Below are 72,089 nucleotides of genomic sequence, written 5' to 3' on the forward strand. Positions count from 1 at the left end.
GTCCAAGTACGATGAAGCATAAGCCCCACTCTCTATGCATCTACAAGGAACTCCCCTATGTGCTCAACTAAGCACATGGTGACCAAGAAGCCCTCGTCCGCAACTACTCGCAAGCAAGATCCATGCAACCCCTTACCAAACCCAATGAGAATGTATTCCACTTGGGAATAGCCATGCCCTCTAAAAAATCAAAATGTCAATAGGACAAGTTACTTTCTCTCTACCCTTTAAAATAACAAAATTTTACTTACCCCAAGGGATAGGACAAAGGGCGTCCACCAATAAACCCGTGGGAAAATCTGTAAATATCAATTGAGCTACCTCTCGACATGGCACTCCATCTTTGCTTTGAAGATGCATCTTTTGAGTGGCAAAAAACTTGTTGATGCTATTTAAAAAACATTTCATAGTCATATATTGAAAAACATACTAAATTGTGTGTTTCATGTACGTTGCATTTACCTAATTAGAGAAAATCTATCAGTTTGGGTCACATCAACAAGTAGAGCATCAACAAAAGTTTGGTACTGGGATCCTGCAACCATTATCTATAGTGGTAACTTTCTAACAATCTTTACATGCTAGTAACTTTAAATTCAAATTCATTTAGCTTACCAACAGAATCCATTAGAGACCAGGAGACAAATCAAATATGCGTGTGTGTGTCCTCCCATCTATCAAGAAAGAACAAAAGTACAAAGCAACCCTCTAGTAGGGGGGGAGGGGGTGATCCATGGGATGCTAGGATACAAGATACATGGTATATGAGAAGAGAGGGAAGGGAGGGGGTGATCCATGGGATGCTAGGATACAAGATACATGGTATATGAGAAGAGAGGGGGCAAGGGGGATTCACTTGACTCGCAAAACTCAGCAAGATCACCCTTCCAAACTATTCAAGATGTGATTTGATGAATTGACTTAGCTAGAGTGCAAAGAACATAGCCTCTAAGATTAGTAATGGTCAGCCTTAAACCCTGCAAGCCTGCGTAACCATCCCAAATGATTTTCTCATATTAGACTGATGATTTAGTGTGGGAGAATAAACGGGAACAAGGGTTACGATATAAACATATGCTTATAGACCTATCTCAAAATGGGGCCAATGGTAAAGGGGCCCAAATGAGAGATGGTCTATCAAAGAGAAAGGATAACCAATGGGGCATAAAGACCTTAGGGTTAGCTTCATTAAAGACCTCCAATAGTTAGTCTTAAAATTCCTTTCACCTTAGGTAAGCAAGGGCTGTGCTTGAGGTGGGAACCCGGCCCAAGCTTGAGGTGCTTGTCATGCATGATGACTGAGATGCTTGAGATTCTTGAAGTGCTTGATGATTGAGATGCTTGAGGTGCTTGTCATGCTTGAGATGCTAGGGCTGTACTTGAGGTGGGAACCCAACCCAAGCTTGAGGGGACGATGGCCCTCTTTTTCTCATCGTTTTTCAAGGTTTTCGTGAAGCTGACTAGCAAGCACACTGCAACGAAATCAATTCACACTCATTGATTCAATAAGGATCAGCAATCGAGCTAAGAAAAATTGAAACACGATAAAATATTCTAGGAAGTCTTTCCTCGCTCAAAATTTGCAGATTTTCCACTATTGTTTATAACAAGGTATGATAATGATTTTATCAAAATACATCTAAAAGAGCATTGCTGATTTTGCTTGTAACTAAGTGATTTAAGTTATACTCTTCTCAAATAAAGCTCACCACAAAAGCTACAAAAAATTGGAACGATGTGCAATGTGCTGCATGTCCTTACTTGGACTTACCTAAATTTTGGTTTTAAAATGGTAGCAGCTTCTTTTTGTACCTCATACCATGCATAGTCCATTGGTCACATATGCACAGATTCGCCAGTTTAGGCAGCGTAGATATCTTATCATAGTGTTGATCCGTTGCTTTAAGCAACATCAACTTGTGGGCGACTTAAATTGTGCAAGGCATAAGGCAAACTAAATTGTTCATGTTTATAATATTTTATTGTGATGTTTGTAATACATAATTTTAACCACTATTTTTGACAAGTTATGTTTTACATATTACTCACATAACAGCTGAGTGTCGTTGCTTTATTAATGGAAAGGTATGATGGTCTTTAATCATGATGCATATTTGTTATATACATGTGGCAAGCAGGCTAACACATGGCAAGCATTATGCAAAGATAGTTTATGGACACTTTATTAGTTGAGATCTCTTTACGAGCAATAGTTGCTGTATGTCTAAGCGGACATCTGTAATCATTATTGAGCATTGATTGGGAAATGACCACTCTTGCTTGGAGGGAGATTGTACTCAATACTGTGGTTTTGTCTTTCTCCTGTCCTCTCTCGCGGTATGCATAGCACTTCACTCTAGGAGGCGCGGATGCATGCGCTCCCACCCTCTCGCTTGATCTCTTAGCTCTCTCTCATTGCATACATCTCTCGATCATGTGTATGTGTAATTCATGAGGTATGCAACATTGTCAATTTTGTTGCACATGTATGCTATGCTATTTTGTATATTTGGAGGGACTCCTTACATACTAGAAAAGGGAGGTGAGGATTCCCTCAAAATATAGAAGAAATACACACAAGTGAAGGGAATCTTGTAGAGTTATGGGAGAAGGAAAGGTATGTAAATACTAGTTCCCATTTGAATCACACTATGATACAACTCTATTGACCCCTGCAAACGAGAAGACCGCGTGCCCTCTTTGCCAATCACCTATCCTACAGTCTGATCTTGTGTGCATGTACAATGCACATGTATAGATCAAAGTTGATTGAATTTGGTGGTCGACACTCAACCTCCCAACACTAGGGGAAAGAGTAATTCAAAAAAGCACATGAACTTCACAAAAAGGGTTTTCAATGTTGGCAAGATGTTTGGAATTAGAATAGTATGAGATTTTACTTAAAGTTGGAATTATTCAATAAATTGGATCAATGATTTCTTTTTTCAACAACAGCCAATCTGCAATGAGTGGTTTCTATTAAAGCGTTCCTGCATGCCACAAAAGTGAAGGTTGCGCTTAGAAATTAGACCCTCACTTGGATACATCATATAAAAAAGATATTTTAAGATGGCAGAAGAAGGGTGCAATGAAGAGTTAGTCGACCATGTGGATGCTTTCTTGAAACATTTTGCATGATCACGAGGACAAGTTACTGTGGAAGCCACAGTCTCCTTGTTACAAGTGCAACTTAACATCTACCATGAACACATCCAAAAAAAATTAAAGCTTATGCTAAATTGTTTGCAAGCATTTGGGAGGACCAAAATTAAGTTTGTAACTATTTTTATGATAGATTTTCTATCTAAGGTAGTCCGTCTCTATGGCAAAACAAATTGCATATGTAAAAAGCTACACCAACTCCATCTCACGAACATGCCAAAAAGTAGGCAATGATTGTTTAGAACCCATCGTTTAAAAGATGCGAGTGTTGTGAAGTCTTGGACGTTCAATCCGCTTTGAGTCAATGGCCACGATTAGGCGAAGTAGCCAAGTTCAGAAGTCCCATTTGATAAAAATTCCTATTTCAAAATGCATTCTATATTAAGAAATTCATCGAAGGTTTGAAGTAGAAAATTTTACCAATATTTTAAATTGTTTTCTCAAGAAGATCATGAAAGACCTATAATTTCTTTAAAAATTTGTATTTCACATATTTAGAAATCTTTTCCAATGAGTAATGACATTCTAGAAAGGGAGAAAATTTCCCGAAAAATCCTAGTTTTCATTCCTACCATAAGCAGTCAGCAAAAGTCTTTATATTCAAAATATTGATTGGGGGAAAATTTTTGGTCTTCTAAAGCACATATTAGAGAATTGATGTCCTTTTAGTAGCTATGAGCCAAAGTGATTTCAAGGGTTAAAACATGGGAAATACATATGTTGTGGGGATTCATCCTTTGCATAATGTCGATAGACTAGGTTGTATTTTGGAATTTTGTCATGCATAATGTGCCAAAACTAGAACTTGTCGCCAAACAAGCATGTAAATGAGGTTATAAATGTTTCAATTATCTTTTTGTTGAGGAATTGGCGATGATTTAGCGATTATCACAAAAAGTCATTGGAGCTATGCATGTTCTAATAGCTTATGTCTCTCATGTGAAAATGATTTATTTTTTTACAAAATGCAATTCTGTAATACAACAAAATCTCCTACTTGTAGGTTACATAAGCATCAATAACTATCATCTTAAGTATTTTTTAAGATAGCATACATGTCTATGTAACAAGATGCAATTGAACATTATATAAATAGCATGTCTTACTTCACGTAGAAGCCCATGCATGAAATGGAACTTGTGAACTGAACGTACATAATGAAACATAATTTTATATTCTACCTCAAGACCATGGAGTTCCATCCCGTGGCACTTGTATGTGCATCGCCTTGAAGGTGACCCAGCAAATTATTATGCATGCACAAACAATAAGCCTTCAATACTCTTGGAAGTTTACTTTCAAGAAGAAGACGTGAAAATCATGCTGGTGAACACGTTACTTTGCAGCATCTATCAATCCCCAGCTCTCTCTCATGTGGTGCTACCTATCCCACCCCCCCATAGTGACATAATTACATTGTGATGCCTTAATGTTGGCTTAGGCTATGAAGGGTCTCGCAGGCTCTCACCTCCAATTGGTCGTACAACCCGTCTGGAGTTCTCATAGGGCCTCCAAATCTATGCACACATAAATCCAAGATAAAGATAATGGCTGAACATAGTGGCAATTCCAGAAGGGCTGACCACAGCTGTGGTAACTTTCTCAAATTTGGGTTCGAAATTGGGACATGAAAGGCAAAGGGGAGAGATGGTGCACACTTCGATACTCATGACAGGACAAACTTAAGAACAACTTTTACCTTGGAAAGTGAAGCACGCTTCACAATTGTGCATTACCATAAATAAAGTTTGTTGATCATCTTATTTCTTGCAGAGACCAAACTATGTCTGCGGAGAGTGTCAAAACAGCACTCTCTCTTGTGAAACCCATGCAGTGCTTTTGCAAGAAACTGTTGCACCACTGCCCGAAAAAAACCATTTTCTTGGCCTCAATTTTAAGCTCATGATACACTCAGCATTTCTGCCAAATCTGAAGTGCTAAAATGACAATATTTTTACCTTGGAAATCGGGATTTACACTACAAACTGGGATATGTGAGCACTGTGTCAACGCATTAATATGTCTTGCCGTTCAGCTCTTTACATCAAGATTTTCCCCAGGTCATTTTCCTGCAAAACAGGGATCTAAATCTTTCTAACCTACCACACAAATAATCATAGTTTGCATAAGGCCAAAATTTACGTACACATTGGATCAGACGAAACAAATTGTAATAAATATTCGCCAAAAAAACAGTTCAGAAATGCGAAAACAGAAACGTAACATGATACACTAAGACACTTCTGATGATACATTTCAGCACAAACAAAATGATTCCTAAGTAACGCCATTTACTAACGGTTCATCATTGTTTGAAATTCATGCCCATCCTTGCAGTGGACTCCTCAAGCAAGTAAATGAATGGAACCAACAAGACAAGTACATGAGTGCAACTTAATCCATGAACAAAATCAGTGACATGGTATAGCCTTCAGATGTCCACCTCTCAATACATCTCACAATTTAACGCTTCGTCTGTACATATGCTTGGGTGCAAGCGACACATATATTTTGACTAAGAGATCAAAACAAGAAGTCAAGAACTTCTTTCCAGCCTTTTGTTCCTTTCCAAAAGCACTACAACAAGGTAAAGTTTAAGGTCTTCACCAAAACATTGCTCGTCTGAGACAACTGCTGCAGACCCAAAACTCTTTTTGGCAATGCAAACTCAGAGCTATCTAGATAGTCAGAATGTGGAATAACATTCACGTGCAAAGGCGGAGGTTGCCCCTAGGAAAGACAATGTACAAAACTACCTATACATCCGCATTGTACATGCACACAAGATCGGATTGTAGCATAGGCGACCGGCAAAGAGGGCACTCGGTCTTCTCATTGCACCAATCTATTATACAATTCCTGCAACAGACATCAAATTAAGTTGGTTGAAGTGTGTAAAAAACATGGGTAAAAACAACCTAATTTGCTGCTTCTGAGTATACCAGCAGAAGACATGACCACAGGGAGTTGCTGTAGGACTTTGTCTTGGACTCAAGCAAAGCGAACATTTACTAGAGCCATTAGAAGCCTGTAGGCAGCACAAGAAACAGAATTATATCTCAAATCAATGCAGCAGCTGCAAACGCATGAAACACGTACGAACCATGTTCTCTGAAGCTCCTTTGCCAAGCTCTGAAGAGTCCAGCAACTGATTTCCTTCTTCGTCTAAAACCAAAATACCTTTTTGGCCTGTGACATTCCAAAACACATAAGAAGACCCCATCAATGGTGCACTTCCAGGTTTACTTACTAAAAGACCCTAGATCCTACTACGTTGCACTTTCAAATTCCTTACCAACGGTAAAGTTCTGATCCATTGCTTGTGCTCTCATGGAGTCTGCTAGGTTTGGAAGAGCAGTCCGTCTCAGCCAGTCTCCTCCCACAATGCTTAGTTGAATTAATAAGAACATGCCCAACATATGGTACCTGCTAACATAAAATTGCCATCACACAAAAGCGGAAGAGTAAGCCCCATCGCATTACATATAGTGAGCCTCATCACGACCCCTGCACACGCACACGCATAGGCAGAGAGAGAGAGGGGACTTTTCTACTAGCAACGCCTTATATTATATCCTTCTCAAACTTGTAAGCGAAGACTTTTGAGATGAGAGACGTGACTCTGAATTTAAGGAGGTCCACATTCAGCTTTGTATATAGCATTGTAGAGGCAAAAGTTTGGAGAAATGAAGGACGCTTCTTGATATTATGTGCAATGGAAGTGATTTATGGTGATAACTCAGGATGAATGCTAATGCGTACTCAATGTTCCTTTTACTCCATGAGAGAGGGGTGTGTGTGTGTGTGTGTGTGTGTGAGAGAGAGAGAGAGAGAGAGAGAGAGGTATTTAATTTAGATTGCACACATGCTGATTTAGATGTTGAGATGCTAATGGGATCTTGCTCTAGATGCTTGGATCTGCGAAACTGAAGGCTGAAAATGCAAAACGCTAGGGATGTTGATGGAGATCTGCACATCCGACGAAGCTATGGCTGATGTCAAGGATGGGCTGAAAACTGAAAACGCTAATGATGGGGGCTGAGATCTACAATCTTTGAGACTAATGGATGCTGGACAATTGTGAGGTTGCTCTGTTGCAGCAGCACTAGGCTGATCTGCAAGAGGATGTTGGATATCTGACACAAGTAGCTTACGAAAGCAGAATTTTGCAAGGGGCAGAAAAGACGGTGCAAATCTATGAGAAAGAGCTATTGGCCGTGACTCATGGACTCTCTAGATGGAAGCACTACTAGGTGCTGATTTTGTTGTCTAGATAGATCATCAGACCTTGCGATACTTCTTGACACTGTCAAAGTTAATTGAAAAGCATATGCAATGGAAAGACATACTTTCTATGTTCCACTTTCAAATCTTGCATGTGGAAGGCAAGAAGAATGTTGTGGCTGATGTGTTATCCAAAAAGCCACAAATTTCAGCTGTGTCAATTCCTTATCATAATGAGCTTGATGACATGGAAGAAACAATATGCTACTAATGAAGATTTTGCAAGGATCTTTGAACAGTTGCAAGATGGGCAACGCCATGAGCACTACCTCCTCAAGGATGGTTTTATGATGATGCATGGCAGATTATGTGTCACTAGGCCATTGCGACATAACGTTATGGTAGAAAGCCATGTCCCACCATATGCAGGGCATCATGGAATAGATGCGACAGTAAAAGCGGCCGAAACATTCTTTTATTGGCTTGCTTTGAGGAGAGATGTGGATGCCTTTGTTCGAGCATGCATGCGCCGTGATTTGCCAAAAGGTCAAGTTCAACAGGCAAAAGGCACCAAGGTTATTATAGCCACTGCCTATTCCACATAAGCCATGGGAAAGCATTGCTATGGATTTTATCTTTGATCTTCCAAGAACGTCGACAGGGAATGATGGTATATGGACCATTATTTGCAGGTTCAGCAAGCAGGCCCATTTTATTCCTGTCAAGAAGAAGATAAAATCTGACCACATGGCACAGTTGTTTATGTACAATGTGTTCAAGTACCATGGTATTTCACTTTCTATTGTCAATGATTGTGATCCTCGTATGACGAGCCTGTTTTGAAGAGGCTTGTTTGAAAACATAGGCACCACGCTTAAGTTTTCTCCTCATTTCATCCACAAACTGATGGGCAGTCAAAAGAGGCTAATTCTATTGTCTTGGATCTGCTAAAATATGATGTGTTAGATAATAAGGGCAAGTGAAAACAGTATCTGCCCATGCTTCAGTATGCATACAACAATACGGTGCATTCGTTAACAAGCAAGGCACCTTTTGAGATTATTGGGTGGCAAAAAGGTTCCTCCCATTTTGCACCACAAAGGACAATTTTTGAGGCAAGTCGATATGTAGAAAACATGGATAAAATGTTTGTGAAGATTAAGCTTGCCTTGAAGAAGACTTAGGCAAGGTAGAAAAGGGCTACTGATCGCCACAGTCGTGAATCGTTGTTCACACCTAGTGATTGGGTACTTTTACGGTTTGAAAAGACAAGGTTAAAGAAAATGAAAGGCAAGAAAGGTTTTTCCGAAGCTCAGGATGCGTTACAATGGGCCTTTTCAAGTACTTGAGAAGATCAGTGATGTTGCGTATAGGCTGAAACTGCCTGACACTTAAAAGATTCATAATGCGTTTCACGTGAGTCTTCTAAGACCCTTTGTGGGTGATGTGCCAAAAGATATGCCACATGAAGATCAGCAAGAAGTTGAGGAACTTGATGAGATCTTGGTACCTGAGCAGGTTTTGGCATAAGGAAAGAAAAGTTAAGGGACAGGTTGCAAGACACTATTTGGTGGAGTTCAAGAACTATCCACCTATGGATGCAAAGTGGATGGAAGAGTGTGAACTGCTAGAGTCACCAAATGTATTGCACCTCTACCTTGAGGCCTTTGATTATAGCTTGGTTATAGCCTACGTATGCCCCAACTCAACGTGCTCAAAGGAGGGGTAATGATAGAGCTAGCACATCAAATGTACATACGGATTCAGTGCAATAGAAGTGGACACTGCTTTACAAACGCTAAAGGTATTATGCTCACTTCTACGTAAATGAAATGACAAAAGTATGAAGGTCTCATTAAGTCATTTGTATCTATGTTTCATGACCTTTCCTACAAATACATGTGATGATAAAAGGGTGCTAATCACACTAAATCATCTATGGCATGTATATTTGGCATGCAATCGACGACGTTTGCGATTTCAAGAGGGGGGTATGTCACGACGCTGTGGCAACCACTAACCTTAGTTGTTGGTTTCTTTCCCTTGATTTTTAATTAATTTTTGGGACCCTCTTATTGAAGTCACAAATGGCCGGACATTGTATGGCCAATGTGAAACGACCGATAGCCGAGAGTTTCACCTGCAATCGAGAAGGGCAAGTCGCCACGAGATGGTCGGGCCAGTCAGCACTAGAATCCGATCAATAAAAGGGTGTCTAGGCTCAATTCAAATTAATTTAGGCTCCTCGCTACACTCAATAAGTCGGTGGGTACTAGGAATTAACTTAAAAGAGGAAAAGTGGACACGTTGCTTTAGGAGAACGACCACATGCGGCCTCCGAAGCACCACTAGCGTTGCCTTCTGCACCTCCACCCTATATCCCACCACCACCAATTGCACCCTCCTATTCATCAAATGGCCACCATCACCATTACTATTATTTCTTAGCACCTCCAATGGCAGATTCTGGTCCAAAACCCACAGTTAAATTTTTCAATTTCTCAGGCATTCAAGATTCTCACAATGCTCTCAAGTTTCTACAACAATTCAATGTCATGTTTAGTAACGGGAACTCCACAAAAGAATTCAAGTTACTATGAGTCACCTCCTTCCTCAAAGATAGTGTCTTGACATGGTGGGCTTCCCTAACCTAGAAGCTTGACAATCGCAAAACCTGGCATGACTTTAAGCTCTCTTTTTACCCAAGCTTCCTGATGAAACCTTTGTAGTAGACATATTTGCAACCTGGCCTGACCTCATGATGTATCCCTCAAAGTCCAGACACCCTTCCAACTTCCAATCAAAGTTTTTGAGATGCAAAGAGAAGCCGAGTGAGAACAATATCCCCTTCACCACAGAGATGGCCTCTGTGATCACTACAGCAACCCCGTCTTGTTCGTCCATCCTTGCTACCTCAAGCTCGGTTTCTTCAATTTATTTGTTTTTTGTTTTAGGATGGCTACTCTCGGTTTCTTCAATCCTTTAGGTGCTTGTCTTCCACCCGCCTCCTCCAACGCAAGGGATGTGATCGCCAACTAGCAGCCCTGGAATCTATTGCCTTTGCCAACCTATTACTGTGGATAAATTCAGTTCTTCGGTTACCTTTTGTTTAGGCTTCGAGGTTTGCAACTTCCCCTCTGCAACAACAGCTCTTGCTACTTGGTTTTCCCCTATTGACCATGAGGACTCAGGATATCAATCACCATCATTTGTCCTGCACCTACAACCCTCAACCACATGTTGGTTGGTAGTTCTACAGCCAGTTTCGACATCCCTAGGGTGCTATTCCCTTGATTGGGTTTCCCGGATGGCTTATTCACAACCCCACCATGACAGAGAAGAGAGAATCAAAAGAGCACGTTGGTGGCTGGCGTTACTGTCACGAGGACGTGGCAATTGCTAACTTGAGTTGTTGGTTTCTTTCCGATGATTTTTGTTTAATTTTTGGGACCCTCTTTTTGAAGTTGCAAATGGTCGGACATTGCGTAGCCAGTGTGAAACGGCCAACGGCCGAGAGTTTCACCCGCAGTCGGGAAGGGAAGGTCACCACGAGTTGGTCGGGCTAATCGGCACTGGAATCCAAGCAGTAAAAGGGTGTTTAGGCTCAGTTCAAAGTCATTTAGGCCCCTCGCAACACTTATAAGTTGGTGGGTACTAGGGAATTAACTCAAAAGAGGCAAACTCGACACATGGCAGCTCCTGATGCAATTGCCCATTTCAAGAGAGGGGGGCTGATTTCAACCCATTAAGTGCTACAGTGTGTGTGAGTAGTGGGTGCAGGTGATCACAACTTTATTGGAAAGCTTGCCTTCTCCCTTGCTCTATGTAGCGCGATGATTTGCTCTCGCGCATCTCTCTCTCCCCTTTGCACATATGGTAATGCCCCACTAGTTGGGCTTCTCAGATGACCATGTACAGTTCTGGGGGTTTTATGCGCGTTTGCCAAGGCAAGAGCCTTCTGTACAAGAACCGGATTAGCTAATTGCTAATCCCCTTCAGGTACGCACAGTTCCATCGCGAAGGAATGCGACATCAGAGAGTTTTCTCGCGTGAAAACTCGTCCGATTTACAAGGGAAACCATCCCATTGCGTGCGGGAGCACCTGAGACACGCGTAGGCGTGCTCACTCCGCTCGCAAACGGTCCAAAACAGAGAATTACAGCCTGCTGTGTTTTTGTGCAGGTTTAGGGTTTCGCACCTAAACTGCAAGGAATCGCCAGGGGAGCCTCGGAAAGGCCTTGGGATGCGTGTACAGGGCAGTAGGCACCTAAAAGTGGAAAAACAGAAAATCACAGCATGCTGAAATTAACCTGCAACTCACTGGAAAGCTTCCATACCGCAAGGGAAAGTGTCCTTGACGTGTACTTTTGACCTACAGGGATATTTGCACCGTTATGGTGGCAAAATTGGGTCAAAAACCTGCAATTACAGCCATGGACAGGTTTGGACAACTTGGTGAAGACTAAGTGCAAGGGTTCGGATCGTTTATTTGTCAAGGGAGCCTCGGGAAAGCATTGGGTGCTTGTACAGGCCATTTTGGAGAGATTTCCCACGAGGAATCTCATCTAATTCAAAGGACAAGTGACCCTACAGGTGCGAGATCTCGAGGGCTACCCAGCAAAGTGATCGGCACGCGGATCGGAGTGCAAAACAAAGAATTCAGCGAGCTACAATTTCTCGCAAAGTTTTGCAAAGTGCTCTAAAGTGCGTGGAAAGTCTATGTTTGCTTGGGATTTTGTCCGTGGAGACTTCTACTATGGTTATGTTGCCGAAATCGGGTTGGAGTAGAGGAATTTCAGCCCGATAAAAGTGGGACATCTTGTGGAAGTTTACAGGTTTTTCTCAAGTATAATAAGAATAAAGAAATACCGAAAGGGGCCCCAGTCTTTGGGGCCAACAGGGTGTCGTTGTCTGCTTGGTAGTGCTCTAGCTGCCAGGCCGTCGTTTTGACTAGGTGCAAGGGTTCGGATCGTTTATTTGTCAAGGGAGCCTCGGGAAAGCATTGGGTGCTTGTACAGGCCATTTTGGAGAGATTTCCCACGAGGAATCTCGTCTAATTCAAGGGGCAAGTGACCCTACAGGTGCGAGAGCTCGAGGGCTATCCAGAAAAGTGATCGGCACGCGGATCGGAGTGCAAAACAGAGAGTTCAGCGAGCTGCAATTTCTCGCCAGGTTTTGCAAAGCGCTCTAAAGTGCGTGGAAAGTCTATGTTTGCTTGGGATTTTGTCCGTGGAGACTTCTACTATGGTTATGTTGCTGAAATCGGGTTGGAATAGAGGAATTTCAGCCTGATAAAAGTGGGACATCTTGTGGAAGTTTACAGGTTTTTCTCAAGTATAATAAGAATAAAGAAATACCTAAAGGGCGCCATTCTTTGGGGCCAACAGGGTGTCGTTGTCTGCTTGGTAGTGCTCTAGCTGCCACGCCGTCGTTTGTCTTGAAGTGGTGAATTCCAATCACAGGCTTATTCGTGAAGTTTCTCTGTGTGTCTAAAGTAAAGTAAAGAATTTCGGGTGAAAGCCAACGCCTACCGCCCCACGGGCCGGTTTCAGTTTCTCTTTGGGATTTTACCGGCATTGCATTGCCTTGTAGCCACAACAGCTCATTGTCAAGGCCGCCACCGATGAAGCGGCCGTCGCCGATGCTGCAACCACCCATCACCTCCGATGCTGCTCGTAGCCGAAGCTGTATTGTCTGCTTTTCAGAAGAGACCCTTTGTGCACTCATCTTCTCTCCTAGCTGGTTCGCTTTCGCCTTGATTTTGTCTTGCTTTTGTTCTACTTGTTTCCTGTGTGTGGGTGTTTTTCTTTGTTTGTTTGTTTTACGCACTTTCGAGCTTGCTCTTGGGGTCGTTTGGATAGAATCATTTTAAACTCTATAAAATAACATAAGCCAAGGCCAAAGGCTTTGACTGAAGTGTTTTTTCTTTCTTTTTACTGACCCACAACCAAAAACACATAGGTAAAAAAGCTTCACGTTTTCGAAAGGCAGGTTGTCAGAACTGTCAGAATCAAGCAGCATCATTGCTAGCAAAGAAAAGCAAGTGCACAGCGTAAGAGGCTTGGCTTGCAAAGAATCGAGCGCTTCTTGGATTATAAGTTCCCGAGCCAAGCCAGGATCTACTGCATGCACTATAGGTAGCTTGGGTTAAAAAGATGTGTGTGTGTGTGTGTTTTGGAAAGGGTGGGGGGGGGGGGGGGGGGGGGGGGTTCTTGGTCAGTAAGGTTTTCGCTTTTGGTTTCCTAGTTTTGGTTTCCTGCTGTTGTGGTTTTTGGTTTCCTTGTTTTGGATTCCTTGTTTTTGGCAGGTTGGGATGTGATAGTGTTGGATCTCTACTCTCTCTACTGGGCTTTCTGCTGCCGGACATTTTTTGGCAAGCCACAGTGTTTCCTCTACTAGCTCTTGGAATTAGCCTCACCAGTTTCTGCTTATAGGAGCCACCCTCAGCAAGTGGACAGCGGACTATATGCTCAAGTGGTCGGGACTTCCTTGGCAGCTGATAATTCTTTCTTTTGATTTCCCGCAGTAGATTTCTTGGTTATGTTAGTTGTTTCTTATCTATCATTTTTACCATCGACTGTTACCATTCTATGCTTCCTCAGTTCCATGGTTACAAATGGTACAAGTTGGTGGGTGTTCGCCAGATATTGAGCAGCTGCATCAGCAGCCAGTTGCTTTCTCGCTGATACTACTGGTTGCTTTCTGTTTATCTTGGGCTTTTGGAGTACAGTCGCAGAGAGCACTTCAGTGGGAAGTGCCCATCTTTCAGAGGCAGCTGTCATCCTCTCTTTTCCTTACATGGCCAAGGCACTTTTTACTCTCTTTAGTTTTCTCCCCTGGCATTTTTCAGTTCATACAGTTTCAGGTTTCTGTCCTTGTGGCTAGTTGTATATGGTTTTTCAGATGTTGCCTTCGGGCCTGCTGTGTATTTCAGTCATGTACTTACCCTAAGAATCAGCACCCATTGGGGGTTCTGAGGAGTTTTCTCAAGTAATAGAAATCAGCGTTGCACAGACAGAGAGAGAGAGAGAGAGAGAGAGAGAGAGAGAGAGAGAGAGAGAGGGGGGGGGGGGGGGGACTGCATGCAAATTAGTGAAATTAAGCTCATGCACTTGAATTGTGTAATCTTGTGTTAGAAGAGCATACTTGGGTTTTTTGTAAAACAGTTTTCCCATGTGGATGTAACGAACCCCTGCAACCCTTTTTGATAGCTGATAATAAACTCCTGCACACACCAACAACAGTTGAAAGCAAATTACGCTCATCTCAAGATATTGTACCTCAAATCATCCTAACCCCGCCCAAGGTCATAAGTGAAAAAGAGTCAAAGTTTTACCCTCAAAATAAAAGAGCATCAGATTTCCTCTTACTGCAAAGAGAAAAGCATCCCGCAAGCCAGGAAGAACCTGCTAGAGAAACACAGTTTCTAAGATGTTCTCCTGGACAAACACATATTGCCAAATCTAAATAACCATCCACTCATACTCTAGGCCATCGCTGGAGTGCTGCAGTCCACAAACTTTGTAGGCGTTGTGAGCAAGGGCTAGTGGGATCTCTGTTGCGGTCCACTACGCTGTCATTGACCTGGCCAGCAGATTGCTGAGACACCTCTCCTTCTGTGTGTCGCATACTGTTTGCACCAGAAGCCCTCTCGCTATGTCCGAGATCTTCTGACGTATCAGAGGATAGGTACCCGTTACTTGAAGCAGCTTTTGCACTGCAAAAGTATTAAATATCAATAAGTTGCAGCGTGCTATAATACAGATCTCAAAAATGAGCTAACATACCTAAGCCGCTCAGCGATGTAAGGAAGGACTGTCTGAAAAAATACCAATACGGTGCGCCTTGCTGGAGCCAATGGAAGCCTAGATGAGCCTGCCACCTGCAAAAATAAAACAGTTCAGCTTTGTGCAAACCCTGGTGGACTCAGATTAAGAATGTAGCATAAAAGCTGAAAAAGACCTGTGCTATATCACAATATTCTTCCCCTAATGTTTGGAGACCTGATCCAGTAGTTAGGAGGTAATAAAGGACACAACCTGCCAATCTTGTCTGCGGCCAAGGAAGGTAACAGTTTTAGATGCACCCCTACAGAGCTTTTACAACATGTAAGCTCAAAAGAGTTCAATACCTCGTTCTCATATGTCACAGCCAATCTAGTTCCTGCCAGCATGAGAGAAAGTCAATTTATAACTAGCGATTCAAAAAGAAAAAACAAGGGAGTGATTAATCTCCTTCAAATCAGACAAGAACTAAGAAGAAATTATCAATGAGACCACTTTTATGCATTCTCTGGTTTGAGGCTTACATGAAAGTTCAGAAAAACTAAAGTTTGAGAGAGAAACCAACAGTTAGTGAACTGATAATAACAGGAGACAACTGGCGGAGAGAGTTTGCAATGGAGAGATTGCTTTAGAGACCCTTTGCTTTGCTCTCTCTTTGGCACATAAGAATTGGTCGCTAATGAATGATACAAAACACACCCTTAATGATACAAAAACATAGATTTGGGTTTTTCTCATTCGAGCAACTTGATATTTGCTTTTTTTTCCTCAAGCTTCCAACACAGTGTCCTCTCTTATTCCACCTTGCTCTAATTTGTATACATGTCTATGAATATTCGAGTGTATGCGCATGTATAGAAAGAAATTCAGTGTATATATATGTATGTGTGTGTATCTATACATACTTGTTACACCTGTATATGTGTATGCTTATGAATATAGTTGCGGGTGTGCATTGTGTACGACATACATATACACCCACATATGTATGTGTGCATATAAATATGAATACTAAATATAAATAAATAGATAAAGATGTATATAAACATTATTACAAAACACATTTCTCTTTTTCTTGCCCTGAAATGAAACGTTTCAAAATCTCGAAACCCTGAAACGGAAGAACGTTTCACGTCAAACTGGAGCCGCCACACCATGTAACATCTTGTCTAAAGTAACCTGCCTGAGAGTAATCTTTGCTGGGTGTGAGTGTCCTGTGATCATCAAATACAACGCTTTGCCAAGTCTGCAAAGCTCATACACTGAAAAGATGTAGTAACCAAGACAAGCCACATAAAGTACATGGGAGATACATAATCCCCCTCTTACCATCCAGAATATATGAAGCTCGAGCTGATTTTTTCATAGTAACAGAGGACGCCCTTTTTCGGGCTTTCCGTCCCCACTTTTCCGTCCCCACTTGCCGTCCTGCCCTCTTTTTTACACTAAAAATCCATTTGAGCTCCATCCCCTGTTCCCCGTTCCCCGTCCCGGAATGCATCCCTTGTGACTATGGATTTTTTATCTTTGAGGCTGTGCATCTTGTATGTGCCCAATCATAGTGTCCTACACACTCACAAAAAGCCAATACATGACCTTCCGAACGAACGTTTGCAACAGCATTTGTGAGACCAAAAGGCATCACCAAATACTCGTACAATCCAAAGGACATCCTGAACGCGGTCTTGTATACATCTCCAGGAATGATTCCGATATAATGATAGCCACTTTTCAGGTCCATTATGCTAAAGCATGTAGAACCCTGGAACATGTCCAGTATATCATCGATCCTGGGTATTGGAAACGTATTTAGTTGAGAGCTCTATAGTCACAACGCACATTCTCCAAGATCCTTCTTTAATACAAGCAGCATTGGTGAACAATAAACTGATGTATTGGGCTGAATCGGACCCTTTCCAAGATGCTCTTTCACTTGATTCATAATTTCCTCATTCTGGGCTTTGTTGTGGAGTGCTGCTGGGAATCAAAGCGATTGTGTGATCTTCAGGTCTCTCAGGAGGTAGCTCTCCAGGCAAACCCTCAGAGAAAGAAACAGCTTAAGCTTGTAAAATGTCTTGTTGTTCTCTAAGTCCGACATATTTGACGTTTTATTGTCATTTAGTTCATTCAAGTAGATCAAGCAAAAAAAAAGACTCGATTTCAATAATTTTGGGATAGACTCACCCATTGATTTTACATCAAGAATGATATCTCTACCCTTCTCATTCTTCAACTTAGCCTTTCTTGCCCGGTAATCGACCACGGCGCCGTTCTTGTGGTACCAAGGGATTCCCAAAAGGATGTCACACCCTTCCAGAAGCATGATGTAGAAGTCCTCGTGCCCTACACACCCCTAACAATGCAACCGAAGTTTGCCTATGACAGTTATAATCCCGTCCTAGTGTCACTAGAACTGCCTCCATCGGTGTAATCCCGTCCTAGTGCCACTAGAACTACCTCCATCGGTGGTTCCATTTCCTCTGGCCTGATTCCAAGTTGAGCCGTCAATTCAGTCGAAATAAAGTTGGCCTTGGCTCCTGCGTCGAAGAAGATACGGATTTCTTGATCTCGTACGTTGCACGACGCTCTGCAAAGCTCCATACTTTCATCAATCTGTTCTAAGTCAGTCCCCACAAGTTTGAACCAGTCTTGCCATTGTCTTTCCTTTCTTTGCTCACTCCTCTGCCCCTTTAGAACTCTCTCGCTTGTCCTCGGCCTGATCACTGGATGCTTTGTTTAGGGCACTTGGTAAGAATGTGCCCTTGTTCCCCGCATCCGTAACATTTGTCCTCTTTGTAGTACTTAGCTTGCTACTCGGCTGACAATCTAGAGCTGTCATAGAACGAGCACCACGTGCCAATAGAAAAGAACAGAGTGAACAAACTTTTAGCACTCCAATAAAAACTGAAACTGAAAGAGAGAGAGCACACGCGACACAGAGTGGCAGAATTCCACCCCAGAGAGTATTGGCCCCAAACCTTGGCGCCCCTTTCGGTATTTTATATTACTTGAACTCAGTACAATGCCGGTACACCTTCTCACTCAATTGTGTCATGCCTCTGCACTTATTTAAAGGCCCTTGGCCTTGAAAAGCAGTTACATGAAAAGTAATCAAACTCAAAAGCAACTAGTCCCAAAAGCTGGCGCTGAAAATCAGCCAACATAAATCACAAAAATCCGTACAGGCTGCCACGTCATCACTGTCAGCGTGAAACACGAAAATCCGTACACTTTGCCACGTCAACAGTCAATCGCAGATTGCGAAAATCCGTACAGTTGCCACCTCATCAACCTCTCCGCGCGCGCGTGTGTGTGTGTGGCCTTGCTTTATTTAGGCCCCATCGAACGGGGTCCCATAAGTTGGTGGGAACTTCTTCCGCTTCTTCTTCTGCTTCTTAGGGTTTAGGCCCCTCGGCCGTGATCTGAAGGTTGGCTATGTTCTTCAGTGGCTTGACACGTCAGCAATTTGTGACATCCCCCCTTCTTGAAAGAAAGTAATCGTCCGCGATTACAGCATATCTACAAAACAACTCAAGTTAGCTCAAAGATTTCTCAGGGTCATTCCGAGGGACAATCAATTTGCTCTTTTTTTGTTAAGGAGTTCCTTTCGGCTCTTTTGATCAAGGAGTTGGCTTCTCCTTTCGTCCTAATCGGAACTCTTGATATTCCGACGTAGTAAAATTTGTCATCACACCCACACCGCCACTGATCTTCCATGGGTGTCTTGATGCATTAGAACATACCCAGGCAATCTCATCCAATTAGGAATATTCAGTGGTTGGCACATCACAATGCAGCACAAATACGCACATATGCATGCTACAAGACACAACGAACAACGCCGCTGAGCACTCCCTCGAGACGAACGATCTGTGGTATGAAGCTACTCAATGACTACCTCGCCACTACCTCGCTACTCCCCTCGAAAATAACCTAAAAAGGTCGAGCCATGAGCTCACAGGACTGTACAACCAAACACTCCCCAGACAACAGTCTGCGTCGCTTCGAGGTTCAAGCACACAACCAAACGCTCCCCAGACATTGGTCTGCATCATTCGGAGCTTTTCTAGCATACAACGGAACGCTCCCCAGACATCGGCCTGCGTCGTTCCAAGGTTTTCAAACATACAATGAAACGCTCCCCAGACATCGGCCTGTGTCGTTTCGAGGTTCAAACAATACCAAAACAATATTGCTCACTTCTCCACCTGGGAGTAAAATCACCAATCAATGAAACCAGTATAAAAGTCAAGAGTCAAACAATTCAAATCGGCACCAAGACAGGTTTAAAACAGATACCGTCCATTTTAAAAAAATTCCAAACGGGATCACCAAACAAGTTCTCAAAAAGATTCTCAAACTAACTTCAAACTTAAGAAGCAATCTCGACATCAGTCAAGCTTGAAAAGTCGACCGATTTTCCATCCTAAAACCTGCACCAAAAATTAGGGTTAGGTTCCTTCCGTAAGGTCATAGCCAACCATAACATGGTCCATTAGCTCTTGGACAAACAGTGTTTCTCTGGTGGCGATGATAGTCCTAGACGTAGCATTACATTGGACCTCCAAGGTTATCATCTTGAGAAGAGACACCTGGTGAGAGATCTCTAAAAATTTCAAGTCGTAATTTGCTAGTGTTTCTATGGCAAGCATTTCAAGATACCCCCACGCTGCCAGAAGTTGCACTCTGAAGGAAGATGTCCGAAACCATATAACTTCGGACACAAATTTTCTTGAAATCTTGCCAAGTCCTTGGAGCATGCGGCGTGGTAGCTATAGACCAACCTCTGTATGGCACTACCTCTAAGGAGAAAACAACAACTCGAAACAAATCCTTGATCCTTCTCTTGCAAGTGATCGTTATGGCTTATGCCCTGGAAGACACAAGCGGTGAAGACAGGAGCACGTCCGATGTGCGATGAAGTAAGGGAGGAACTTGCTAATAAGTCCGAGGTTGAGACCCGAAGATACTTCAAATAAGATTCCAATAGACTTCGGAAGCGCCGGTTTGCTCTGTCTGCTCTTTTGTAGGACCGGTATGCTTTCAGAAAAGCACACGTCGATACCACCGTCACAGGACGAGCACCACGTGCCAATAGAAAAGAACAGACTGAATGTCACAACTCAGTGACATGGCTGCCCAATACACACACACCCCCTCTGGCAAGGACTCCCGGCTACAGGCAAGAATGATGACGTGGCTGCCTTGTACGGATTTGTAGAAGATTTTTTGTACATCAGTTTTTGGCCTGCTTTTGGCTACGTTGGATTCTATGCAAGGAGATAGAGAGAGAGAGCTTTTAATTTTATAATTTCCCTAAGAGGGCTTGTGAGAGGAAAACTGAAAGTGCTTTATTTTTTGCCAGCTTTTGAGTTTTCAGCTTTTGGGGCTCTGCTTTTGGCATCCCTTGTAAACCTTTAAATAAGTGGGCACGCTTCCCACTTCTCAGAGCATTTGGACGCAGAGCCTGAGAGTGAGAGCCTCCCACTCGCTTGTACTTTCGCAACAAATTAATACAAAAAGAAATACCGAAAGAGGCGCCAGTCTTCGGGGCCAATATCTCTAGGCACGGACCTCCGAGGGCGCTAGTGTTGAATCAATTGTGAACTGTTCTGAAGTGAATCTTGCCGTGTCGCGTAGATTCTCGACTTGGAGTGTCCAAGTTTGTTAAGTGGTATCAGAGCACGGCTGATTTCCCTTCTACAAGAAATCCGATCCTTTTTTCGTCCCACTCATGGCTTCAAACAGAGATCAGTCAACTTCCTCTGCATCCAGAGATGCCGGAAGAGATCACGAAGAGGATTCACGCGAGGAGTATGGTCCGCCTCGGCCTACTCAAGCGGAGCTCGAAGAGATGGAGCGTCGACGATTGATCAACAATGCAACAAAGATGATGCTAAATTTTGTGAAGGACCCGAAATTTGCAAAATTTATGAGCCAAGCCTCCTTCGACGAGGTGCACTCACAGTGGCGGCAAACCACAGAACCACCCCTCAAACCGGCACTGAAGAAACCTCCTACTCCAAGGATGTACACAGAGCAAGAATTAGAAGAGGTGGTTGATGCACGAATTGCTCAGCTTTTTGACGGGTAGAACAAAGCAAAAAAGCACGACAAAAAGAAGAAGAAAGGAACTGACTTCCCCGGTTATTTGGGTCATCAATCTACATTTGCATCGGCAAGGAAGCAGAAGAAGCGTGTTCAATTTGAAGGAGTACCCAGTTCTTCTTCTTCTTCTTCGAGTTCTTCTAGCTCCTCTGACTCAAGTGAGAAAACAAAAAAGGTAAAAAGCAAAGCTTCGGAAAGGGCAAGAAAAAGGCAAAGAAGCCTAAATCTCGCCCAGTTGTTGACAGTTCTACAGAGGACCCGTCTTCAGATAGTTCGGACTCTGACGACAGCAGCTTTTATGCAAAGTAGAAGAATTTTTATAAAGCCAAGCAGTATGACTTTCTGGAAGATAAAAGCAAGAAAGTCTGTGAGTTTAAGGAAGGTGGACAGTCAATTAAATTTGACATGTTTTCTGGTTATAGAGATGCTTCGAAGGCTTTGGCTTTCATACAGCAGTTTGACATAGCTTTCTCTGGATGTCGTTACTCAGAGCACTCCAAGATTCGGAGGGCTACCTCTTACTTCAAGGGAAATGCTCGAACTTGGTGGTCCACGCTTCTATTAAACAAGACAGCGCCAGTTAAATGACTGAAATTCAAAAGGCTTTTTATTTTTTCTTGGCTAACTCTAGAGTACGAACGCATACGAACTGCTTGGAACCATCTTCGGATGACCAAGAAGGATACATTGAACGCATATTGCGAGAGATTCTCGAGCTCTTTTCTACCAATCTCTTCATTTAAGAAGATCTCGTTCAAAGGACAGATTGAGCGGTTTACCTTGGGTCTTCCTACAAAGATCCGAGATCACTGCTTAGAGCAAAAGTCAGATTCCATTTAGGAACTGATCAGTCATGCGAAACAGGGTTTTGCCATTCACTCACGCAATTTGACCTACCCCACATATGAAATCATGACGCAAAGGACCGAACAGACTTCGAACAATGAAAGTAGAAAAAGGAGAGCAACCTAGAAAAGAAAGAAAAGGATGCACGACCCAAACTCACTCCTCGAGAGAGAGCTCTCTACGTCAAGGAGGGGAAGTGCTTTGGATGCGGGGAAACTGGGCACATCTCCGCGAATTGCACTAAAAAGGCACCGAAAGAACAGAGCGACAAGGATGAAGACAGGCCTGAAGGTTAGAGAGCAGCTGAGGAACATGGAGGAAAAGGCAAGATGAAAACAGGACTAGTTCCAGATTGCGTGGGTATTGACCCAAGCACGATGGACGCGAGTATAGAACTTTGCCAAGCATGGGGCAAAATGAAAGACCAAGAAGCCCTGATCTTCTTTGATGGAGGAGCCAAGGCCAACTTCATTTCACCTGAATTGGCTGCGCGGCTTGAGATCACACCCGATTGAATGGGACCACTAGCAGAAGCAGTTCTAGCGGCACTCGGCAGGGACGTAGCCATTACCCCTGGCACTGGCAAACTTCGGTTGCATTGTCAGGGGTATTTGGGGCATGAGGACTTCTACATAATGCCTTTGGAAGGTTGTGATGTCCTCTTGGGAATTCCCTAGTACCACAAGAACAACGCCGTGGTCGACTACCGGCGGGTAAAAAAAGCGACTTTGACCACAGAGAAGGGCAGAACCATTGTACTCGATGTAAAACTTAAGGGCAAGTCCGTCCCTATTGTATCGGCTTCGGCCATTTCAAAATTAATAAAAACCAGTCTATCTGTTTACTCGATCTTCTTGAGAGAGATGAATGATGAGAATAAGACAAATATGTCTGAACTTGATAAAGAACGCCAAGATTTTCTCTACACTCATGCAGATTGCTTCTCAGAGGGCCTGCCAGGGGAGTTACCACCCGCTCATCCTAAAGATCATACCATTGATCTGTTACCAGGAAGCACACCACCGAACCGGCCACCTTACCGTGTGAGCCGAGCCTAGAACGAAGAAATTATGAACCAAGTGAAAGACCTCTTGGAAAAGGGTCTTGTCCAACCTAGTACTTTACTGTACTGCTCTCCAGTGTTGTTGGTTTTGAAGAAAGACGGATCTTGGAGAATGTGCATCGCTTATAGAGCTCTCAACAAAATCACCATCAAGAACAGATTTCCGATTCCTAGAATCGATGATATACTTGACCGACTATAGGGATCCTCGTGCTTTAGCAGGATCGACTTAAAAAGTGGATATCATCAGATCCGAATCGCGCCGGGAGATGTCTATAAGACAGCTTTTCAAACGACTTTTGGGTTATTTGAGTTTTTGGTTATGCCTTTTGGCCTAACCAATGCTCTTGCGACATTTAACCGGATGATGGACAAGATTTTTCGAGAGTACAGACTATTTGTTGGCACTTTCTTTAACGACATCATTGTTTTCTCCAAGGACAAGGCAGAACATAGAGAACATCTGCTTCAGGTCTTTCAAGCATTACGAGATCACAAGTTGGTGATGAATGCGAAGAAAAGTGAATTTTTCCTACCAAAGATACACTTTTTGGGACACATTGTCTCGCAGCAGGAGTGCAGACGGACTCGGCCAATATCGAGACTATCTGTGATTGGCCCGATTTGAAGAATGTCCATGAAGTTAGAAGCTTCTTGGGATTGTGTTCGTACTACAGGCGGTTCATTAGAAAGTTTGCAGGGGTTGACCGTTGCTTCCCCTTTGCATATGTTGACACAGAAAGGAGTTCCTTTCTCGTGGGGATCCACAAAGGTGACTGCCTTTCAGACCTTGAAAGAGAGATTGACTACATGACTAGTTTTGACTTTGCCGGATTTGCAGAAGTCTTTCAAAGTATATTGTGATACTTGTAGTCGTAGTTTGGGTGCGGTCTTAATGCAAGAAGGCCATGTCATTGCCTACGAAAGCCGATTGTTTTCAAGGCCGGAATCGACAGCACAGATTTATGAGAGAGCTTTTGGTGGTTATCCAAGCTCTTACTCAGTGGCGACATTACCTACTCGGAGCGGATTTTACCGTCTTCACAGACCATCAGAGTTTACCCTACTTCTTGTCACAGAAGCAGCTATCGGAAAAGCAGATGAGGTGGGCGAACATCTTGTCACAGTTTCACTTCCAAATTGTCCATGTGCAGGGACAAAAGAATATGGTGGCAAATGCTTTGTCTCGGAAGCCGTTGGTTCTAGATATTTCCGCGATACATCATAGGAGCTTCGAGGATATGGTCGATCAGTATGCCATACATACAGATTTTGCAGACATTTTCACACGGATACGGGATGGGGAGACAAAAGCGGGATATTCCATTCGGGATGGCTACTTGATGAGGAAAACCATGTTGTGTGTTACACAGCCGTTGAGGGAAAAGGTTATGACCAAATGCCACTGTCCACCTTTTACAGGTCACCATGGCATTGCTACCACCTTGAAAGGGGTAGAGAAATACTTCTTTTGGCCGAGACTCGAGAAGGATGTGGACGAGTTTGTGCGCGGTTGCTTGTATGCTAGAAGGTCAAGTTTGACAGGCATAAAGCACAGGGATTGTTACAGCCTTTGCCCATACCCACCCGCCCCTGGGAAAGTATTGCAATGGATTTCATTTTTGATGTCTCGAGAACACAGAGTGGTCACGATGGTATCTGGACTGTTACTGACAGATTTAGCAAGCAGGCTCATTTCATTCCAATGAAGAAAACAGTCAAGCCGGATCACTTAGCAAGACTGTTTGTGGCCCAGATCTTCAGATTACATGGCATGCCTGAGATGATTGCCTCCGACACGGAACCCAGATTCACGAGTTTGTTTTGGACGGCTGTTTGGGAGAACATTGGCACACGGTTGCAGTTCTCGTCATCTTTCCACCCGCAGACTGACGGGCAATCTGAGATTGCCAATTCAATGGTACTAGATTTAATGAAGTCTTACATCTCGAATCAGAAGACTCAATGGGAAAAGTATTTACCTTTGGTGGAATTTGCGTACAACACGATACACTCTTCGATGGGGAAGGCGCCATTTGAAATTATTGATGGTGCTACGAAGGTTCCACCCTTCCTAAGCACGAAAGATAAGATTTTTGAAGCTGATGAGTACACGTGCGACTTGGACACGGCTTTTGCCAAGGTCCGCGAGGCTTTGCAAAAATCTCAAGAAAAACAGAAAAAGGTAGCAGATCGCCATCGTCGCGATCTGAAATTGAAGGAGAATGATTGGGTGCTCCTACGTTTTGAGAAGACACGCCTGAGAAAGAAAAAGGGAAAGAAGAGGCTTTTTCCAAAGCTTAGTATGCAATACTACAGACCTTTCCAGATCTCCAAAAAGATAAGGGATGTCTCCTCCGACTGAAGCTGCCTGGAACTTGGAGGATTCACAATGCTTTTCATGTGAGTCTCTTGAAGCCTTTTAGAGGCGCTGTGCCCGAAGATGGGAGCCTGATGAGCAACCCGAAGTGGAAGAAAACGAGGAGATCCTTGCTCCAGAACAGATATTGGCACATAAAGAAAGAAAGATTAAGGGTAAAGCAAAGAGGCGGTTCTTGGTTAAATTCAAGAACTATCCTGCATTGAATGCAAAGTGGATGGAGGAGGAGAACCTAGCAGATACTCCTCAGATTGTGAATCTTTACCTTGAAGCTTTTGGTTTAGCATAGTCTATTCCAAATGGAACCCCGAATTCAGCTTCGCCGGAGTGGGTATGCACAAGAGGGGAGTTACTCCACTCCTTTGTCGACAGAATCACAGATGCCTCGATTGTTGATACTAGAGTCACTGATTGTCTCTTTGAGCTTTAGCGATACTGAGAGTTGACAATATTCTACTGTATGACTTTATGAACTGGAATTCCCGACAATGTGAAACTGATTTGTTCTTGACTTGTTTAAGTGTAGGAACTGATAGACGAAATGACTGCAACATTTTGGTCTGAATGATCTCGATAGACATGGTTGCAATAGGGATTAGTCAATCGGGCATCTATGAGGTCCTGGGTGGATCTACATGCGATTGCTACTTGCATTGCCGATAAATCATGGTCTGAGATCCGAATGAATGTTAAATGTGATTTGTCATGTGATGTCCTATGATGTCAAGTGATGTCCTGTGACGTCGTGTGATGTGACTGTCGATTGGTACACGTGCTAGATGTGTGTTCCTAGTGCGTCGGTACTAACAGTCAGTGTCTGCTAAGACAGTTTATGGCTTCTGTCTATTTTCCAGGCGTAATGGAGGGCGATTACAATGCTTTCAAGAGGGGGGGTATGTCACAACTCAGTGACGTGGCTGCCCAATACACACACACCCTCTTGCAAGGACTCCCGACTGCACGCAGGAATGATGACGTGGCTACCCTGTACGGATCCAGACGTTGTTTTGCTGACGTGGCAAGCCCGTACGGCACTCGCGAAAAATGCGTTGCAAAGCTGACGTGGCAGATTTTTCGTACGGCAATTCCTATGGCAGTTTTTGGTCTGCTTTTGGCTACATTGGATTCTACGCAAGGAGATAGAGAGAGAGAGAGAGAGAGAGAGAGAGAGAGAGAGAGAGAGAGAGAGAGCTTTTAATTTTAAGCCTTGCTTTAATTTCCCTAAGAGGGCTTGTGAGAGGAAAACTGAAAGTGCTTTATTTTTGGCAAGCTTTTGAGTTTTCAGCTTTTGAAGCTCTGCTTTTGGCATCCCTTGTAAACCTTTAAATAAGTGGGAAGGCTTCCCACTTCTCAGAGCATCTAGACGCAGAGCCTGAGAGTGAGAGCCTCCCACTCGCTTGTACTTTTGCAACAGATTAATACAAAAAGAAATACCGAAAGAGGCGCCAGTCTTTGGGGCCAATATCTCTAGGCACGGACCTCCACCGGGCCAGTGTTGAATCAATTGTAAACTGTGAACTGTTTTGAAGTGAATCTTGCCGTGTCGTGGTAGATTTTCGACTTTAAGTGTCCAAGTCTGTTACACTGAACAGACTTTTAGCACTCCAATAACAACTGAAACTGAAAGAGAGAAAGCACACGCAACACGGGGTGGCGGAATTCCATCCCAGAGAGTATTGGCCCCAAAACTTGGCGCCCCTTTCGGTATTTCTTTATATTACTTGAACTCAGTACGCGCTCTGCACCTTCTCACTGAAGTGTGTTAGCCCTCTACACTTATTTAAGGGCCCTTGGCCTTGAAAAGCAATTACATGAAAAGCACTCAAACTCAAAAGCAACTATGCTCCAAAGCTGGTGCTAAAAATCAACCAACAATCACGAAAACCCGTACAAGCTGCCACGTCATCATTGTCAGCGTAAACACGGAAATTTGTACAGTTTTCCACGACAACAACCCAACGCAGATAACGAAAATCCATAAACGTCATCAACCTCTTCGAGCGTGTGTGTGTGTGTGTGTGTGGCCTTGCTTTATTTTAATGCCTTTATGTCACTTGGGCCCCATCATACGGGGTCCCATAAGTTAGTGGGAACTTCCTCCGCTTCTTCTTCTTCTACTACTTCTGCTTCTTAGGGTTTAGCCCCTCGGCCGTGATCTGAAGGTTGGCTCTGTTCTTCAGTGGCTTGACACGTCAGCAATTTGTGACAAGGGCCGCTTGGTTTCTTCTTCTTGTTACCATTTGCTTGGTTTAGCCCCCCCTTGAGCAGACACTAGCCTGTCCATTGGGTATGACAGTGCGCCGGCGTGCATACCGAATCCTTGCTAGGCGTGACCTATGAGTCACTAAATGGAGTCCGCATTCTCATTATCGCACCAAAGTGTAATAACATCTGTCAAAATGCTTGTACAAACCTTTATGCAAGAGGGTTCCCAAACTAGAAACCTAATCTAATCGAACATGAAGGTCCTGCGAATCACGCTCGTACTAATCCTCCTAGGATTCTAGACACTCCTATCTAGAGATAGGTGCAAAATTGGCTTTGGAAGTCGGTGAAGCATGTCCACATGGCCCACAGAGACGTGTGCATGAGAATCCATGTGTGTTGCAGAAAAAAGGATCGGATCCTTCGTAGAAGAAGAATCGTCTGAGCTCTGATACAACAGTAATAGACTTGGACACCCCAAGCCGAAGATCAACTGCAACATACGAGAGAAACTGCAAATAACTTGAATACAGAAAGAGAGAGGCAGAGTCGACATGGCATGGCATAGTTCCGTCCCCCTAGATGCACTCGCCCCAAAGACTGGCGCCCCTTCTCGATATTTCTTTAATATTATGCTTCACAAAATACAATGCACAAGGGTCCTCCTCCTCTCAGTGCTCCCAAGCTAATCTGAGAGGCCCTCAACGCCCTTGGCCAAGCTCAAAAGCAGCTCATGAAAAGCTTCACTTCTAAAAGCTCTTGGCTCCAAAAGCAAGCACCCCATGGGCTGTCCTACATTCCTGCCACATCATCATCTCTACAATTTGCACTGTAAATTGCGAATGTCCGTAGAGCCAGCCACATCAGCATGTTCTACACAAGTTAGAGGTCTTGGCTATATTTAAAAAGGTTTTAGGCCCCTCAGCCTGGTCCCATAAGTTGGAAGAGTTAAGTTTTAAATTCTCTAACCTCTCTAGGGACTAAGTCCCTCGGCAGGAACCTGTAAGTTGATGTTAGAGTTTAGGCATCTCTGGATTCGTCCAGTTAGTCCCAATTTCTCACAGGGACAGGTGCTAGGGAGTAAGGGTTGTTTTGTGGCTGTGCCTGGCCAGTGTGAGGCAGGTTTCTCATGTTCGGGTTGTATATAGCCATGTTTAGCTCAAGTTTTGGGCTTTGTTCCATGACCATTTGTGCTCCTACAGGCTGGGAATATTATTCCCCAGCCTTCTGGTATTTTTCCAATGTGCCCCATGGGCATCTGGTGCCACTTTCCCCCATTTATCATGTTTGTGGGGGTTGAGGGCTGGGTCAGCCAGCTAGCGTTCTCGCATATATAGGCAAAGGGGGTTCACCTCAGTAATGCATTGCAATTGTGCCCTCACTTGGGTGCCCAAGAGAGGCTTGGTGTGAGGAAGATTTCTCATGCCGGGTTGTGTATAGCCATGTTTAGCTCGGGTTTTGGGCTTTGTTCAATGGCCATTTGAGCTCTTGCAGGCTGGGAATATTATAACCAAGTCTTGTGATGTTTTCCATTGTCCCCATGGGCATCTGGTGCCACTTTCCCCCGTTTATCATGTTCATGGGGGTTAAGGGCTGGGTCTGCCAGTCAGCCTTCTGGCATATATAGGGAGAGGGGGGTCTCCTCAGTCATGCATTGCAGTAGTGCCCAGAGGGGGGCGCCCTCCCTTGGGTGCCCCAGAGGGGCTTGGTGGCATGGTGCAGAGGCAAAGCAACTAGTGTTTTCCTCCAGATCAGTCAGTGTTTTCTTGCTCAGCAGATCAACCCCAACGTTTTTCATGGGCAGCAGATGCAGTGCTCGGAGATCATCTCTAAGGTGCAGTACCACCTCAGGGCAGCCTTTCACAGGCCTTGTGCCCATGCAATAACAGGTTTCCTCAACCGAGATCTAGATCCACATCTAGATCTAGCGAGGAGGAGATGCACCAGATCTATGCTCTCAGAGCATGTTGGAGGTGATGTCCATGTGGAGACCGTGTTAGTGGTCTCGTACGCAAGAGCAGTTAGCAGTGTCACTAGCAGTCGCAGTTGTGTGCACCTCGGGTCTATCCATTGGGCATGTCAGTTCTATGTCGGACCACCCTTGGTCACTTGTATGAGCAGATTATTATCAACATGGAGAATCTCTCTCTCTCTCTCTCTCTCTCTCTCTCTCTCTCTCTCTCTCTCTCTCTCTCTCTCTCTCTCTCTCTCTCTCTCTCTCTCTCTCTAGGATGTCATGTCTCTTTCATCCTCAATGATCTCTCTTCTCCACAAATGTGCCTTGTTCATGTGTTTGGCATTGCAGGCGTTCTAGATCGGAGTCGAGGTACCCACCGGATCACGGGCCAGTTCTTGTCTTCATTGCATCTTCCGTTGCCACCTTTGACATGGTAATAGAGTCCTATGGTGATATGACCACCTGGATGTTCGAATGTGGCTGATCCGGTGTGGTTTTGGACATGATTGAGAGTGAAAAAGCTTGCTGTTTTTTTATGAGTTTCACCCAGTTTGGGGCAGATTTAGGTATGTGGAGGCATTGGATTCTCGTCTACGACTTCCCCGTCTTTACCCTTGATTACCCCGACCTCTCTTCACCGAGGGGAACCCGATGGAGGCGTCAAATGTGTGGCAATGCTGGATTGCTTTGGATTTCCCAAATGCATGTTAACGTGACTTCCCGCAAGGGGAGCAAGCATGCGGTTGGTGGATCCAGAGGGGGAGCTATTCATTTCCAGCTTCTTCTTCAAAGAGACGTATTTGGACAGCAGCAAGATCCTCTTCCTCACTTCACAAGGAGGTTTCTATGGCTGTGTTAATCTTTCTTGGAAATTGTAGATAGAGCTATCTATCCAATGGTAACAAGTTGATGATTCGGTTGCACTCATGTGCCATATTATACCTAGATGAATGAATCCAAGATAAGCCCAGATTCACTCTTGTGCCAGATTGTGGATTATGGATGACAGAAAGGAATCACTTCCCTTCTTGAAGCAGAGGATGTTCCATAGTTTTTCATTTTCTATCTAAGAATGGAAGTTCCAATTCCGGCTTCAATTGACTCTTGTTCTTCCGGTATACAACAGTTCAAGTGCATGTGTTGGAGTTGGCTTTGACGGGCAGAGGGGGATATTTCTATCTCCAAAGCCACTTCTTGTTTGATCATCCCACTTCCCCGGATGAGGATTAGAGGTGGAGCATGTGGTGCAGACCCTTAGCTAACAATGACAACAATTCGAGGAGGTTTTGTTGGAGTGTAGACCCTCCATGTTCTCTCCTTTACCCGATGGTAGTGTAGCCCTACAGATTTGGTCACTTCTTTGTCCTTTTGTGAGCTTGTTAGTACCAGTTGTGGGACAGTTTACAATTGCTTGTGAGCTTGTCAGTACCAATTATGGGACAGTTTACAGCTTCTTGTGAGCTTGTCAGCAACAACTTCGGGACAAGTTTGCAACCTTCTATGGGTAGTTTTATTGATGATCGACAACAGATTTGTCGAGATCCTTTGGATAACAGGTTTGCACGTAGTGTCAACACTTGGTGGGGATATTTAGTTCCTACTCACGTAGTCAGCAACATTTGGATGCTTCTTCCATACATCCCTTTGGAGAGCTCCAACCTTGGGGGCAGCCCTTCTTCAGGTGTGCAGATTTGGCCACGATTGGCTAGTATAGCAGGTTCTTCCCTTGCAATCTTTTGACCAACTTTCTGACATGTTACAAATCAGCCCGAGTGTTCTTTACGGGCTTGTTCCCCGAGCCGGTTCCTTCCCTCTCCATTTGAGTTCTACTACATCATGAAGCTAAAACACTCTTGCAGTGAATGCCGTCGTTAGATCATATTTTTCTTGCAGAAGGCAAAAAACATTTTGGCTCTTACCACACACTCACAAAGCAATTGGAACAATACTTGAAATAAAGAAACCTAAAGGATGAACATGACATCCGGAGCTAGAGCATCCAGAAAGTTGACATATCTCGCAAAAAGCAACATCTGTATTAATCACTTACAGACTTGCTAATGATGACTTTCAATTAGCTTTGTTTCAATCAACTACTTGCTGTGTCCACTTGTTGCCCACACAACATTTCAAGAGTGGGACACTCAAGGTGCTCGAGTGAAACCCACCACTAAAATTCATCTCTAAAAAGCTTGCAAGGCCCCAAATTATACTCTTCACTATAAAAAAAAGGGCCAACCGAGTGTAAAGGTTGAGTCAGAAACATTGAGAGAAGAATGCAATACAACGGTATATGACAAGATAGTTAATGGCTTGGTTCTTTTACAAAGCTAGCAAAGACCTCGAATTTTCTCTGAAAAACCATCATCTCTGTGATAAATCCAGCAAGCTCAACTTGGTTGGAGATAAACTGAAAATCTGTGCGTTTGGGCAAGAGCAAAGTATGCAAAAGAAAATTTACTCCACTAAAATGGGGCTCTCTCTCTCTCTCTCTCTCTCTCTCTCTCTCTCTCTCTCTCTCTATACTAACCAAAGGCACGGCGGAAAGCATCATGGCAAGCCTGACAGAGGTGGGAGGCATAGTGTTCATCCTTCTCTGCGGCACGCATGATCTCGGGTTGGCTGGCCTTGGGGTACTGTCGCATCCTCAACATTGCTCTTCCTGCTGCTGCGTCGTCGTCTTCTGTGATCTCTGACATTATCGTGGTTGTCGTCTAGAAGGAAAGCCTGGTTTCCATCAAAGTCACAATTGGCTTTGCGCCCCAAAGAGAGAGAGAGAGAGAGAATCGCTGCGATCTCACAACACCTGCACGTACGCTCTGTGGAGACTCGAGAGTCGAGAGGGTTGTAAGCGCATGCGTGTGTGTAGAGAAAGATAGAAGAAGAAAGAGAGAGAGAGAGAGAGAGAGAGAGAGAGATGAGAAAGTACCTTTCTAGCCTAGGCTGAAATACCTCCAAATTTCCAGTCATCACATTGTTGACCTCACGTATGATTGCATCCACCTCGACCTTAGGTAGGACCGTGTCACACTCGGACGCCAAAACAGATTGAAGTGTAATGAACCCTCGAAAGGGGTTCAACAGTTGCTTAGAATCTCTTAATAGTCCAGAAACGTCGCCAGCGCTGCCCACCCCCCGCGCACCCGAGTCTCAAACCCACAACCTCCCCCTGGCAACCCAACACCCTGCATTTCATTGCTACCCTAGCCACTTCGCTTGGTCATGAAGTGAGCTGCCCCTAACAAAAGTTTACTGGGGCATAAAAAGTAAAGTCGAACCCATCAAACAAATCATGAGTGTCGTGAAAATTGTGCCCCATTCTTTTAAGACACGTGGTATATAGTGTTGAGCCTTAATGCAAATGAAAGCACCCAAAGGCACTTCAAGGAGCAATCGTCTGACAACACAAAGAAAATGCACGGATGATTTTCTCCGAAATGATGAGAATTAGGGTCGATTAGAGAGAATCAACTCAATGAACACAACACTCACTGGATTCATTAGAAAGTAGAGGGTTTTTATATGCACAAACAAAGAGGTTTAGCCAATCCTTTTTCATCAAATCTTGAAATTTTATGCAAAAACCCTAAGTCACCATCAAAACCCTAAGTTTTCAACATTGTTGGAATCAGAATCCATTCATGTCGATTCATAGGCCTCGTCGAGAGGATCAACTTTGTGCACAACAAAATAATTTTTGATTTACACTCCACATGACTCTCAAGACATAAAGATTCGCATGGTGGGAATGCACCCTTGTTGATCTCTAAAAAAGGTTAATACCAGTTTTAAAATTGGTCAATACATCAATGGTGATGAATTTTAAAATGAAGATGTTGATGGAAGCAGGAGCCTTGCGTGATGTGCCACCAAGAGAAGCCAGATGTTGGAAAGGTGATGCTCAAGCTCTTGAGGTGCAGTGTAAATGGTCTATAGACGAGGCTTACCACTCGAGTGAGTCACCAAAGCAGCTAAATAGCATTAGATAGATGCAAGAAGGAGCACCCAGACACTTGGCGCTACTGTCAATCTGATGGTCTTATGACAAACCAGTAGACAAGCTCATGGATGAATGGGAAAGATTGCCAACAAGGTCGAGATAACATATGTCTTGGCTTTGCAAGTTACCTAATGTTTGTTGGTTTGGAATTTGTGTGTCAAGCTTATCAAAGAATCTAATACTTACTTTAAATTCAACAAAATTAACGTATGAAAGGAGAGAGTTTTCCTTAAGAGAAACTAAAGGAGGAGAGTATAGATTGTGTCAGGCTCATTTCTTTACACAATTACACATTAAAACACTAAAATCATGCACATAATTCAAAGTAAATACCATAATTAAGATTGACAACTTGATGAGAACCAGATTTGCTTGGAGCCGTCTCCCCTCCAAAATGTCTTTGTATTATAATTCTCTCTCAAAGAGAGGTTTGATTACGACACAACTTGTGCTCTTGCGGAAGGTTCCTTGAACCAAGAGGATGGCGTTCTTCAAGGTTCATGGTATAACCCTCCTTCCCAAGCCCTAAACACCCCAATAGGGAGAAAGAACTACAGGGTAAAAGGTAGATGAGGGTGAAAGAAGTATTTTTCAAGCAAGAGAATTTGTATTCCGTATATGCTTACTCAAGGGCAAGCTATTAGCATAGCTTAGCATGATAGAGTAGTAAAGATGAAGAAGGAGTTGCTTTCACTTGCTTAGATTTGCATCCATAGCCAAGTGCTTGAGCATGATGGTCTCCTCTTGAGCTCCCATGAGAGAGAGAGAGAGAGAGAGAGAGAGCTTGCCTTGGTGTGTGTAAGAGGAGCAAGAGAGCAAAAATACCAATGAGCCCTTGCTTATATGCTCATGCAAATCTACAACTAGTCTTCAATTGGAATGCACCTATTGCAAATGCAAGTTCGGGTCTCAAGATCAATATCTCGCACATGAGACTCCCGAATGATAATGCAATCCTGACAATCTCTCCCAACTTGACCATCTCAATCAAATCTGGCTCAAAACTCCACTCATGGCAATCATCCTAACACCCAGACTCCAATCCTTGGAATCCACCCTCATGTCCATTGCATATCACATGCGTACCAAAAGCATATGTTTGTCCTGGACCTTGTGTGTCAAGGGCAATGTCTAGCTCCAACTCACACGCATCAGCCTCTAGCCTAAGTATATCCATGAATGAATCATGCATATCTAATTTCCAATGCTTGAAGTTTGCACCATCAAACCTCGTATGGAAAAGTGTAAACTTTGACAATGATGTACTTGCCAAATCCATGGTGATAACCTGTGAACAAGGTCAAGCACAAAATGATCAATTGACAATAGCCAAAGCTTGGCTAACTCATACACCAAGCACCGTCAAAATACATCATACATTTAGGCATAAGCTATCTAAGAGAATTATTAGCAAATATGGAGATCAATGTAATGAGACAAGTGAGCAAAACCACTCGAATGATGCCAAAAACCGCTCTATTCTAAGAGCACTATGCGGTAACCAATGAATCTATTATCAACAATCTCCCTCTTAAAGAGATTGTTGCATACATGTCAAATGACATAATTAGGTAAGAAAACACTCTCACAATGATAATCCAAAACACTATGGCAAAGCAACCACTGAGTATCAATTTGCGATTGCAAACCATGCGCATGAACACACAAAATTGCAAAAAAATATGATACAGTTTTGATAGTATTCCAGCTATCTAACCATAATAACCATACATGCCATAAACATGCTCAAAACCATGAGCAAACCATGCGCAAAATCCGCGCTCATGCATATATGAGCTGCCCCAAAGTCTCAACTCTCTGAACTTGGAAAACAATCCTGTAATCCAAAAGACAAAGTGTATCAATCGCACTCTACAAGCAAGGCAATTACTAGCTAGCAAGAACCTGGATGCAAACCAGCCAAAATATGGCACAAATTAATGCTAAAAAATAGTTGAAAATCATCCCACATATGCCATTGCAAAATGAAGAATACCGTCGTGAAAAAGGACACAACATGTGCATCCACATGTAATACAAACAAGCATCAAAGCATGTGCATCCACATGGTAATACAAACAAGCATCAAAGCATGCACCAAACCTGCATCAAATGGGCATCCAAATCAACTGAAAAGTCAACTCACAATTATGCCATAAATGCTTGCAAAACTCTCTGCAACTTTGTGCCCACACTCTCCAAAATGTGCTCAATTATGTCTGGTGTATGACCAACCACGGACCACTACCTTATTCATGTACTTATACAGTGAATAAGGAGCTCCCCGCTTCTTGAAGGCTTGTTCCACCCACACAACACCGTGCACTTCTCTTCTTCCCTCTCTCACACTGCACCGCACGCACATCACTCTTTCACTTTTTAGTCAAATCAAACAATGGCCCTGCTATGAATGATAATTTTTCTAGGAAGCGCCTATAGTATGCACACATTCCTATAAAGCATCTCAATTCATGTAGATTTGTTGGTATAGGCCATCCTTTTATTACCTCCAAATTTTTAGGGTCCATTCAGATTCATGCTTGGAAGGTAATATGACCTAAATATTGAATCAAACTATTAAATATTAACTATTTGTGGTTTCATACTGTTTGATCCAGGCAAAGAAAACTCCTGTGAAGCTTCGATGAGGTATGAAGAGCCTCTCCATCATTTGGTTAAAGTTAGCCGGTGCATTGGTAAGCCCAAAAGGGAGAACCAAGAATTCATATACTACCAAAACTTGTTCAAAATTCCATCTTATGAATGTCTTTAGACACTATCAACCATGTAGCTTATCGAATAGATCTTCTATCCTAGGAACATGAAATCTATTCTTTATGGTTATCCGATAAAGTTCCTGATAGTCCACACACATTCTATAAGTACCATCTTTCTTTTTTACTGGTAGAACCGATGAACAAAATGGAAATGAACTAGGCTTGACCATCCCTCTTTCCACAAGCTTGTTCACTTGCCTCATAATCTCCTATTGTTGAGCCAGTGAGACCTTATAAGGAGGCTTATTAGGAGGTGAACTACCAGGTAGAAGTTCTATGGAATGATCATCTTGTCCCCTTTTGGGGCAGTAGCTCCCTGGGAGTGTCATCTATAAACACATCTTGAAACTCATTTAGGAAACTATTTTAGTTTCATTTTTAACTTCATTAAGAACGCCTACATCTTTCTTAGACTACTTGACAAAAACCATGTAACACGAAAGAGACATTTTCATTATTTTGTCTAAAATTTTGAGTATGAACAAGTGGTGTAGTGTTGTCCGCGCTATTTATATCCAGTGCAACATCCTTGCCTCTAAAAGAAAAGAGGACTTTTCTCTTAGAAATCTTCATAGTGTCAGCCATGCGATCAAATCATGGTGCCCCTAGGATAACATCTTCATGCTTGAGTGGAAAGATTTTTTTTTGTGTGACATAGCTGTGCACATGGAGCCTTAGCTTCCCAAGCAACAAAGTGACTGAGGCCTCTTGTCCTTTGAAAGCTACGTTTGATTATATCACATCTTCCATCTCAAAGTCATGAATTCCTAGCTTAGTAGCTAACTCAATAGAAATGAAGGTGTGGGTAGATCCATGATCAAACAGTATGAAAGCATCATCTCTCTTATTTTTCCCCAAGCATAAGAGGGTGGTGCTCCTTTGCAATAGCCTTCCTCTTTACCATGAAGGCACATTTTTAGGATTTAAGAAGAAACAATAAGCCTTGCATTTCTCAAAGATTTTTTTTAGATGCTCTATGTGTTTGTTTCTCAGGTTAGAATGCACGCCTAAGTCGTCCTTGTAAATTTCTAAGAATTCTCTTAGATACTCTTTAAATGCATGAATTATCAACGTTTGGAAGTGACAGATAAAGACAAGACACAGAAAGAAGAAAAGACTAAAGAAAGCAGTATAAAGACTGAAGAGATCAACAATGTTTTTGTTGAATATTTTGATGGAGATATTTATCTCGCATCTGCCATGGATTTAGCAATTTTGGTTGCCATTGATGACTATGCTGTACAGAATTGGGTTCTTGAGTCAGGTGCATCTTTTTCTTGAAACATGCCTAAGAAACATGACCTCGTTCTCCACACTTGAAACATTTCTTTGCCATTACGCTCAACCTCTTCAATTGAAAGTTTGTTACCTTTGTAGTCTTTTTCCTTTGCCTTTCCTTTATTGTTGTTGTTAGCTTTGGGAGAAATTTTGTGTCACATTGTTCTACCCTTTTTGCTTAGGTGGTTCCATAGCTTCATTGGCCTTGATCCCTTCTTACTCCTTTGTTGGAAACGAATCCTCGAGGCAACCATAGTGTGATGTATGAGTGCTGAGATAGTTTTAGGTCTTTGTGAGTTTGCATACTCACTCATCTCCTCATATAGGCCATCACAAAATTGTTACTTTTGTTCCTCAAAGTCTATCTTTTTGTAGGTAGTGGCTTTTATCCACATACTTTTGAATAGACCCATCTTCAAGCTTCATCATTCCATGAGGACTTTGTCTTTGGCATCACTTGCAAGGGATTGCTTCATAATAGCAATTCTCAGAGCTTTCCATGTTTTAGGAGCTTCACCTTGAGCACATAGGCTGCCCACCATTGATGGGTGGACTTTTGGAAATTCATAGAAACATTTTGGAGCTTTAAAGATTTTGAAAAATCTTCATCTCCAAACGCTGTGTCAAATTGTTGCCTAACACATTGTCAATTGCTCCAAAGGTTCCACCATAGGTAAGGAAAGTGATGTTCTTTCCTCCCTCTTTGAGCTTTTTCAACTTTTATGACCTCTTCCATGCTGCATAGCTCCTCCGTTTACCCCTTCTTTTCTCTCTATTGAGTGGAAATTCACTATCCTTTGTATCAGAAGATGGTGATGAGGAAGAGGAAGAGGAAGAAGAAGGCGAGGATGGTGACCACTTTTTTTGCTTCCTCTTGCTTGGATTTCTTTCTCCCTTCTTCGGATTTGCATGGGAGGAAGTGTTTAATGACTTCCTCTTCTTCTTGGGAGGACTAGGTGGTTGCCGTGCCCGCCGTCTTGTTGGGGTAGCATCACTTTTAGAGGTAGAAGGGATGTCGCTTTCATACCTCTCCCTTGAAAGTTCGAGGCATATTCTTCTCGAATAGATTGCCTTGGAGGCCCTTCGGGCATTTCCTCTTCATTACTCAAAGAGATTCCTCTTTTGGGGTCTCACTAAGAGGCCTAACAACAAGAACTCTCTCTTGTTGGGCATTTGGGAGAACATGAAGCACTTGAATTCGGCTTTGAGCCTCCGCTTGCAAAATAAGGTTTCCCATTGCTTCTTGTAACTTATCAACAAAGTAGTTAACTACTCTACAACTGCTATACCATGAGCCAGATCTAAGTTGCTAATATTAATTACATTCTCTTGATTATGTTGTGCCATGATTAAATTTTCTTGTATGTATATGATAGCTCTTTCCTTGGCACTTCCAAGACTTTGACTACTACTACTCTTATCCTAAAAAAATAAGCACTTGGAGTAACTACACCCATGGTTTAGAATATTGTTAATTGCAAAGAGTAGTGGATTGGGTTTAACAGTGCTAAGCTAGCATCCGTGCCTATCGGGCGGCTAATAGCTCAAAGCCGTAAGGAAGTCCGAAAGACTCCATTGTTAAGACCATAGTTTCGGTTGGTGTCCCTCGTACCCTGTAAACATGCATGCCAACTGAGATAATAAATCCCAGTCCCACTTACCCTATTGCAATGAACAACTCTAACCTTTCATAGATTACTCAAGGACCTCTCTTCTTAGGCAAGAAAAGAAAAACCTCAGCTCTAATACTAATGTCAGAGAATCTAATACTTACTTTATATTCAATGGAATTTTAACATATGAAAGGAGAGAGTTTTCCTTGAGAGAAACTAAAAAGAGGAGACTATAGGTTATGTCCAACTGATTTCTTTACACAATTACACATTAAAACACTAAAATCATGTCCATAATTCAAAGCGAATACGACAATCAAGAGTGAAAACTTGATGAGGACCACATTTGCTTGGAGCTGGTTCCCCCTCCAAAAAGTCGTATTATAATTCGCTCTCAAAGAGAGGTTTGATTACAACACAACTTGTGCTCTTGCAAAGATTTCCTTGAACCAAGAAGATGGTCTTCTTCAAGATTCCATGGTATAACCCTCCTTTCCAAGCCCTAAACACCCTAGTGGGAGAAGTAGGATGTCAACTTGGTTGCTAGCCCTAGATTCCATCCTCCATAAAGAGTCCATTGTAATCATCAACAGGCGAATCCCTATTCAATTATTGGTATCGGAGGCTTGAGTAGACTAGTGCCTTCCAATTATTGGTATCAGAGGCTTGATTAGACTAGTGCCTTCTATTATATAAAGCCCTTAACTAATTGTGGCATTGGTGGATTCACTTTCTAGTCTATGTGTGATTGATTAAATGTGGGCATGTTATTGGGAAACCAATGAGCTTACTACCCTCCTTACTTACATTACCATTAGTAAGTGAAGAAGTGTGTTTGTTACCATATACATGTGGTAGTGATGTGTGTGAACACACGTAGGACTGCCCTGGCTTTTGTTCCCTCACTATGAGGTTTTCCCCCCATGCATTGTATATATGCCCATCAGTATAGGGCTATCTATCTTTCCATTGCACACTAACTAATACACTCTCTGTTGTGTGCCTTGAGCTTCCTACGTATTCTCCAAGCTACGTGTGTTTTCTTGCAACCCTAATTCTAACAATTGTAATAAGAGCAAGTTGTGTCCTCCCGAGCTTAGTTGCCAGAAGCTCCAACACATGTTTGTTGACTTTCTCCAATTTTTGTGAGCTCATTTCGGACTTTGTTTCCACCACAAGCAGTACTGTGCAAGCTATTTTGTCATTTTGTGCAGATTTTTTTCAATGCCGTTTTTTGCATAACAAGTCCCTTATAGTGTTCTTTGTACTATATAACACATGTTGTTCCAGCTTTGTTTCTCCTCTTTTTGGGTAGTTTTTACATCAGGTGCAACATTTACCATGACTGATAGCAACACAAATGTATTCAAGATGTTTGCTGTTGAGGATAGATTGGATGGGGACAACTACACTATGTGGGCTTATATGATGCAACATGTTCTAGTACGAAAGGGCGTTTGAAACATTGTGCAGGGCATTGATGTACGCCCTAGTTCTAAGGATGTAGGCAATGTTGATTATGTTGCAGGTTTCGGTGGCAAGATTGCTGCTATTAGAGTTGTTTTGCCCACGGCTGAGTAAGCTCGTTGGGATGTAAAATATGTGCAGGCTCATGCACTGATTGCGTTGTCTGTGACGCGCACTATTACTCCTCACATTCGTTCAATGAAATCTGCAAAACATGATTGGGATATTCAAGCTGGTCTTTATGCAAGTCGCAAATGAGGAAAAAATTGCATTGCTGCGTAAAGAGCTGGAGGTGAAGATTATGCATGAGTAAGACAATATGGACACTTTCCTTGGTGGTATCAAGGATATCAATGAGCAACTTATTTATGCAGGTGAAATCATTTCTAACAGTTCCCTTATGCAGATTGTTCTTGATGCTTTGCTAGATTCTTACCAGACTTTTGCTAGTACTTGGAGACTTATGACCCTAGGAAATCCAGAAGTTGTTAAGTTTATTCATTACGCACATTGTTGTTGCAAGAGTCACTTTCCAGAAAAAACAGAACTAGACAGCATACAATTGAATAGGCCTTTATTGTTGCTCAAAGAAAAGGTGGTAACAACAATGTAGCCACTTCTCATGGTTCTTCTACGAGACTACAAGTGGTAAATCACATGTTCCTAATTCTTCTACTTGCAGAAATTCGTATGGGAATTCTGTTGAAAAGGGAAAAAAGAAGATGTGTTGCCATTATTGTAAAGCTAATGATCACTTGACCAAGCAGTGTCCTAACTTGAAGGCCAAAGAGGCTAAGAAGAAAGAGGCGAGTTCCACTACAAATGCCGGTTCCACTACAAATGCAGCTATTATTGAGTCTTCTATGAAGGAGACAATGATGTTGATGTTGAAGCAGAATGGGCTTTTTTTAATGGAATTGGCCTATTAACTTGAGAGTAGAGGAAATTAGAGAGAGTACTTTTGTGAAATTACTTTGTGAGCATAGCGGGTGAACATAATTGATAGTAGCAACATAAACATAGCATTTAGTTAACTTGGCATAAACAATACTTTTGCAAGAGAGAGAGTTTAGAGAACATGACAACAGTTAAGGACCAAATTTATATGGAGCCGGTGCTCCCTCCAATAGACATTTGTATTATGATTTCTCCCATCAAGAGAGACTTGTTACAATACAATCTTTGTGTTCCTTGTGACCTAGGTGATGCAATGAAGATGAAAAGATTCATGCATCACGAGCATAACATAAACATTGTGGAAAGCATTAACTATCCCAAGCCTCAGTCCCAAGACCTCAAACACCTTTGAAGGTGGAGAGAGCTAGCAGGGAATGAGGGTAGGGAAGAAAAAGAAGAAACATTTCATAGGAGAAAGAACTAGCTCCTCACTTATCATCACTCTTCTTGCTAGCATACATAATAGCATGGTAATGAAGATGGAGAAGATTGCAAGCTTAAGCATTGAAGCATGGCTCTTGGTTGGATTTGCATTCCATAGCCAAGAGTCTTGGTGTAGGCTCTCAACCTCTCTACTTTCTTGGAGAAGCAGAGGGAGCTCTTGCACTTTGCACTTCACACAATGAGTGTGTGAGTGTGTGTGTGTGTGTGTGTGTGGGGGGGGGGGGGGGGAAGAGAGTATACCCCCCAAGCATGCCCCTAGCTTCCGTGGTCGACCCCCCCTTGCAGATCATGCTTGAAGCTCATTGGACCCCTCCAATTCTAGCCCATCACAAGCAGGAGGTAAATCAAGTAACAAGGGTAGCCTTGGGACAAGTGTCCCCCCTTCCCCTTTGAGAGAGAGGACTTGATAAATGTAAAAACAATTAATTAAATCTTCTAAATTATCATTGGACCCCTTGGCCAACCAATAGGCTTTAGGCACACCATGAGGGCAACATGAGGAGGAACTTGACAAGTGTCCCTTTTGCTTTTTGTACCAAGCTTGCCTTGAGTGAGTGTGTGAGTGTTCTCTCTCATCCCCCCTCTTGTAGGGCTCGTCCCCTCCTTGTAGGGATTAGTGTTGACTTTTGCACACCTCAAGCCACTCAACTTTGGATTTGGTTCCCATCACAAGCTTGGCCCTTAAGCCCCTCAAGCTCCTACCTCAAGTACAACCCTAACATCTCAAGCATGACAAGCACCTCAAGCATCTCAATCATCAAGCACCTCAAGCATCTCAGTCATCAAGCACCTCAAGTACCTCAAGCACCTTAACCTTGGGCCGGGTTCCCACCTCAAGCTCAGCCCTAGCTTACCTAAGGTCAAAGGAATTTTACACTAACTATTGGAGGTCTTCAATGAAGCTAACCCTAAGGTCTTTATGCTCCAGTGGTTAGCCTTGCTCTTTGATAGACCATCTCTCATATGGGCCCCATTACCATTGGCCCCGTGTTGAGATAGATCTATAAGCACATGTCTATATCCTAACCCTTGTTCCCGTTTATTCTCCCACATTAAATGATCAATTTAATATGAGAAAATCATTTGGGTTGGTTAGATATTAGATTTTATGACATTACCTCTCTCTCATGAAATCATAGTCGTCCTCGACTATGAGGTAGAAGAGATAAAGCCTTAGTCATTAGTCAATCTTACTTAGTGGGTAAAGGATCCCTTTTTATCCTACGACATCTTCCAAGATGGATGACCAATCCATTTGGTGCTTGGGAGACATATCTGCCACAAGCATGTCTGCTCTTTAGTCCATTTCATTCTCCCATAGTAGAGTGACAAATTCTACTTGGTGATTGAGAGATGTCTTCATCACAAACATGATTCTAAGCATGCATACTATTTAAATTTGTACAATTAAAAAGGGAACTAGTCTTATAAGACAAAAACATGGGTCATTTATAAGAAATTTGTACATTTGCTTTAATGTAGCATTGTAAGCATTGACAAGGTTCATACTATCCTTAAGCTGTACTCCTTACATCCATCTAGCATCTTCAAAAGGATAATTTTCTTTACTTTAATAAGATACCGTCAGATAATCTTACCATGTCATAGTACCTTGTCTTCATGCCGAAGAATAGATTCGGGTTGTAGCACCTCTTCTTGGTCTTCAACTTTGGAAGGGTCTTCAATAATTGGTTCACTTGGTGGCTCTCCTTTGTAGGGCTTGAGTAGGCTCACATGAAAAGCATTGTGTATGAGCCAATGGTTGGGCAACTTGAGTTGGTAAGACGTCTCATTGATAGGTTTCAAGATTTGGAAAGGACCATAGAATCTTTTTGCTAGCTTAGCATAATACTTTTGATGGCCCGTAGGATTTTTGCCCGTCGTTTACCTTAATTGAGCCTAAGGAAACTTAAGTAGGAACCAATCATTTTCTTTGAACTTTAAGGCCCTTCTGTGCTTGTTAGCAACAGCTTTTTGCCTTTGTTGAGAGATGGATATAGCCTCCTTAATCTTTTGAAAAGATTCTTGTATACTCATCGGTAGCGAAGATGGTCCCATTTACTTTGAGTAGCAAGGGACTTTTAGGTCTTCCCTCAATGATCTCAAAAGGTGTTTGTCTCCTAGAAGTATGTACAGTATTATTGTAGGCATACTCCCAAAGCAAGGGCCAACATTATGTCTTTAAAAAAGTCAGGGTCAGTAGCAGTCATAGACGATAGATCATTGTGAGTAGCTATAGACACCGCATTAACTTTTGGTCGTCGTGAAAGTGCATCAACCACTTGATTGTGCTTACCAACAACGTGAGCAATATGGAAATTAAATTGCGAAAGAAAATTTGCCCACCTCATTTGTTTGTTGGAAAGCATGGTTTGCATCATGGAATACTTGAGACTTTGGTGGTCAGTTCGTAGAATGAATGGAGTCCCTAATAAGTAGTGCTTCCATGTGTCTAAGACATGTAGAGTAGCCAAAAGACCTTTTTCATAAATACCCAAGACTCGTTCATCCATATTGAGTCTTCGACTCTCATATGCTACGGTATGCCCTTCTTGAAGCAAGATTGCTCCAAGGCATTCACCACAAGCATCACATTGGACCTCAAATGGCTTTGAGAGATCTAGAAGCATGAGGATTGGTTGGGAGGTAAGCTTCTCCTTGAGCTTGTCAAAAGCATTTTGCTCCGTAGCAGTCTATACATACTTAACGCTCTTCTTAATTAAGTCATGGAGTGGTCCTGTTATTTGAGAGAATTTTGCTATGAAGCGTCTATAGTATGCACACATACCAATAAAGCTTCTTAGCTCATGTAGATTCCTTAGGTTAGGCCATGCCTTTATTACCTTTAACTTTGACGGATCCATGCAGATACCATCTTGAGAGATAATATGATCTAGGTATTGAATCTCTTGAAGGAAAAATTCGCTATTCTTTTGGTTGAGAGAAAGCTTATTCTCCCTCAATGCTTGAAAAATCACTTGGAGATGTTGCTTATGTTCCTCCAAAGACTTGGAGTAGATGATGATATCATCAACAAACACTCCAGTGAATTTGCGATAAGGTCTAAAATTTTTCTCCATCAGACGATTAAACGTAGCTGGTGCATTAGTCAAGCCAAAAGGCATTACTAGATATTCATAAATATCAAACGTTGTGTGGAACGCGGTCTTTAGATATCTTCATCCACTATCCTTATTTGATGATAGCCACTTTTAAGGTCAATCCTACTGAAGTCTGTAGAGCCTTGTATCTTATCAAACAGATCTTCTACCCGAGGCACAAGAAATCTATTTTTAATAGTGATATGGTTTAGTGCTCGATAGTCCACACATATACGGTATGTACCATCTTTCTTTTGCACTAAAAGGACTGGAGAACAAAAGGGAGAGGAGCTAGGCTTCACCATCCCTTTGTCTACCAATTCATGTACTTGCCTCATGATCTCCTCTTGTTGAGCTTGAGAGACTCGGTAAGGAGGCTTGTTAGGCGGTGAGCTTCTTGGAAGGAGCTCAATTCGATGGTCATCATCCCCTCATTTTGGAGGTAAGTCCATAGGGATATCATCGATGAACACATCTTGGAATCCTTTTAGAAAATTAGACAAGTCTAACTCTTCTTGATTCCTATCATTTACATTTGAAGAAACATTAGGATATTTTAGAGACTCTTTGACAAAAATCATGTACGCAGAAACTGAGCTCTTCATTGATTTATCAAAAGCAGGAGGATTTACAAGTGGAATAGTGAGACCACGCTCACTAACATCTATATACATGTTCTTTCCCCTGTAGGTGAAGTAGATTCTCCTTTCAGGGAACTTCATATTGACAACCATGCGATCAAACCATGGCACCCCTAGGATAGCATCCTCATGTGGGAGAGGAGAGATGAAAAAGTCATTTTTGTCGACATAGTTTTGGACATGAAGCCTCAACTTCCCAATCAAGGGACTAACAGAGGCTTGCTGTCCCTTGAAAGGTGTGTCAGCTGTTACAATATCTTCCATCGCAAAAGCTTGAATACCCAACTTGGTGGCCAACTCTGTTGATATGAAGTTGTGAGTAGAGCCAGGGTCAAACAAGATGAAGGCATCATGCTCTATTACCTTTCACCAAGCATAGGAAAGTGATGATCCTTTGCCATGAGCATCCTCTTTTGGAGCTTCGATGGTGAAAGCCCTGGGAGTCTCATTGCGAGCATTCTACTTGGGGCAAGAACGATAGCCATGTCCTTGCTCCCCACACTTGAAGCACTTATGGTCCTTGCAAAAAGCTTCAAGCTCTTCAGGGGAGAGTTTGTTTTTGCCTTTGTAAACTCCCTTCTCCTTGGACTAATTGTTGTTGTTGTTGTTGGAAGTGCCTTGGGAAGAATTTTGAGCATTGGTTTTCCCCTTTGCATCATTTTTATCTTTGTTTTCCATGGGCTTGGCATTCTGTCTAGCCCCTTGTTAGAAATTGATGCGTGAAGCAACCACGATGTGATGGATTACTTCGATGATAGAACCAAGCCGTTGAGAGTTGACGTATTTGGCCATCTCTTCAGGTAATCCTGCACAAAATTGTTGCTTTTGCTTGGCAAAGTCTATCTTTCGAAAGATAATATCCTTGAGATGTAAATCCCAAAATTTGTCTACATACTTGTGGATAGACTCATGAAAGAGAAGTTTCAAGCTGCGCCATTCGGTGAGCACTTTGTCCTTTGCATCGCTTGCAAGGAATTGCTTCATGATGGAAACTCGTAGCGTTTTCCATGTCTTTGGGGCTTCGTTGTTGCCACAAAGGCTAGCCCACCATTGAAAGTGCATAGCTACATGGTGTAGCTTGGAGGACTCCGTGAAGCCCTTGTTTCCAAAAATTGCATCAAATTGCTGGATGAAGGCCAACACTTTGTCGGTAGCACCAAAAGTGCCATTATAGGTGAGAAAAGAGATACTCTTTCCTCCCTCCTTGAACTTCTTTAGCTTTTGTGACCTTCACCATGCAAGGTATGATTTACGATGTCCTCCCCTATCGTATTCTCTAGGAGAATAGCCATAGATTTCTTTGGAAGAGGAGGAAGGTGAAGAAGAAGGAGAAGAGGGTGACCTCTTTCTTGCCCTTTTCTTCCTTTGTTTCCTCTCTTCCCTTTCGGAGTGATGAGGAGAAGGACTTTGTGTTGATATTTTCCTCTTGGGAGGAGTTGGCGATCGTCTAGACTGCCGTCTTTGTGGAGCCACATCTTCATAGGAACTTAAAGTTTCATTGCTTTCTTGCTCTTTGGATTCCTCCTCTCGTATGGGAGGGAGTATTCTTTCGGGGGTCTCTTCAAGAGGCCTCCTAAGCTCTCTCTCCTCTTGGAGAGGAAGGGAAATCCCATAGGCAGGAAGTTGTTGTGTAACTTCGGCTTGCAAAGCAGGGTTGCCCATAGCTTGCTGCAACCTAGTAATAACGAGATAATTAAAAAACATGGGGGCATCAACATTTAGCACCTTCATGTGCAAAATAAAAGCTGTCAATGTTCATTCTACTCTCTTAGTTATTGTCAGCCACGTTAACAAAATTTATGTACGTACTTAGTGTATGATTTGGCAATTCAAAAACTTAGTTGCCACTCCTCTTAGCCTTTGAAAATTGGCTCTTAGTATCTACACACACTGCTCGAAGTGGTTAATAATCGAGAGTAGTGGAGTAGGTCTAACATAGCAGAGTTGCCGAGGGCTAGATCCTTTCTTATGGTTCAATAATGGTAAAGCCGTAGGCAAGTCTAAAAAGACTCCATTATTAAGTCCAAAGTTCTCGAGGTGTGCACCATATCCCACATAGTGGGCTCAACAAAACCAATAATAGATCCCAGTTCCACTTACCCCAATATAATTTATAGGCTACTTAGGGACCTCTCTTTTTAAGCAAGAAAAAATAAACCAAATGCTGTGATACCAATGTAATGGAATTGGCCTATTAACTTGAGAGTAGCGGAAATTAGAGAGTACTTTTGTGAAATTACTTTGTGAGCATAGCGGGTGAACATAATTGATAGTAGCAACATAAATATAGCATTTAGTTAACTTGGCATGAACAATACTTTTGCAAGAGAGAGAGTTTAGAGAACATGAAAACAGTTGAGGACCAGATTTCTGTGGAGCCGGTCCCCCCTCCAATAGGCATTTGTATTATGATTTCTCTCATTTAGAGATATTTGTTACAATACGATCTTTGTGTTCCTTGTGACCTAGGTGATGCAATGAAGATGGAAAGCTTCATGAATCACGAGCATAACATAAAATTTGTGGAAAGCATTAACTATCCCAAGCCTTAGTCTCAAGACCTCAAACGCCTTCGAAGGTGGAGAGAGCTAGCAGGGAATGATGGTAGGGAAGAGGAAGAAGAAACATTTCATAGGAGAAAGAACTAGTTCCTCACTTATCATCACTCTTCTTGCTAGCATACATAATAGCATAGTAATGAAGATGGAGAAGATTGCAAGCTTAAGCATTGAAGCATGGCTCTTGGTTGGATTTCCATAGCCAAGAGTTTTGGTGTAGGCTCTCAACCTCTCTACTTTCTTGGAGAAGCAGAGGGAGCTCTTGTACTTTGCACTTCACACAATGAGTGTGTGTGTGTGTGTGTGTGGGGGGGGGGGGGGGGGGGGGGGGGGGTATACCTCCCAAGCATGCCCCTAGCTTCCTTGATCGACCCCCCCTTGTAGCTCATGCTTGAAGCTCATTGGACCCCTCCAAGCCTAGCCAATCACAAGCAGGAGGTAAATCAAGTAATAAGGGTAGCCTTGGGACAAGTGTCCCCCTTTCCCCTTTGAGAGAGAGGACTTGATAAATGTAAAAACAATTAATTAAATCTTCTAAATTATCATTGGCCCCCTTGGGTGGCCAACCAATAGGCTTTAGGCACACCATGAGGGCAGCATGAGGAGGAACTTGACAAGTGTCCCTTTTGCTTTCTTTGTACCAAGCTTGCCTTGAGTGAGTGTGTGGGTGTTCTCTCTCATCCCCCCTCTTGTAGGGCTCGCCCCCTCCTTGTAGGGATTAATGTTGACTTTTGCACACCTTAAGCCACTCAACTTTGGAACCGGTTCCCACCACAAGCTTGGCCCTTAAGCCCCTCAAGCTTGGTTCCTACCTCAAGTACAACCCTAGCATCTCAAGCATGATAAGCACGTCAAGCATCTTAATCATCAAGCACCTCAAGTACCTCAAGCACCTTAGTCATCAAGCATGTCAAGCACCTCAAGCACCTTAAGCTTGGACCGGGTTCGCACCTGAAGCTCAGCCCTAGCTTACCTAAGGTCAAATCTTTTACTCTAACTATTGGAGGTCTTCAATGAAGCTAACCCTAAGGTCTTTATGCTCCATTGGTTAGCCTTGCTCTTTGATAGACCATCTCTCATTTGGGCCCATTACCATTGGCCCGGTGTTGAGATAGATCTATTAGCACATGTCTATATCCTAACCCTTGTTCCCACTTATTCTCCCACATTAAATGATCAGTTTAATATGAGAAAATCATTTGGGTTGGTTAGATATTAGATTTTATGACACTTTTGGTGCAGAATGCACTTATGATCCTTCTGTCCATGATGCATGCATGCCAATTGTTGAAGATTCACATGTGTGGTATTTTGAAAGTGGTGCTACAAAGCACATTACCTCACATCGTGATTTATTTACCTTTCTTGAGTCTGTCCCTCATTTAGTCACTTATGCCAACAATGTCTCTTATCCGGTTCACAGAGAGTTGGAAAGATTGTGCTTATTGACTCAAATGGCAGTTCTTTCACACTTGTTGATGCATTGTATGTATCTAGGATCAAGAAGAATCTTTTGTCTGTATCTACACTTGTTAGACTTAGTATGTGGATGACAGATGTACAAGTGACATGATCTCAATTTTGGTGATGAAGTTGTTGCAACTGGCATTTCACTTTGTACGACAAGTGTGGGCAGAATTTTGCAAATGCAGTTGTGGATTCTAAGGCTATTCAGATGCAAAACTTTGGCATGCACGTTTTGGGCATCTGAATTTTGCCAGTTTCCTACATTTGCACAAATCTGATATGGTTGCTTCTTTGCCGCCTCTTGAAGCATCTGTCAAACATGTCTATGAAGGTTGTATTTTGGGTAAGATGCAACATTCAAAGTTTCCAAAGGATGGTTCAGTTAGGGCCACATGCAGGTTGCAGCTTGTGCATGGTGATGTTTGTGGACCCATGGAAACTCCGTTCTTGGGCAATTACCTTTACTTTGTGACTTTCATTGATGATTACTCCAGACATGCATATGTGTACTTAATGAAAAGTCCAAAGTGTTTTTGTGCTTCAAGCAAGTTCTGGCTATGGCTGAAAATGTCTCGAAATGTACTATGGTTCCAATCGAGGGGGGGAGTATATGTCTCATGAATTTAATGCATTTCTGGCTAGCCATGGGATAAAACACCAATGTACAGTGCCGTATACACCTCAACAAAATCGTGTCGCTGAGAAGAAAAACAAGGTTCTTACAGAAATGGCACGATGTATGGTCAAAAGTCAAGCTTTACCACATTTGTTTTGGCTTGAGGCCATAATGTGTGCCACTTATGTACTAAACAGGTGTCCTATGAAATCTTTGCAGTATATGACTCCATATGAATCATGGCATGATAGAAAGCCTTTTATTGAGCACATGCGTGTTTTGAAGGGGATCGGAGAGCACCACAGACGGAGAGTGAGAGAGAGAAGGAGACACACGGCACACAGATATGAGTGGGGAGACTCAAAGAGTGAGCAACCCCCTATACACTTATGCTATGTATAAGGTATACAAGTCAGTGGGCGCCCAGAATCTGGGCGGCCTGGCAAGGCACAGACGCCTATACCCCAACAACCTCCCACTTAAAGGCGATTGTGCCTTTAAGCAAGGGAACATAGTCTAAAGACTACAAAAGGCGAGAGAAAATCGCTCTCAACCGATGCCCACTGGCTGGCTGTGATCGTGTGCATCCGGCTGTCCTGCTCCCGTGTAAGTCCATACACCACCAGACGTACCGCACACGTACTACAAGTATGTACGCAATACCTGCATATCTCCCTCGTGCACTATGCCATCATCAGTCAACAAATGACTGACAACCCCAACTGCAAATGCTCCCAATGCAGCTGCGATATTCGGTCTCAAGATCAGCATCTCATACATGAGACCACCGAATGCCAATGCAATGCTAGCGGGCCTTGCTAGCTCTATGGAGCATGCATCAACAAATATATCCCTGGCAATAGGCACCTCTGACTGACAAGGCGTGTCAGCCACATGCATCTCCTGACTGTCCGCAAAAGACGCATCAACCTATCGTGCAACCTCAAAGCAAACCAGCTGCTCTAGGTGTCCGCTGGAAGACATATCCTGCACAACTATATCCCCATGCTCATTGTCGAGCATAGAAAGGAATGACTGCATAATCGCTGACATCTCAGCCTCCTCTGCAATCATCCACTGTAAACATGACCACTCAATCTGCTATGACTCACTAGAGCTCTCATGCTCTAACTCCTTATGCATAGACTCTTGCACAACGTCCTCCTGTCATGACTCACTAGAGCAAGACCGCTCTACCTGTCTATCCTGCATAGAAGTATCTCGCACAAGTGACTCTCTACTTTGCTCAGTCACTAGCAAAGCATGCATGTCTGACTCTGTCACCTCTCTGTGTGAATGCTCAAGTCGTGCCCCAACTGTGTGCACAACGAGCTCACTACTCTGCACTCCATGCAAAGAATCCTGCAACCCATGAGCAAAAGAGACTGTCCGGGTCTCTCGCTCTTTGCATGGTTGTAACAAGATTGAAACTCGACCATCTCGCACCAGTACTATGTGCAATGGGTACCATGTGCCAACTCTAGCACCTCTCGCAATCACTAGCGAACCCAAATGCAACGCAAAAGATCTCTCAAGCAACGATACCCGACATTCACTATCCCGTATAACTGTCTGACTGAGATCAAATTCCGTCTCAGATCTGGCACATAACGCACATGACACAGGGTATATCTCATACCACTGGGCAAGGACAAACATACGTCTCCTACACCCTCAATGTCATACACAACACCATCAACCATGTGCACACAACCAAGTCTCCCACTAGAAAATGTGCTAAACCACTCACGATGCGACGTGACATCTATGTCCACAATGCCAACATGTCAAGTCTCTATGCCGTTGAGACTTGCGTGTGGGACCAATCTCTCCCATGGACATAGAAGTGGGACTAGACTCCCCTGTAGACATGGATGTCGCATACATAGCATGTAAACTTTGCCATAAAGCATGAGTTGTAGTCTCCCTCGAGACCTGCCAATAAACAGACTCAACCAGATGCAAATGAATCGTAGACATGGCTAACTCATCAAGATCCTGCCAATCATCATTACGCATAGACTTGGGCTTCGCCGATAAACCACGCAAGGGTTTATGCTGTCCCAAATCCGCCAATGCAACAAGCATATGCTCTTTCCAAGTAACAAAATCTGTACCATCAAACTGTGTCAGACCATAACGCTGGAAGTCAAATGAAAAATCAGCCATAATGCTCGCAAAAGAGCAACCAACAATGAGTAGCAAATGTCAACCAAATCATCCCTAAACTGGCTCGAATCGCATCAACAAAAGTATGCATATATGGCTCAAAACCTGATGCAAAATTGCACCAATAACAATGCAAAACTTTGCACAAAATCACAAGTCAATATGACTCGAATCCGGCTACCTAGCTCGTAGCCACACAAGCATACATCACAATATTCACTCTTGTGAGTGTGCCAAGATAACTGTACGCCTGTCAAACCGTGAGCTAATCACCAAGCCCACATTGTGCGGTATCGATGCATACACATGCACAAATCTCCCACCTGCAGAGAACACAGCACGCAAATGCTGAGTGCAACCCGAAATCTCTACCTAGATCGCATAAATGATGCACATAAAACTCCTGGGAAAATTTCTCCAGAGTTTCGACGCACAATGGCTATCAACACAAAAGAACCATTGTCCTGCAAGCTCAATACAATGAGCAATCAATGCACATCAAACTACACTTAACGTACATGCATAAGCTCTGTAAACCTGTGTCCAACACATGCTCACAAAGAGTACCACAGGTGACCATACATGTCATCCACAACCAACCTCTGCACTTGCTCACAAGATCTATTGCTCACCACATAAGTATACATAGAGCATTACCCACTCAAAGACCATGTATGCAAGCCACAACACTGCAGAAGAACCACTCAACTGCAACTGGTAACACATGTGAGAGTACTAGACTCAACCTGTACACCTGGGAGTCAAACCCGATCTTGTAACACCTCATATGTGCCTGCTACCTGCAGTGTGCATGGGTAAGCTGTCTGCAACAAAGAAAACAACAGAGCCCAAAACTGTCCTGGAAAAAAGTCTCTGTGTTTTTAATTTCAGACCCACCTGCACTCTGAATCAGAAAATGATTTCTTCTACAAAGTCGTAGAGATTAAATCCAGCTCCGTTTTGAACCAAAAAGTTTTGGGATCGGAGCTATGTAGCTCAAGTTATGAGCAAAACAGTAGACTGCTGTCAACTACCAAAAACTGAACGACTTTCTTCTGTGCTTCTTTGAGCTCATAGAAAGGCTCAAACTCACTTCCCACCTTGATGCGTGAGCTGAATGCATCAATCTCACAATGCTACCATGTCTATGGAAGCTCCAAGCTCCAAGCTCCAATCTGTCGCCGATGTAGCCGTTGCAAAGCTTGCCGAGAAGAGGGAAAATGTTGTACACAGTGGGCTGATCTATAGAGGAACTGTGGACTGATCTGTGAGCACTAGGAAGCTCCTGAGAGCTCTCCTGCAAGCCTCTGTATGGCTGTCCACAAGCCTCCTCTATTTCTTTGCTAAGATCTATGACCTCTCCGCCATAGCCGACGAGTTCATCGCGAAGCCGTCCAGCTACGCTCTCACACCTGTCGCTCTGATACCAATTGAAGGGGATCGGAGAGCACCACAGACGGAGAGTGAGAGAGAGAAGGAGACACACGGCACACAGATATGAGTGGGGAGACTCAAAGAGTGAGCAGCCCCCTATACACTTATGCTATGTATAAGGTATACAAGTCAGTGGGCGTCCAGACTCTGGGTGGCCGGGCAAGGCACAGGCACCTATACCCCAACATTTTTTTGGTTGTTTGGCATATGCTTTGGTTCCACAAACGCAGTGCAAAAAATTGGATGATAAGGCTGTGTCCTGTCAGTAGGTAGGGTGATCCAAGATGAGGGGAAAGCTAGACTCGATAGTCTACGTTGTGAAGGGCATTGAGAAGAGGTGTGGTTTGACTAAGCTGTCTGCACCGTGATCATCGTGTAGAAGTAGGAAAGCCAGATTGAGTAGTCTGCGCTATGAAGATCCTTTGAGAAGAGGAAAGGCCAAACCAATCTTTCTACACCGTCTTGCCTGTATCTCTTGCCTCCAATCCTTCGGTGTCAACCAAAATAGAATCCATGCCAACAACGCCACCAAACCGCAAGTCAGTGTGGATCTCAATGTGAATGAATTGGGAATGGCCTACTACCCATGCTGAGGGATAAGTCTGCTATAAGGGTACTGGGGGTGAGTGTAAGCATCTCTGAAGGTAGCAATCCAAATGATCAAGAGTGTAGAAGAGCAACTACACTACCATCCAAGCCAAGCTCCGGGTGACTCCAAATGTAGTTGTGTGATGCCTGATCTCCCGCATCTCACGGGTAAACTCTCCAACACAGTCCAAAGCACTAAAGTCCCACTCCAGTCTGTAAATCCAAGCAATGAACCTGTCCAAGAAGAGATCCAAGATCCTCTCCCTAAGTCCATGTAGATGCTCCGTTGTAAGCAAGTGATTGATGTATCGAGGTCAAGTGGCAAGTGTCTGTCCACCAAAGATGGTGGTGTTGTCTCTGGGAATGTCAAAATCGCATATGCCATGAGCATGGCCATATCTCGTGTGAACTCCTCTGATGAGTGCATAGGTGTGTCCATAGCAAACCACAAGTCACCACCCCCTTTGGAGTGCGCAACTGTTGAATGATGGCTGGAATGAATGGATCTCCCAAGGATCGTATGTCCGTAGAGGATCAAGCGCATGTCGAAGATACCGTGTATTGCAACAGTGACCGAGAGACTGCACGGACCACCATTGGTTGGTGTCGTGGCGACAGGACGTAACTTCATCCTTTGTGAAAAACACAAGCAAAGAGGATACTGTCCACTCAAAAACACAACTGCGAGGTGATGAAAATGCTGCTATAATAGAGATTTTAGTGCGTCTATACGCCACTGATCGATACAAGAGCATCATAGAGGTTTAGATGAGGAGGTTCTCGCACTTCTCAGCCATCGAGGGACTGAAAACAGAGAAAAAACATCAAGTAATCATTGCCAAACAAGTGCCGGTTGGGTGTAGATGTTGGAATTAGGGTTACAGAGAAACGCACACAGCTTGGAGAAGATGAAGGAAGATCAAGGCACACAATAGAGAGTGTATTACTTAGTGTGCAATGGAAAGATAGATACCCCCAGAGTGATGGGCGTATAAACTATGCACGGGGGGAAAAACCTCCTAAAGAGGGGAAAAATGCCCCGGCGGTCCTAGTGTGTTCACACACATCACTACCACATGTATATGGTAACAAATCCCCCCTGGAGTGATGCGCTGAACGAGAGCTAGCACATGAGTAAAGGGAAGTGCCATGCCTTGAGGACATGATCAATCCACAAAAGGGAGTAAGCCCAAAGCTTTGCGGAAAGCTTCTCACTTCTCACGAGACAATGCCTTTGTGAAAAGATCTGCAAGGTTGTCCCGTGTTGGCACATAAGCCAAGCTGATCTCTCCTTCTGAGAGCCTCTCCCTAACATAGTGGTAATGCACCTCAATGTGCTTTGTGCGAGCATGAAAAACTGGGTTCCTTGCAATCGCCAATGCACTCTTACTGTGAGTGTAGATAGTGTTGGCAGTGTCCTGTCCAACACCCAAATCAACCATAAGGCATATGAGCAATACACACTCAACCGTAGCTGTGAAGACTGCCCTGTACTCAGCCTCACAACTCGAAGTGGCCACAATAGGTTGATTCTTGCTCAACCATGATATACATGAACTGCCAAGCATGAAACGAAAACCACTTGTGGACACTCGCGTGTCAAAACAACTAGCCCAATCTGAGTCCAAAAAAGCATGTAAGTCTGGCGGCAATGATCTCCCCTTGGGATAAAACAAGCCAAGATGTAAAGTGCCACTAAGGTAGTGAAAAATCCTCTTGACAGCCTACCAATGCTTAGATCCTAGGCTATGCATAAATCTGCTAGCTTGTGAGACTGCAAATTGAATATCTGGCCTCATGTTGCATACATAAATGAGGAAGCCAACAACAATTTGGTAAAGAGTTACATCAGCAGGATCACCAGCATCATAAAGACTCAATTTCAAACCTATTTCCATGGGAGTGGAAATAGGTTGCAATCCTCAAGTCCAAATTTACATAGCAATGTCTCTACGTAACTATTCTGACACAAGGCAATACCACCATCACACTGCTTAAACTGTATACCCAAATAATGATGCAACACTCCCAAATCTTTCATCTTGAAAGTAGCATTCAAATCAGCCTTAAATACAACAATATGTCTCTCATTTGGTCTAGTGATCAATAAATCATCTACATAAAGAACCACAATGAGAAGTACATCGCCCTCACACTTTACATACAATGTGCTTTCTTTCGAATATTACAAAAACCTTGTTTGACCAAATGAGTGTCAGCTTTCTCATACAAAGCACGAGGAGATTGCTTCAACCCATACAAAGCTTTCTTACATCTGCATCAGTAATAGGCTGATCTGTAACATTTTCAAAAACCCCCAAAGGCTGTACATTTGCTTCATTGGAATTTATTTTCGAACTTCCACCATTAAAAAGAGGCAACAAAGTGTCATAAATGTCATGTGAGCTTACATTATTGTCTCTAGTACATGACAGCAAGGGCTGAACAAAATCTTCCACAAACAATACATACTGTGAAATTACAATAAGTTTTTTTTGCGGATGATACAACTTGTAACCTTTTCTTTCAGCACTATAACCAACAAAAATACATTCAATAGCCTTATCATCCAATCTTTTGCGCTGTGTTTGTGGCACCAAAGCATATGCCAAACAACCAAAAACACGCATGTGCTTAATAGAAGGCTTTCTATCATGCCATGCTTCTGGAGTAATAGACTGCAAAGATGTCGTAGGACACCTGTTTAGTACATAAGTGGCACACATGATGGCCTCAAGCCAAAAAGAATGCGGCAAAGCTTGACTTTTGACCATACATCGTGCCATTTCCGTAAGTGACATGTTTTTCCTCTTAGCAACACCATTTTGCTGAGGTGTATAAGGCACTGTACATTGGTGTTTTATCGCACAACTAGCCAGCAATGCATTAAATTCATGAGACATATACTCCCCCCCCTCGATTGGAACGGAGGGTGCCCATAGTACAATTTGAGACATTTTCAGCCATAGCCAGAAATTGTTTGAAGCACAAAAAAACTTCGAGCTTTGCTTTAAGCGGAAATACCCATGCATGCCTGGAGTAATCATCAATGAAAGTAACGAAGTAAAGGGAATTGCCCAAGGATGGAGTTTGCATGGGCCCACAAACATCACTATGCACAAGCTGCAACTTGCATGTGGCCCGAACTGAACCATCCTTTGGAAACTTTGAACGTTACATCTTACCTAAAAGACAGCCTTCACAAACATGTTTGACAGGTGCTTCAAGAGGCGGCAAAGAAGAAACCATATCAAATTTTCACAAACGCAGCAAATTGACAAAATTCAGATGATCAAAACGTGCATGCCAAAGTTTTGTATCTTGCAACCGCATTTGCAAAATTTTGTCCACACTTGTCATACAAAGTGAGCTTATACAGCCCACGACACAAAAGCCTAGATGCAACAATTTCATCACCAAAACTGAGATGATGAACTGTGCATTTGTCATCCACAAATTTGACTACAAGTCTAAGTCTAACAAGTGCAGATACAGACAAAAGATTCTTCTTGATCCTAGGTACATAAAGTGCATCAACAAGTGCGAAAGAATTTCCATTTGCAGCAACAACAAGCACAATCTTTCCAACTATCTGAACCGAATAAGAGGCATTGTTGGCACAAGTGATTGAATTCCCATGAGGGACAGACTCGAGAGAGGTGAACAATTCATGATGTGAGGTAATGTGTTTTGTAGCACCACTGTCAAAACACCACACATGTGAATCTGCGACAATTGACATGCATGCATCATGGACAATAGGATTGTAAGTGCACTCCGCACTAAAAGCCCATTCTGCATCAACATCAGCATCACAGTCTCCTTTCACAAAAGACTCAACAATGGCTGCATTTGTAGTGGAACCAACATTTCCAGTGGAACCACCCTCTTTCTTCTTAGTCTCTTTGGCCTTCAACTTAGGACACTGCTTGATCAAGTGATCATTAGCTTTACAATAATGGCAACGCATCTTCTTTTTGCCCTTATCACTAGAATTGCCAGACGAAGTGCTGCCAGTAGAAGCATTGGGAATAGAATTTTTTCCACTCGCAGCAGAACCATAAGAAGTGGCTGCATTGTTGTTACCACCCTTTCTTTGAGAAGCAATAAAAGCCTGTTCAACTGCACGCTGTCTAGTCTTGTTTTTTCTAGAAAGTGACTCTTGCAACAACAATGTGCATAATGCATCAAACTTGACAACTTTAGGATTTCCTTGGGTCATAAGTCTCCAAGTACTAGCAAAAGTCTGGTAAGAATCTGGTAAGGCATCAAGAACAGTCTACACAAGGGAACCGTTTGAATGACTTCACCTGCAAAAATAAGTTGCTCATTGATATCCTTGACACCAGCAAGGAAAGTGTCCATATCATCTTCCTCATGCATAATCTTTGACTCTAGCTCTTTACGCAACAAAGCAATTTTAGCCTCATTGCAACTTGCGTAAAGACCAACTAAAATATCCCAAGCCTGTTTTGCAGATTTTGCTGACTGAATGTGAGGAACAATGGTGCGCTTCACAGACGACGCAATAAAAATTCTTCACAAAATGAAAAGAGAGAGAGAGAGAGAGAGAGAGAGAGAGAGAGAGAGAGAGAGAGAGAGAGAGAGAGAGAGAGAGAGAGAGAGAGAGAGAGAGAGAGAGAGAGAGAGAGAGAGAGAGAGAGAGAGAGAGAGAGAGAGAACACAAACGCTAGAGATGGTGAAGAGGGGACGACAACCTCCATGACTACCATGAGCAGAAGACTCTCAATACAATCAATATGATGTAAGTGGGTACCCCCAGGGCCCCATAAATAGGTGCCCAAGGGGAGGTAGGGAAATGCTAGATAAAATCCCCCACGACTCAACAAGAAAAATAAAAATATGAGAGCGCTTGGACAAGGTGGGCGGTCGGACAATGTAGTGGGTGGCCAGCCCGGAGACATACTAGCCGTACATGTATGCCGTAGACCTGAGTGAAGCAGCAAAGTGGTGTAAGTCTAACAAAATATGTCACCATTCAAGAAAATAGTAACAATGCCTACTGATGTACATCCAACCAAAATGAGCTGCCAATGCACATAGAAAACACACAGTAGTCATGTGACAAGTGGGAGCAAAAGTCTCTTCATAATCTATGCCCTTTTTATGTGCATAACCCTTTGCAACAAGTCGAGCCTTGTAGTGACCAATCTCACCATTGGGCTTGCATTTCAACTTGTAAACCCACTTTGTACCAATGGCCTTTTTGCCAGGAGGCAAATCACATAAAGTCCATGTGTCATTTTCTATAAGTGCATCATATTCTGATTGCATGGCAGCCATCCAATTTTTTGAATTCTGTGCTTCATCAAAAGATAGAGGTTCCTCAACATCACATAAGCTAGACACAACCAAAGCATAATAATTTGATGCATAAGATGCAGGCGAGAAATTAAACGAATACGACTAGACAAATGTGCATCCAATTTACTGTCATGCAAAGTATGCACCAGCCATTTAGGCATATCTCTAGCCTGCTCATTCTTAGCCCTTTCTTCATCAAGTACATCATGTACATCTGCATCAGTGATAGGTTAATCTGTAACATTTTCATAAACCCCCATAGGCTGAACATTTGCCTCATTGGAATTTACATTCAAACTTCCACCACTGAAAAGAGGCAATAAAGTGTTATAAATGTCATGTGAGCTTACAATACTATCTCTAGTACATGACAGCAAGGGCTGAACAAAATCTTCCACAAACACAACATCCCCTTAGACCAAGATATGCTTTGTTTGCGGATGATAGGACCTGTAACCTTTGCTTTCAACATTATGACTAACAAATACACAATGTATGTTGCAACAGACATCTTCATCATTTGCCTCACACCTTTGGCTTCATGCGGTTTGTTCAACATCAAGTGCTGAGAGGGGGTGTTAGACTTACATTACTCTGCTGCTTCACTCAAGTCTAGGGCATACATGTACGGCTAATATTTCTCCAGGCTAGCCACCCACTGCATTGTCCAGCCGCCCACTTCTGTGCCGGCCCCCCGTTGGGTAGGGGATTGGAGGAAGCTTTTCTTAAAAATAGAACAATTGATTATTTTTTTGAAAAAGCTTCCTCTATGCTCGATTTAGTGGATTGAGTCAAATAAACAAAAAAGCTCTCTTCTTGCTCTTCCTATTCAAGACAACCATAGTGACTAACTGAGCTTATTGAGCTTACAAAGTAGCCAAAAATGTACGAAGCACTCAAGAAACAAAAAACTAGCAAGTTTGCACAAAAATGAAACGATCAAGTTTGACAACAACAAACAAATGTCATCGTTACAAGTATTTGAGAGAAAAAGGAACACATTGATTTAAGCAAAGAATATTCAAAGCATGAGTATACATTGGAAGACCACAAATAACATCGTCTACATAATTTAAGGTATCTTGCAACTAGCCTACTACATGGGATGGGCTAGTGGATCCAGTTCCACAATGTCTAGATGCGGCTCCACAAGAGACGCTGCCTTTAGGAACGCTCAACCTGATCTGCTAGTCTCTTGTCTCGCTCCTGAATCTCTCGCAGTTGATGGGATTGCATCTCTAAAACTTTGTTCAGTCTATTGGAGACATTCTCATTTCTCTCAAATACAATCATCATACGTCCCATCTGGCTACCCATTAAGGCCAATGCGCCACAATCACACCTGTATTAAACAACAACATCGTTCTCATTAGTGCATTGTGCAAGCAATTGCCAAAGGAACCAATGCCCACGCTCCATGCCCCCTACACCACAAATACATGTCAAAGGATTTACCTACACGATAAAAGAAAACTATACATGGAGCCAACAATAGAAGGACCATACCTCGCATTGGAGTCCCATCTTCATCTCGTGTCCAATCATCCTCTTGCAGCCAATCGTACCAAGCATCATCTGATGGAATGTCAATGGCCTCTGAAGGCCAAGACTTCTCTTTTCTCATAGCTAACACCAACAACATGCACACGATTCTACTCTTTGTCTTGCACATAGGTGTCTTACGCACAACCACATTCAAGTGGTCTTCTTGCCAACTAATAGCTGATGCCATATCATGCACCATTCCATAACTATCTGACAGACAAACAACCACAAACACACCTCTGTCATCGGCAGTTGCAAATGCAGGTCGTGCGAGTTGTCCAAAATGGCATGCTTTCATCTTGTTCCAATCAGGTACATCTGTTTCAAACAGCCCATACACAGGCACGTTTGATGGCAAAAATAGAATAGAAGCGTTGATCGATAAATCAGAGGCCAACCCATCACACATTGGCATCAGACACTTCTCTACCACGTGAGGCTTGATAGTGTTCAACAATGTATTTTTCAAGTCCTCTGTCTTGTCCCAGCCAAGATGCAAAATCTGGATACGCTCCCCATCGCCAGCTACAAAACCAAAACAATTACTACGCAAGCATGCTCTTGCATCATACTTAGACGATTAAACATTTACCCAAGATTAGAAAATACCAATAGATGGTATTGTAACAAGGGGAAAGTCTGAGACAAGCAATATTTCAGTCTTGAGACTCGTGGCAAAGTCCACCACCTCCTCTACAAACATCTCACTTCTTTTACCTGAACAACAAGACCACATTAAGAAGCAAAACAATCAAGACTATGATTCTTATGTAAATCAAAAGAATTCACATTTCTCTTTCATTCTAGCCTCACGTTGTGACCCTGAAGAGTGAATGGACTGTTCAATTTGCATAACAAAGCTAAATTGATCAGTAAAATTGAAATGCCACCATATTGACGATGCTCATATGTGAAGAGTTTCAATGGAATAATGATACCTGTGAAGTCGTATCAAATCCCTCTCCACCAGGCAATTGCACACTGGACTCTACTCTGCTATGAACATTTCTGTACCTACACGTGCTCTTTCTTCTCTTTCTCTCACTGTGTCATTGTGTGCTTTTTCCTCACTTGTAGGGGAACATCCCTCATCATATTCCACGAACCAAGGCAGGTCTTGGTATACTCTTCCCTTGAAGTTGCGAGCCAGTTGCAACAGGTTGCACACTTGCTCTGGTTTATTGATCTCAAGCATTTTTTGCAAGCTTGCAACACCTCTTATGTTGAACTTACACTTTCGCAACCATCTAATACAGTTACAGAATCACATGCTCTCAAAAATATGTTTCATTTTTGTCAAACAATAATATGTAGCAATCTAACCTACAAAGGCATCTTTTTCCTGCGTTTGCCACTGCTTTTGCCACTCTGATTGAGTCCCATTTTTCATTATAGCTAGCTTATAAGCGAAGCTCTTTCCTCTATGAGCAAGCTTGGCATCATCGATGAACGAATCAAGGTCCAAACCAAGCATGGATGTCAAATGTATACTACGGATGCTACAATATATGTTCCCTGCTTCTCTTGCAATTGACACCCGAAAACCTCAACCCTCAGCCACTCTCTAAATAGAGGTGATTCTCTTGGTTTGTTAAAACATCTATCATGACATCTGGATTCCACACCAAGCTTGAGAGGTTGACTGTTAAGAGAATTGACAAAAATGCTCACTTGTCTGTGGTATGTCCAAACTCTTAACGTCTGCCTGGTCATTGGAAGCCATTGCACGAAGAATGAATGTTTTCTTCACAGGTAGGAGATCCACACATGCCAACCCATACAGTCTTTCCTATATTAGCCACTTTGGTGGGCTGGTCCACTCAATTGTCCTGCATTGAAGCCAACAAAGAGCAATTCCATATTTTTCAGCACATGAAAGGGTAAAACAATATACCTCCACCAATCTTCTCCTAAAGCTGGATCAACAATGGCCAAGGCATGTTTTGTTATTTTTTTGAGACGGTGCATCTGTTTCAAAGAAAGATTTTTTATAACTGCTTTGAAACTACGAAGGAAGAATTCTATCTTTCTTGGCGATGATCTTTTTCAATGCAAGAGTGTACTTTTCCTGCATGTATTGCATTCTAATTAATCACTTATTGATGCAATATCTGATGCAATCTACTACAAAAAAGCACAGTGGTACTCACAGGATGCAATAGTTGAGACATTAGAGCAACATACACATTATACGATGCTTTTCTCCCTACCCTCTTGGCAATGTCTGCTTGCATCCAGCAAGGCAATTTTTCCATGATTGCCTCCTTCGAAGCAAGACCCATTGGTCGCACCATCCATAATATATCAGTGTAGGATGTTGCAACGTATCCCATCTCATTCAATCTATGTTGGATTGAGAACAATAGATTGACAATAATATTTGTTTTTGAAGACAGGACATGGATCAAAACCTCCTAAAAGTTCTTACTTGTTTATACGCATCATTATGCTCAGCATGTCAGCCTCATTTGAAGTGTCATTGTCACAAGCTCAACACAAACCCTTGGATGCAAATCAATATCTTTCTTGTAGGCCACACCTGCAATCATAGGAAATATTATGTAGCAATTCCCTCAAAACGTGCATTCAAACTAACTACATGGATAACAAAACTTAGCTTGTTTAAGAACTTTCATCCAAGCGACCAATCTATGGTTCCCATCCCACATATATAACACTTTTCCACAAAGGTCACCCCAACATGTATCTTTGATTTCGGCTTCAAACTCTTCATTCACCATTTTCCACAAAGGATCCCATGTTTGCATGATAGCATCATCGACTTCGACGCTAGGATAGCCAGATGCATCGATAGAGCATTTGAAGCATCCCTTACTCATAATACTCCTCCAACAAAAAGGTATCTGCTAGTGGCTGGAGACGCTTGGAATCCCAGCTTATTTATCTTGCTTTTTCTAGTTTAAGCAAACGGCATAGAGGAACCCATGGCAATGGAGTCTCATGCTCTATATGCAATAACCAATTTATGTCCAAAAACTCATTTAGCATAAGTCACCACTTAAGTTCAATACAAAGACTACAATTACCTTCAAATTTTAAAGATGCTTGGACAACATATCCTACCGAACAGTGACATCCTTGTTAATGGGAATCTCCCCCCTGGCATCTGCCCTTGTTGTCATGTACGCCTCCATCTCTTGATCATCGATATCCTCATCCGAGCTGACAAGAAGTCACAAAGAGAAGTTCAGACAGAGTAGAGAGAAAGAGTAATAGACACTGTCAACAAAAATAGAGTTCGATTTCATCAAATGGACCTACATCCTCCTCCTCCTGACTACATCCCTAAATAAGTTGCTTGCCCAAAAGGTGCACATATATAGTTTTTAAACTACTCAATATGAAAGTAGCTACAACTACTTGGTTCTTGGCATGACAAATATCCGGCATAGCAATATCCGACCTAGCAATATTTGCGAGTATCTGACTAAGTATTATCTAACTCAACATAATCTGACTAAGCAACTTCTAACTAAGTAGTATCCCATTCATTGTAATCTGACTAATCTAACTAAGCATCAACTTTACAAAATACGTCAGACGGCACGCCCTGGTGGTGGATTTTGAAGAAATCCAACTCGTTACCCATAGTCCCTTGATCAAGAACATCTTAATGCTAGCCACTAGATAGAGTGCAAAGCAAAGTGCCTAGACTTAATCCAAGATTCACAAATACACCTCCTAGGGCCCGTACATGTGCAATCCCATATCATTGTGCTCCTCTTCACACCCAAATGTGAAATATATGTGCTCCAATATTGACAACATGCCAAGGTAGGCAGCCTCTCAAATAAAAATACATCCAAATCAGCTCATATAAAATAAACTTGTCAAACCAAAATTCAATGAGAAATCCTCTACTCTAAAGATAAAATAGCGGAAAAAATTCCAGCTTGATGAAAAAATTGAACACCCTCTTTGAAATTGTGAATATCCACTGACTTTCTATCAACAAAATATTGCTTTGCAGATTTCTTGCATACTCGCCACATCTAACTGACTTTCCACTGTTTGCTGATCTGATGTACCGTTATCTTTTAGCACTATGGACTTTCTGTCATTCCATTGAAATTTTTCCAAGTCCATATTTTCAAAATCATAGTATTCTCTTGTAAACGACACATTCCATCTAATCTAATTGTCAAGTTCGTTTGAACATTTTACATGTCCGCAAAAACCAACAAAATAAGGTGCTTATGATCCAAAATAATTCTCTAAACTAGTTTAGTTGTAATTCGATCCACAAACAATAAACCCTTGGCATTATGCACTTTGTAACACATTCTTCTTAAAAAAATTAGCAAGTTCAAAATTCACAACACATGAAAATCCAAATTCTGATAATCTACCATCCACAATCTGAGAGTCCATCCTGTAAGAATCCACTTCTACTATCTCATCAATTGTAAAACACACATCTTCCAAAAAAAAATGTTTGGATTTACAACAACTTGTCCCACATCATTTCCATAATGCACATCCATTGAACTTAAACTTTAAATGTCATCATTCTACTTTCAAGCAACATTTCCTACTCCACAAAACCTGTTAAACCTGTTTTGTAGTCCTCAATGACTTGCTCTTGACATTCCTCATGCTCAATTTGATCTATGAAACCTTTATCTGATTTATCCCAATTTAGATTGGAACAACAAGTAACCTGCTTGTTCAAATTCTCTGCAACTAAAACATATTCTTGCTGGATATCCACTTGCGACATCAATTTTTTTGTCCAAATTTTCCCATCATCAAAATCATCATCGATAAACTCCTTTAATGTTCCTTCAATACCTTTTGGCTGCAATTCCTCCTATATGGATCTTTGTGGTGGAGACTCCTCTTGAACTGATATGTTTTCCAAAAATTCCTCCTCAATAAATCTGATTTTAGGAAATTTATCTTGATTTAATTATTTTTCCTTGACTTTGCACACATCCTTCATGGAACCTAAAAACAACTCAATCACATTCTCCTCTCACTATCCACCTCTTCAAGTGGGTTTTGAATAACTTGAACAACATCATTGTTATGTATGACATGCTTCTCCTCACAAATATGGTAACAACATTTCCCATATGCAAATGACATAAGTTTGATCAACTGATCCTCCTCCTTCACTCCACGAGTATACTCTAGTGGTAGGTTAAGGGTATCTAGGGGCTCTTCTAGGCTCTTTTGACTAACCTCCTTTTGCACCTCCTTCTCGTCCATCTTTAATATCCCCACTTGGTGGATTGCAGGCTCCATGCAAATCCGTCCTCTATCATCATCATCACTCAAATTCCCTTCGAACTCATTCTCATATGCATCCCTCAACTTCTCACATGCTTTTTCTAACGTTGTCACCTTCTTTCTACTTCCACATGACCTTCGTCTCTCCCCTTTGTGATCATATAACCATTAATATGCATTAACCATGTCATCCTCAAATTCACCTAACTTCTCTAAAACTTTTTTCATCTTGTTATAGGATGCTGCTTTATTCAATTTGTAGCTAACATTATGAGGTTTTTTGCACAAATCCACCATGCACAACTTTCTACAAGCATCTCTCTTTGAGCACTCAACAACTACACACGAACAATCATCCACCTCATGCTTCTTACTCATGAAAACCTCACATTTCTTCTTCTTCTTTTTACTCCCCCATGATGCTCACTTTAATTAAAACATCAAAACCCTCAAGATTAGTGCACCACACCAATCTAAGACCCATTAAACTCATAAAATGGAGATCCACAAATGTTGTATCGGAATCCAAAAGGTTCATTGGTTGCTTAAACTGATTGGGATATTTTAATTTAGTGATGTATTTGTATGTTTGCAATTTTTTAGTAAAAGATACCGTTCTTGAGTTTGTTTGATTTGAAATATATGATTATCAGCATTAGATTCAATATCAAATTTCTCTGTTTGTTTTGCAAGGAATTGCCCTTCTGTCTCTATGTAATCAACTAGATTTTTTCCAGTCTTGACTTTCCATGGCTACAAGGCTTTTCTCCGACTATTCTGGTCCTCTCCTAATCAAATCATTGGCAAACATTTTGATTCATTGATTACTTCGCAAAGTATTGTTAAATCTGCAGAGCCTGAACCTGCACATCATGAATCTACAACGTCTGAATTTGCAGCACTTAATGAAACCAAATTTGAATTCTAAATCTACAGCAATGCTCCTAATCAACCATGATGGTTGAAACCCATCATCTCTACTGCTCCTGATTCTTTGCGCCTTGGATAGGTTCTTCCACAACATCGTCTCTCATGAAACACAAGCAGATTGCCAAATGTGTTGGGGTTCAACAAGGCAAGGTGAAACTCATAGCATACAATATCGAAAACAGAAAGACAATTGAGAAATGAGCGTCAAACTGAGCAAGAAGTCACACAAAGAAGTTTAGACAGAGTAGACAGAAAGAGTAATGGACAATGCCAACAAAAACAAAGTTTGATTTCATCAAAGGGACTTACATCATCCTCCTTTTGACTACAACACAAAACAACCTGCTTGCCCAAAAGGCACATAGATATAGTTTTTAAACTACTCGACCCGCAAGTAGTTACAACTACTTGGTTCTTGGCATGACAAATATTAGACACAATAATATCCAACATAATAGTATCCCACTCAACAATGTTAATTATTGACTAAGCATTATCTGACACAACATAATCCGACTAAGCAACTTTTGACTAAGCAGTATCCGATCCAGCATAATCTGACTAATCTAGCATAATCTGACTAATCTAACTAAGCATTAGCTTTACAAAATACTTCAGGTTCAACATTTATCTATAGAAATGATGAAATAAATTGAGTTTTACCAAACATAGAGTGAAATTTTTTAAGCAAACAAAATATTAAGTAAGCCATACATTTGTCTCATATTGTCATTGAAGGAATGTTATAAGATGATGACATGAAACCTAATCATCAAGCTTGCTTTGGGGAGAGTAAAGATTGCTAGTACTAACTAAAGTGCATGCTAACATTGAAGAGATTCCCTTGCATAATGACTTATAAGCTATCTCTCTAGAGATAGTAAAGATTGTAATATAGAATCCAATTTTGACTACACCATTGCGTTTGGAATTCCCAAAAACCCTAGAAACGATTGTCCATATGTCTCATTCTGACACCCAAAGATAGGGTTTCATACCAAAAAAAGGTCCCAAAACTGACCGTGCCTGACGTGGGACACTTTCCAACATGGCCTAAAACCATAGAAACAACTATCCATACACAATGGATGGCACACCAACACTGGACCCTTTTGAGCAATTCCCAAATAGAATGGTTGCGTCCAAAATGGCATAAACCCTAGAAACAACTATCCATATGCAATGTCCATCCATTGCGTATGGATAGTTTTTTCTAGGACGTTAGGCCATTTCGAACGCAACCACGTAATCAAAATTGTGAATTTCATTTGGAAACTACCCAAAAGGGTCCCGCATCGGTGTGGGACTCTTTCAGGTAGTTTTAGGACCTTTTGTGGTCCGGAACCTCGGGTTCGAGTGTCAAAATGAGAAATATAGGCAGTTGTTTCTAGTAGTTTTGGGCCTTTTGGACGCAATAGTATAGTCAAAATTCTAACAACTATAACAATTTAGATTGGTCAGAGTATTTTGAAGCTTTTTACTTTATTTTGATGTTAAAATTCTGTCTCTAAACTCATAGTGAGACGTATGGATATTTACTTTTAAGACTTTGGAAAATTTTAAAAATAAAGATATAATCAAAATGATTAAATTTATATCTCTTATATTGGCATGTGTAGAAATATTCAATGAATTACTTTGTGTAAATATAACCATTTTTGGAGGGGTTTAGATCAATTTGAAGTCGAACATCTCTTACTTGCGTGATATTTGAGGCACACGGATGCTTCATTTTAAGTAAAAGTTGTTTGGTTTTAGCTCAGACTTTTGTTTCCTATACGTGTTCTTTTAATAAAACCATGTACACTATCAAGACAGTGTTGTCTATTGGTGTTTGTAATATCATTTTCTTTGTAGAAATCAAGAATAGATAGCTTTTAAAAGTAATTCATCTTTCAACTTTTGTGTGGGCACATTGTAGGAATCTTGTGGTCAATAGCAATCTTGTGTGATGGAATTACTTGTTAACGTTTTTTGTAACAATAACATAGTCTCTCATCTCTCCCGATGTTTTAACCATACTTTGTGTGATAGTCTTTATTTTTTTTATGATGGTACAATATCAAAGTTTTGGTCATCTTCGCTCAAAATTCTACTTTGCTCGCTTTTTTTTGCTCGGGCAATGGGAGTGCTCAAATGGATCAACATAATTATAGAATTTAACGACGCCTTTTTTCTAAAAATGAAAGAAAGATGACCAAGCTTAGATACATGAATGATTGCCACTCAAACAAAACTTTTAATTGCATGAATCTGACATACGCTTTGGCCACATAGTTATTGTACTATTTGTTATCTGTATAAGACGGGTTGTGGAAAATAGTTCAAGCACAATTGTGTTGATGGCACATGTCTTAGAATCAAGAGAATTAGCCAACTGATTGGATGCAAGCAATGAATTGCAACTACTTTGTTGTGTAATAGCTTGTAGTGCTGGTTGTATTCTCATAATAACACCCGAACACATAGTAAGACTCCTTTGGCATATTGTGCCCCATGTATCGTTTACCCTTTTGTGTTTTACTAGCTAGTCATTGAAGAATTCAAAATGTGGCCTTCCTAAAATTATTAGATCTAGCGTTGGCAACAAAATTGTCACCAACAGCTAGCAACTTGGCTAGGGATCCTTCACACCCTTCATATAGAGGATCCAACATGGGAAGCTCTTCATCATTTGATACCACCTCACCTTGCGATAGCTTTGTGTGACACCATTCTGGGTCATCGATCTTTTTTTTACACCTTTAGCACCACTTCATTGCATCACAATAACATGAGAACTCATGAAGCCTGATCTCTGTGGGATCTATAGATGAGAACCCATAGAAATTGTACTTCTCTTGATGGTTCAAGTGAAAACCTATGGCTTCAATCAATATCAACAACCTTGATCTCCCCAAAAAAACCTCTTTGCCCCTATCTTATCTTTCAACCTTGATATGCTATTTCCAAGTCTCTTTAAGAGGAAAAAAAGCGCACCCCTTGCACTTTAAAGGACAACACCATCTGGTTTTACTTGTTCTTGCGACAAGGCCTTCTTTACCATTGCTTCAACACTACCATGTTTCCCTTTCTCGTTTCTAGATCAAAAGAAATTCCAAATCTTTTTTAGCTTTGTTAGCTTGACGTATCTATAACCATATAGAATGTTCAAAATACAATCAACAAGCCACTTTACAAGAGACAATACAAACCTCTTTAAGTAGAATACTCTTACAATAGATACATTTACCTTCCCAAAACGTAGAATAGCTTGTTGCTTTGAGCTGTGATGCAACATCATCTAACCATACCCAATGCCTATGTACATTGGTGCCTTGATCATTCATCCACTTATAGTGAAGCATGAAGCAATGTTGGACAAATAAAGTATGCTATCATTTGAGATGTGTTGCTCATTTCTTTTGTTGTGATGGTAGGTTGGATTTAGCAAGATAGAGCATTGGTTGGTATTCCAATGATGTGATTGTTTGTAACATATGCAAGGCTAACTCTCAAGCTCCTCCAAGCATTGAAGTCTTTGTCGAATCGATGCAAGACATATAGTCAACCATATCCTCAACATCTCTCTCTCTCTCTCTCTCTCTCTCTCTCTCTCCACGCGCGCTCACATGCACACACGCGCGCACACACACACACACACACACACACACACACACACACACACACACACACACACACACACACAAATTATCAAGGAGGAAACAAAGGAGACCTAGAGAACTTCTTTGCATATGAAATCTCAAGAGTAGAGCTATAACTCACTCTCTCTGTCTCTCTTCCTCACACACATATCCACACATATGAGTGGACTTTAACAGTTTGGCAAAAAAGGTAATCTCACAATGCCATTGGATGCATGCATATGATGTACATGCATGCTCCCAGATTTTGAGAGAGCGAGGATCTCTCAAGTAGTATGATGGTTGTGACTGGTCACAACCACCTCTTGCACACATTTCACTCGTGTGGCTTGGGCACCCAAACAACCGAGGACATTTTTTTGAATTTCAATATCTAAGAAGACCCCCTACATTGACTATACTATTTGTCTTCAAGAAGATGACACTATAAACACAAGAAGATTTGGAAATTTTCTCATGTAGGAAAACAGAATCTTTTTCATTGTTTTTCATACAATGCATAACATCACGAGCTTCGCTCGAGAGGCACCACATACCTAGCTAGGTACGATTG

The 72,089-nt window shown here is 42.2% G+C and overlaps 1 protein-coding gene across 1 annotated transcript; it reads right to left on the reverse strand.

Annotated features, from left to right (window-relative positions):
* Window positions 1–5,564: 5,564 nt before the first annotated feature.
* PEX10 (peroxin 10) lies at window positions 5,565–32,591 on the reverse strand. Its single transcript, XM_086486398.1, has 11 exons — window positions 32,260–32,591; window positions 15,518–15,549; window positions 15,349–15,438; window positions 15,174–15,268; window positions 14,872–15,103; window positions 14,723–14,792; window positions 14,533–14,611; window positions 6,458–6,588; window positions 6,266–6,351; window positions 6,105–6,190; window positions 5,565–6,021 (listed from the first exon to the last, which is right to left on the reverse strand). The coding sequence occupies exons 1-11, from the start codon at window positions 32,426–32,428 to the stop codon at window positions 5,919–5,921; spliced, it is 1,173 nt and encodes a 390-aa protein (XP_086342524.1). The 5' UTR covers window positions 32,429–32,591; the 3' UTR covers window positions 5,565–5,918.
* Between the last annotated feature and the right edge of the window lie 39,498 nt (window positions 32,592–72,089).

The sequence above is a fragment of the Adiantum capillus-veneris genome, chromosome 17 (assembly GCF_014529385.1).
Source record: "Adiantum capillus-veneris isolate H3 chromosome 17, ASM1452938v2, whole genome shotgun sequence".
NCBI lineage: Eukaryota > Viridiplantae > Streptophyta > Polypodiopsida > Polypodiales > Pteridaceae > Adiantum > Adiantum capillus-veneris.

Coding starts and splice junctions, on each gene's coding strand:
- PEX10 (XM_086486398.1), bottom strand. CDS start 32,428: ATGTCAGAGATCACAGAAGACGACGACGCAGCAGCAGGAAGAGCAATG. Junction 15,269..15,348: donor AATATTGTGATATAGCACAG/GTCTTTTTCAGC, acceptor TTATTTTTGCAG/GTGGCAGGCTCATCTAGGCT. Junction 15,104..15,173: donor TACATCGCTGAGCGGCTTAG/GTATGTTAGCTC, acceptor ATACTTTTGCAG/TGCAAAAGCTGCTTCAAGTA.